This window comes from Oncorhynchus mykiss, chromosome 16 (assembly GCF_057628025.1).
Source record: "Oncorhynchus mykiss isolate SJ-2025 chromosome 16, ASM5762802v1, whole genome shotgun sequence".
Lineage (NCBI taxonomy): Eukaryota > Metazoa > Chordata > Actinopteri > Salmoniformes > Salmonidae > Oncorhynchus > Oncorhynchus mykiss.
The window spans coordinates 25798774-25870862 of record NC_143037.1 but is presented as its reverse complement, the minus strand read 5'-3'; the positions used below and the strand labels follow the sequence as shown (position 1 = coordinate 25870862).

Here is a 72089-nt window from a genome sequence, read left to right as displayed (position 1 = left end):
AAGCTTTAAACATCCCAAGGAGCACTGTGCAAGCGATAATATTGAAATGGAAGGAGTATCAGACCACTGCAAATCTACCAAGACCTGGTCGTCCCTCTAAACTTTCAGCTCATACAAGGAGAAGACTGATCAGAGATGCAGCCAAGAGGCCCATGATCACTCTGGATGAACTGCAGAGATCTACAGCTGAGGTGGGAGACTCTGTCCATAGGACAACAATCAGTTGTGTATTGCACAAATCTGGCCTTTATGGAAGAGTGGCAAGAAGAAAGCCATTTCTTAAAGATATCCATAAAAAGTGTTGTTTAAAGTTTGCCACAAGCCACCTGGGAGACACACCAAACATGTGGAAGAAGGTGCTCTGGTCAGATGAAACCAAAATTGAACGTTATGTTTGGCGTAAAAGCAACACAGCTGAACACACCATCCCCACTGTCAAACATGGTGGTGGCAGCATCATGGTTTGGGCCTGCTTTTCTTCAGCAGGGACAGGGAAGATGGTTAAAATTGATGGGAAGATGGATGGAGCCAAATACAGGACCATTCTGGAAGAAAACCTGATGGAGTCTGCAAAAGACCTGAGACTGGGACGGAGATTTGTCTTCCAACAAGACAATGATCCAAAACATAAAGCAAAATCTACAATGGAATGGTTCAAAAATAAACGTATCCAGGTGTTAGAATGGCCAAGTCAAAGTCCAGACCTGAATCCAATCGAGAATCTGTGGAAAGAACTGAAAACTGCTGTTCACAAATGCTCTCCATCCAACCTCACTGACCTCGAGCTGTTTTGCAAGTAGGAATGGGAAAAAATGTCAGTCTCTCGATGTGCAAAACTGATAGAGACATACCCCAAGCGACTTACAGCTGTAATCGCAGCAAAAGGTGGCGCTACAAAGTATTAACTTAAGGGGGCTGAATAATTTTGCACGCCCAATTTTTCAGTTTTTGATTTGTTAAAAAAGTTTGAAATATCCAATAAATGTCGTTCCACTTCATGATTCACTTTATGTTTGAAGCCTGAAATGTGGCAAAAGGTCGCAAAGTTCAAGGGGGCCGAATACTTTCGCAAGGCACTGTAACTGCTATAGAGATAAAAAGGTGAAATCTCTCAGATTACATCTTGATTAGCTTGCCAGATGTCAATGTCGAACCAATGCAAGGATATATATTTTATTGGCTTGCTACATGAGCTGTTTTTCCTGAAAATGTCTATCTGATACAGCAAGCTAGTTGTTGCGCTAGTGCAATGTTTTTTAAATGTTACAGACACAACATTATGATCATGTAGTCATACATCTGCAGACCAGCGAGGAGGAGAAAAGCCTGCTTTGGGTGAGCTACTTAGAACAACATCAACTAGCAAGCTATAATATCAGATAGACATTTTCAGGAAAAGCATGGCTAGACATAGCTTTCTGTAGTAACATTATTTCTTGAAACCACCGCATGGACATCATCTGTATCTTTGTTACATTCCATATTATCACTCAAAACAAATTGTATTGGTCACATACACAGGGTTAGCAGATGTTAATGCGAGTGAGGCAAAATGCTTGTGCTTCTCGTTTCCAGACAGTGCAGTAATATCTAATAAGCAATCTAATTCCCCAACAACTTCCTAATGAACACAAATCTAAAGGGGGGAATGAGAATATGTACATATAAATATATGGATGAGCGATGGCCGAGAGGCATAGGCAAGGTAGATGGTATAAAATACAGTATATACAGTTGAAGTCGGAAATTGACATACACCTCAGCCAAATACAGTTCAACTTTTTTTTCTCACAATTCCTGACATTTAACCCTCATAACAATTTCCTGGCTTAAGTCAGTTAGGATCACCACTTTATTTTAAGAATGTGAAATGTTAGAATAATAGTAGAGAATTATTTATTTCAGCTTTTATTTCTTTCATCACATTCCCAGTGGGTCAGAAGTTTACATACACTCAATTAGTATTTGGTAGCTTTGCCTTTACATTGTTTAACTTGGGCCAAATGTTTTGGGTAGCCTTCCACAAGCTTCCCACAATAAGTTGGGTGAATTTTGGTCCATTCCTCCTGACAGAGCTGGTGTAACTGAGTCAAGTTTGTAGGCCTCCTTGCTTGCACACGCTTTTTCAGTTCTGCCCACACATTTTCTATAGGATTGTGGTCAGGGCATTGTGAGGGCCACTCCAATACCTTGAATTTGTTGTCCTTAAGACATTATGCCACAACTTTGGAAGTATGCATGGGGTCATTGTCCATTTAGAAGACTCATTTGCGACCAAGCTTTAACTTCCTGACTGATGTCTTGAGATGTTGCTTCAATGTATAAACGTCATTTTCCGTCCTTGATTTGCACTTTTCACACCAAAGTACGTTCTTCTCTAGGAGACAGAATGCATCTTCTTCCTGAGCGGTATTACGGCTGGTCCCATCATGTTTAAACTTGCGTACTATTGTTTGTACAGATGAACGTGGTACCTACAGGCGTTTGGAAATTGCTCTCAAGGATGAAGCAGACTTGTGGAGTTCTACAATTTTTTGTCTGATTTCTTTTAATTTTCCCAAGATGTCAAGCAAGGAGGCCCTGAGTTTGAAGGTAAGCCTTTAAATACATCCAATTGACTCAAATGATGTCAGTTAGCCTATCAGAAGATTTTAAAGCCATGACATCATTTTCTGGAATTTTCCAAGCTGTTTAAAGGCACGGTCAACATAGTGCATGTAAACTTCCGACTTCAACTGTACATATGAAATGAGTAGTGTAAGATATGTAAACATTATTAAAGTGGCATTATTTAAAGTGGCATTGTTTAAAGTGACTGGTGATCCATTTATTAAAGTGGCCAGTGATCGGGTCTCAATGTAGACAGCAGCCTCTCTGAGTTAGTGATTGCTGTTTAGCAGTCTGATGGCCTTGAGATAGAAGCTGTTTTTCAGTCTCTCTGTCCCAGCTTTGATGTACCTGTACTGACCTCACCTTCAGGATGGTAGCGGTGTGAACAGGCATTGGCTCTGGTGGTTGTTGTCTTTGATGATATTTTTGGCCTTCCTGTGACATCGGGTGCTGTAGGTGTCATGGACGGCAGGTAGTTTGCCCCCGTTGGGCAGACTGCACCACCCTCTGGAGAGCCTTGCGGTTCAGAGCTTTGCATTTGCCGTACCAGGCTGTGATACAGCCCAATAGGATGCTCTCGATTGTGCATCTGTAAAAGTTTGTCAAGGTTTTGGGTGACAAGCCAAATTTCTTCAGCCTCCTGAGGTTGAAGAGTCGCTGTTGCGCCTGTTGCGCCTTCTTCACTGCACTCTGTGTGGGTGGACAATTTCAGTTTGTCTGTGATGTGCACGCATAGGAACTTAAAACTTTCCACCTTCTCCACTGCTGTCCCTTCGATGTGGATAGGGGGCTGCTCCCTCTGCTGTTTCCTGAAGTCCACAATCATCTCGTTTGTTCTGTTGTCGTTGAGTGAGAGGTTGTTTTCCTGACATCACACTCCGAGTGCCCTCACCTCCTCCCTGTCGGCTGTCTCGTCGTTGTTGGTAATCAAGCCCACTACTGTTGTGTCGTCTGCAAACTTGATGGTTGAGATGGAGGTGTGCATGGCCACGCAGTCATGGGTTAATAGGGAGTTCAGGAGGGGGCTGAGCACACACCCTTGTGGGGCCCCAGTGTTGAGGGTCAGCGAAGTGGAAATGTTGTTTCCTACCATCACTACCTGGGGCAGCCCATCAGGAAGTCTAGGATCCAATTGCACAGGGCGGGGTTGAGACCCAGGGCCTCCAGCTTGATGATGAGCTTGGAGGGTACTATGGTGTTGAATGCTGAGCTGTAGTCAATGAACATTCTTACATAGGTGTTCCTCTTGCCCAGATGGAATAGGGCAGTGTCCAGTGTGATGGCGATTGCATCGTCTGTGGACCTGTTGGGGTGGTATGCAAACTGAAGTGGGTCTAGGGTGGCCGGTAAGGTTGAGGTGATATGATCCTTGACTAGTCTCTCAAAGCACTTCATGATGACAGAAGTGAATGCTACGGGCCGGTAGTTCAGTTATCTTTGCCTTCTTGGGTACAGGAACAATGGTGGCTATATCTCAAAGCATGTGAGGACAGCAGACTGTGATAGGGAGCGATTTAATATGTCCGTAAACACACCAGACAGCTGGTCTGTGTATGCTCTGAGGAAGTGGCTAGGGATGCCGCCTTGTGAGGGTTAACACGTTTACATGTTTTACTCACATTGGCCACGGAGAAGGAGAGGGGGGGACGTAGTCCTTGTTAGCGGGCCTCGACGGTGGCGATGTATTGTCCTCAAAGCGGGCAAGGAAGGTGTTTAGTTTGTCTGGAAGCGTGACGTCAGTGACCGTGACATGGCTGGTTTTCTTTTTGTAGTCTGTGATTTCCTGTAGACCCTGCCACATACGTTTCATGTCTGAGCCGTTGAATTGTGAGTCCACTTTGTCCCTGTACCGGTATTCCGCTTGTTTGATTGCCTTGCGGAGGGAATAACTACGCGTTTTATATTCAGCCCTATTCCCAGACCTCTTTCCATGGTTAAATGGCGTGGTTCCCACTTTCAGTTTTGTGCGAATTCTGCCATCCATCCATGGGTTCTGGTTAGGGTAGGTTTTAATAGTCACAGTGGGTACAATATCTCCAATGAACTTCCTTATAAACTCACACATCAAGTCAGCGTATAGATCAATGTTGTTCTCTGAGGCTGACTGGAACATATCCTAGTTTGCGTGATCAAAACAATCTTGAAGCGTGGATTCCGATTGGTCAGACCAGCGTTGAATGGTTCTAGTCACTGGTACATCCTGTTTGAGTTTCTGCCTATAAGACGGTACGAGCAAGATGGCATCGTGGTTGGATTTGCCGAAGGGGGGGCGGGGGAAGGCTTTGTATGCATCGCGGAAGTTAGAGTAGATGTGATCGAGTGTATTACCCTGCGCGTAGTGCAATCAATATGCCTATAGAATTTAGGTAGCCTTGTTCTCAAATTTGCTTTGTTAAAATCCCCAGCTACAATAAATGCAGCTCAGGATATGTGGTTTCCAGTTTCAATAGTCCAGTAAAGTTCCTCAAGGGCCATCTTGGTGTCTGCTTGAGGGGGAATGTACACAGCTGTGACGATAACTGACGAGAATTCTCTTGGGAGGTAACATGGCCGGCATTTGATTGTATGGAATTCTAGGTCGGTGAGCAGAAGGTTGTTATGATTACACCACAAGTCGTTAATCACGAAACATATACACCCATATACAAGATTTCCTGGGGTAACAATGTTAGAAATAATACATAAAAAAACGAAATACTGCATAGTTTCTCTGTCGGTGCCATCAGACAATATGTTTTAATATATTCGTACTCTATTGCTCTCTGTCTCAAGTTGCACAAATCAATAGCATGAAGAAAACTGAATTCCGTTGAATTGTCAAGTGGACTGAATTGTCATTCAAATATTGTTGTGTGTCTCTTTCATATCACAGCTCTGCCTCTGTTAGCCACACGAACACTACCTTAGAGTGGTTGGGTAAGCTCCCTCCTGCTTGGTCTGTCCGGGGGTGACATTGAATGGGGCCACAGTGTCTCCCAACCCCCCTAGTCTCAGTCCCCCAGTAACTTGGGGCCAAAGCCAGGCCACTGGTACTTTTCAGCTGGCATTTACATAACTATAGCTAACTGTGAACTTTAACACCTTCTCACAAAGCAACTGTTTTGATTATGCAGAGATTGTTGATTCTGCTCTTCACAAGTCCTCACTATCAGTCCTAGCTATGGAAATACAATTTCCCTAGTATAACATATGGGTGTATACACTAGTGTAACAATGGTGCTAAAGTCGATAAGCAGCATTGGATGTGTTGTGAATATGGGCCCTGTGTAATGTGTGGCCTTAGGCATGCTCCCATGGCTCCAGCAGACCTGCTCTCACTTGGGGCCAAAGCCAGGCCACTGGTACTTTTCAGCCAGCATTTACATAACTATAGCGAACTGTGAACTTTAACACCTTCTCACAAAGAAACTGTTTTGATTATGCAGAGGTTGTTGATTCTGCTCTTCACAAGTCTTCACTGTCAGTCCTAGCTATGGAAACACATTTTCCCTAGCATAACATAAGGGTGTATAGTCGAAAAGCAGCATTGGATGCTTTGTGAATATGGGCCCTGGTGTAATATGTGATATTAGGCATTGTCCCCAGTGAGATATTCACTGTCCCGCCCCTCCCCCACACATTTTCTCTCCCTCTCTCTCATGATTAAACTGATCCTGTGGTTGGAAGGCTTCGTGGCAGTCATCCCTTTCGGCACACTAGTGGCCATCTTTGCTTTGTGGTTTGGCATCTCCGTGGGCAGAGGCCTGTGAGTTTCAGCTATCAATCACAATGTCTGTATGAATAGCTATTTCAGGTAATCTTACATTGTGTACATTTCCCTTCTGTGTTTGCAATCTATTTCACACTGGTATAACCATCATAGAAAACATAGCACACTTACAAAGGTCTAACAATGTCTTGATGAGTTTCTATGCTACTCTCTGTACTCCAGGCAGATCCATGAACATTCCTTCTTCATCCAGCCCATTCCCGGTATTGTCAAAGGGGGCATCATGCCCTTTGGCTGCATCTTCCTCCAGCTAATTTTTTATCCTCAACAACATCTGGTAAGAACAAGGTTCTCAACCAGCAGCATGATAATAATAGTAGAGAGAATTATTTATTTCAGCTTTCATTTCTTTCATCACATTCTCAGTGGGTCAGAAGTTTACATACACTCAATTAGTATTTGGTAGCATTGCCTTTACATTGTTTAACTTGGGTCAAACATTTCAAGTAGCCTTCCACAAGCTTCCCACAATAAATTGGGTGAATTTTGGCCCATTCCTCCTGACAGAGCTGATGTAACTGAGTCAGGTTTGTAGGCCTCCTTGCTCGCACACACTTTTTCATTTCTGCCCACAAATTTTCTATGGGATTGAGGTCAGGCTTTGTGATGGCCACTCCAATACCTTGACTTTGTTGTCCTTAAGCCATTTTGCCACAACTTTGGAAGTATGCTTGGGGTCATTGTCCATTTGGAAGTCCCATTTGTGACCAAGCATTTCAGGTTATGTCGATGTAGGACTTGTTTAACTGTGGTTATAGATACTTTTGTACCTGTTTAATTTTTAACACCAAAGAACGTTCACCTCTAGGAGACAGAATTAATCTTCTTCCTGAGCAGTATGATGGCTGCGTGGTCCCATGGTGTTTATACTTGCGTACTATTGTTTGTACAGATGAAAGTGGTACCTTCAGGCGTTTGGAAATTGCTCCCAAGGATGAACCAGACTTGTGGAGATCTACCATTTTTTCCTGAGGTCTTGGCTGATTTCTCCTGATTTTCCCAAGATGTCAAGCAAAGAGACACTGAGTTTGAAGGGAGTCCTTGAAATACACCCACAGGTACACCTCCAATTGACTCGAATGATGTCAATTAGCCTATCAGAAGCTTCTAAAGCCATGACATAATTTTCTGGAATCCAAGCTGTTTAAAGGTACAGTCAACTTAGTGTATATAAACTTCTGTGTCACGTTCTGACCTCTATTTCTGTTGTTTTGTATTTATTTAGTATGGTCAGGGCGTGAGTTGGGTGGGCAGTCTATGTTTGTTTTTCTATGTTTTGGGGCATTTCTATGTTTTCGGCCTAGTATGGTTCTCAATCAGAGGCAGGTGTCATTAGTTGTCTCTGATTGAGAATCATACTTAGGTAGCCTGGGTTTCACTGTGTTTATGGGTGATTGTTCCTGTCACTGTGTTTGGTGTCACAGGATAGGACTGTTTTGCGTTTTCACATTTCTTGTTTTTGTTAGTTTGTTCATGTGTAGTGATTTATTAAAACATGAATAACCACCACGCTGCGCTTTGGTCCGCTTCTCTTCCTCCTACAGACGAACGCCCTTACATTCTGACCCACTGGAATTGTGATAAGGGGAAATAATCTGTCGGTAAACAATTGTTGGAATTGTTACTTGTGTCATGCACAAAGTAGATGTCCTAACCGACTTGCCAAAACTATAGTTTGTTAACAAGAAATTTGTGGAGTGGTTGAAAAATGAGTTTTAATGACTCCAACCAAAGTGTATGTAAACTTTCGACTTCAACTGTACATGGGTCTGGTTATCACAATAATTACATACTGTGCTCTCTCTCTCTATTTCAATGTAAATACATTGTGTAATATTTTAAAACGTATTTCCAACGTTTCCAGTTTGCCAGATTATTTGTGCCGGTATGTTTATGTTACATTCCCCAGCAAGAAATAATGTCGCTCAAACAAATGCAAAACAGGTGGGGTTTTCGAAGCGGTTCTGAAAGACACTCGTGGGGGTGTGAACTGAAAGTTGACTAGCAACAACAACTGGAACCTAAGACACCCTCTATGAGCGCCCACTAAATTTGCCCAGGAGGAGGCAAAAAAAAAAAAAACACCTAGCAAACCAAATAGTAGAGCAAAACAAAAACAGGGACATCAGATAAAGGATCAAAAGAGAATCAACTGAAGGTGTTAACTGTCCATATCACTTCTGGCGTAAACAGAGATGGCCGCCTCGCTTCACGTTCCTGGGAAACTATGTAGTATTTAGTTTTTTTATGTTATTTCTTTCATTGTTACCCCAGGTAATCTTAGGTTTTATTACATACAGTCGGGAGGAACTATTGGATATAATAGCAACGTCAACTCACCAACATTACGACCAGGACTTTCCCGAAGCAGATCCTCTGTTTGGCCTACCACCCAGGACAATGGATCGGATCCCAGCCAGCGACTCAAAACAACAATGCCGTAGAAGGGGCAGACGGAGCGGTCTTCTGGTCAGGCTCCATAGACGGGCACATCGCGCACCGCTCCCGAGCACACTACTCGCCAATGTCCAGTCTCTTGACAACAAGGTAGACGAAATCCGAGCATGGGTAGCATTCCAGAGAGACATCCGAGACTGTAACGTTCTTTCTTTCACGGAAACATGGCTCACTCGAGACACACAATCTGAGTCGGTACAGCCACCTGGTTTCTTCACGCATCGCGCCGACAGAAACAAGCATCTCTATGGTAAGAAGATGGGCGGGGGTGTATGCCTTTATGATTAACGAGATGTGGTGTGATCATAACATCATAAAGGAACTCAAGTCCTTTTGTTCACCTGTCTTAGAATTCCTCACAATCAAATGTCGACCGCATTACATACCAAGAGAATTCTCTTTGATCATAATCACAGTTGTGTATATCCCCCCCAAAGCAGACACATCGACGGCCCTTGAAAGAACTTATTTGGACTCTATGTAAACTGGAAACCACATATCCTGAGGCTGCATTTATTGTAGCCGGGGATTTTAACAAGGCTAATCTGAAAACAAGGCTCCCCAAATTCTATCAGCGTATCGATTGTGCTACCAGGGCTGGCAAAACCCTAGACCACCGTTATTCTAACTTCCACGACGTATATAAGGCCCTCCCCCGCCCTCCCTTTGGAAAAGCTGACCACGACTCCATTTTGTTGCTCCCTGCCTATAGACAGAAACTAAAACAGGAAGCACCCGCTCTCAGGTCTGTTCAACGCTGGTCCGACCAATCTGATTCCACGCTTCAAGATTGTTTCGATCACGTGGACTGGGATATGTTCCACATTGCGGCGAACAACAACATTGACGAATACGCTGATTCGTTGTGCGAGTTTATTAACAAGTTCTATTAAAACATTCCCCAACCAGAAACCGTGGATTGATGGCAAAACTGAACGCCCGAACCACTGCTTTTAATCAGGACAAGGTGACCGGAAACATGACCGAATACAAACAGTGTAGCTATTCCCTTCGCAAGGCAATCAAACAAGCTAAGCGTCAGTACAGAGACAGTACAGAAAATTCAACGGCTCAGACACGAGAGGTATGTGGCAGGGTCTACAGTCAATCACGGACTACAAATGAAAAACCAGCCACGTCGCGGATCACAATGCCTTGCTCCCAGACAGACTAAACAACTTTTTGCTTGCTTTGAGGACAATACAGTGCAACTGACATGGCCCGCTACCAAAACCTGTGGGCTCTCCTTCACTGGAGCCAACGTGAAGTAAAACATTTAAACGTATTAACCCTCGCAAGGCTGCAGGCCCGGACGGCATCACAGGTCGTGTCCTCAGAGCATGCTCAGACCAGCTGGCTAGTGTGTTTACAGACATGACCAGCTGGCTGGTGTGTTTACAGACATATTCAATCAATCCTTATCCCAGTCTGCTGTCCCCACATGCTTCAAGAGGGCCACCATTGTTCCTGTTCCCAAGAAAGCTAAGGTAACTGAGCTAAATGACTACCGCCCTGTAGCACTCACTTCCGTCATCATGAAGTGCTTTGAGAGACTAGTCAAGGACCATATCACCTCCACCCTACCTGACACCCTAGACCCACTCCAATTTTCTTACCGCCCCAATACGTCCACAGACGACACAATCGCCATGACACTGCACACTGCCCTAACCCATCTGGACAAGAGGAATACCTATGTAAGAATGCTGTTCATCGATTACAGCTCAGCATTTAACACCATAGTACCCTCCAAACTCGTCATTAAGCTCGAGACCCTGGGTCTCGACCCCGCCCTGTGCAACTGGGTCCTGGACTTCCTGACGGGCCGCCCCTAGGTGGTGAGGGTAGGAAACAACATCCCCACCCCGCTGATCCTCAACACTGGGTCCCCACAAGGGTGCGTTCTCAGCCCTCTCCTGTACTCCCTGTTCACCCACGACTGTGTGGCCATGCACGCCTCCAACTCAATCATCAAGTTTGCAGACGACACTACAGTGGTAGGCTTGATTACCAACAACGATGAGACGGCCTACAGGGAGGAGGTCAGGGCCTCGGAGTGTTGTGTCAGGAAAATAACCTCACACTCAATGTCAACAAAACAAAGGAGATGATCATGGACTTCAGGAAACAGCAGAGGGAGCAGCCCCCTATCTACATTGACGGGACAGTAGTGGAGAGGGTGGAGAGTTTTAAGTTCCTCGGCGTACACATCACGGACAAACTGAATTGGTCCACCCACACAGACAGCGTGGTAAAGAAGGCGCAGCAGCGCCTCTTCAACCTCAGGAGGCTGAAGAAATTCGGCTTGTCACCAAAAACACTCACAAACTTTTACAGATGCACAATCGAGAGCATCCTGTTGGGCTGTATCACAGCCTGGTATGGCAGCTGCTCCGCCCATAACCGGAAGGCTCTCCAGGGGGTAGTGAGGTCTGCACAACGCATCACCGGGTGCAAACTACCTGCTCTCCAGGACACCTAAACCACCCGATGTCACAGGAAGGCCAAAAAGATCATCAAGGACAACAACCACCCGAGCCACTGCCTGTTCACCCCGCTATCATCCAGAAGGCGAGGTCAGTACAGGTGCATCAAAGCGGGGACCGAGAGACTTAAAAACAGCTTCTATCTCAAGGCCATCAGACCGTTAAACAGCCATCACTAACATTGAGTGGCTGCTGCCAACATACTGACTCAACTCCAGCCACTTTAATAATGGAAAAATGTATGTCATCTATTTATCACTAGCCCCTTTATATTATATAATGTTTACTTACCCTACATTACTCATCTCATATGTATATACTGTACGCTATACCATCTACTGCATCTTGCCATCTTGATGTAATTTATCACTAGCCACTTTAAACAATGCCACTTTATATGTTTTTATACCCTACATTACTCATCTCATATGTACATACTGTACTCTATACCATCTACTGCATCTTGCCTATGCCGTTCGGCCATCACTCATTTATAGATTTTTATGTACATATTCCTATTCCTTTACACTTGTGTGTATAAGGTAGTTGTTGTGAAATTGTTAGGTTATATTACTTGTTAGGTATTACTGCATGGTCGGAACTAGAAGCACAAGCATTTCGCTACACTTGCATTAACACCTGCTAACCATGTGTATGGTTGAAGCCAACTGATTTGAAATGAAATTGAAGCCAACTGTAGCACTAGGCCAGACACTCTTAAATATCACCTGTGCCAACACAGGATGAAACCTCCCTCAGACTAAATAGATGGATAACCCAGCACAGGTGGAACACATACGGACTAACAAGGTGACACCAATTGGTAAGCCCTATGTACTATGTGTGCTAAAGTCCAACCTTCAAACATAAACGGAAAAACCAAAACCTGTTACAGTTTAAAAACCAAAAGTGTCAAGTCTTTGCGTCAACAGTAAATCTACTCTTCTTTTAGAAAACAATCTAAATGATGCAAATGTTTCTTTCTGATTTCATTCAAGAAAATACTCATCCAGAATCGATGCTCCTAGTGACCAGGGACTTTAATGCAGGCAAACTTAAATCCATTTTTACCTTATTTCTACCAGCATGTCACATGTGCAACCAGATGAAAAATACCTCTAGACCACCTTTACTCCACACACAGAGACTCATACAAAGCTCTCCCTCGCCCTCCATTTGGCAAATCTGACCATAATTATATCCTCCTGATTCCTGCTTACAAGCAAAAACTAAAGCAGGGAGTCCCTGTGACTCGCTTAATACGAAAGTTAAGTCAGATGCTAAGCTACGGCACTATTTTGCTAGCACAAACTGGAATATGTTCCAGGGTTCATCCAATGGCATTGTGGTGTATACCGCATCAGTCACCGGCTTCATCAATAAGTGCATCAATGACGACGTCCCCACAGTGATCGTACATACATATCCCAACCAGAAGCCATGGATTACAGGTAACATCTGCACTGAGTTAAAGGCTAGAGCTGCCGCTTTCAAAGAGCGGGACACTAATCCGGACGCTTATAGGAAATCCTGCTATGCCCTCAGATGAACGATCAAACATGCAAAGCGTCAATTCAGAACTAATATTGAATCGTACTACACCGGCTCTGACGCCCATCGGATGTGGCAGGTCTTGCAAACTAGGGAAACCCAGCCACGAGCAGTGCCTTTTGTTCAAGCAACATTGATGCATGCATGAGAGCACCAGCTGTTTCGGATGACTGTGTGATCACGCTCTCCGTAGCCGATGTGAGTAAGACCTTTAAACAGGTTAACATAAACAAGGCGGCGGGGCCAGACGGATTACCAGGACCTGTACTCAGAGCATGCGCGGAGCAGCTGGCAAGTGTCACTGACATATCAACCTCTCCCTGACTGAGTCTGGAATACCTACATGTTTAAAGCAGACCACCATAGTCCCTGTACCCAAGAACGGCAAGATAACCTGCCTAAATGACTACAGACCCGTAGCACTCATGTATGTAGCCATGAAGTGCTTTGAAAGGCTGGCCATGGCTCACATCAACACTATCATCCCGGAAACCCTAGACCCACTCCAATTTACATATCGCCCAGACAGATCCACAGATGATGCAATCTCAACACTGCCCTTTTCTCAACACTGCCCTTTCAAATACTTGTCATGCAATAAAATGCAAATTAATTACTTAAAAATCATACAATGCGATTTTCTGTATTTTTGTTTTAGATTCCGTCTCTCACAGTTGAAGTGTACCTATGATACAAATTACAGACCTCTATATGCTTTGTAAGTAGGAAAACCTGCAAAATCAGCAGTGTATCAAATACTTGTTCTCCACACTGTATATATATTTAATAAACATTTTAAAACAATACATTATAGCATAGACCTGCTAAGTTATTCACATCTAGCATAACAAACCATTAGAAACAGAATGAACAAAATGTATTATATATTTATTTTAGAAAATGCTAAAATTGTTCATGATGCAAACAAATCAAATCAAATCAAATTTTATTTGTCACATACACATGGTTAGCAGATGTTAATGCGAGTGTAGCGAAATGCTTGTGCTTCTAGTTCCGACAATGCAGTAATAACCAACAAGTAATCTAGCTAACAATTCCAAAACTACTACCTTATAGACAGACACAAGTGTAAGGGGATAAAGAATATGTACATAAAGATATATGAATGAGTGATGGTACAGAGCGGCATAGGCAAGATACAGTAGATGGTATTGAGTGCAGTATATACATATGAGATGAGTATGTAAACAAAGTGGCATAGTTAAAGTGGCTAGTGATACATGTATTACATAAAGATGCAGTAGATGATATAGACTACAGTATATACATATACATATGAGATTAATAATGTAGGGTATGTAAACATTATATTAGGTAGCATTGTTTAAAGTGGCTAGTGATATATTTTACATGAACAGGCAGTGGCTCGGGTGGTTGTTGTCGTTGATAATCTTTATGGCCTTCCTGTGACATCGGGTGGTGTTGGTGTCCTGGAGGGCAGGTAGTTTGCCCCCGGTGATGCGTTGTGCAGACCTCACTACCCTCTGGAGAGCCTTACGGTTGTGGGCGGAGCAGTTGCCGTACCAGGCGGTGATACAGCCTGACAGGATGCTCCCTATTGTGCATCTGTAAAAGTTTTGAGTGTTTTCGGTGACAAGCCAAATGTCTTCAGCCTCCTGAGGTTGAAAAGGCGCTGCTGTGCCTTTTTCACCACGCTATCTGTGTGGATGGACCATTTCAGTTTGTCCGTGATGTGTACGCCGAGGAACTTAAAACTTTCCACCTTTTCCATTACTGTCCTGTCGATGTGGATGGGGGCTGCTCCCTCTGCTGTTTCCTAAAGTCCACGATCATCTCCTTTGTTTTGTTGATGTTACTTTCCTGACACCACACTCCAAGGGCCCTCACCTCCTCCCTGTAGGCCGTTTTGTTGTTGTTGGTAATCAAGCCTACCACTGCAGTGTCATCTACTAACTTGATTGAGTTGGAGGCGTGCATGGCCACGCAGTCATGGGTAAACAGGGAGTACTGGAGAGGGCTGAGAATGCACCCTTGTGGGGCCCCAGTGTTGAGGATCAGCGGGGTGGATGGGTTAGGGCAGTGTGCAGTGTGGTTGAGATTGCATCGTCTGTGGACGTATTTGGGCGGTAAGCAAATTGGAGTGGGTCTAGGGTGTCAGGTAGGGTGGAGGTGATATGGTCCTTGACTAGTCTCTCAAAGCACTTCATGATGACGGAAGTGAGTGCTACGGGGCGGTAAGTTGTTTAGCTCAGTTACCTTAGCTTTCTTGGGAACAGGAACAATGGTGGCCCTCTTGAAGCATGTGGGAACAACAGACTGGGATAGGGATTGATTGAATATGTCCGTAAACACACCAGCCAGCTGGTCTGCGCATGCTCTGAGGGCGCGGCTGGGGATGCCGTCTGGGCCTGCAGCCTTGCGAGGGTTGACACGTTTAAATGTTTTCCTCACGTCAGCTGCAGTGAAGGAGAGTCCGCATGTTTTAGATGCGGGCCGTGTCAGTGGCACTGTATTGTCCTCAAAGCAGGCAAAAAAGTTATTTAGTCTGCCTGGGAGCAAGACATCCTGGTCCGTGACGGGGCTGGTTTTCTTTTTGTAATCGGTGATTGACTGTAGACCCTGCCACATACCTCTTGTGTCTGAGCCGTTGAATTGAGATTCTACTTTGTCTCTATACTGACGCTTAGCTTGTTTGATTGCCTTGCGGAGGGAATAGTTACACTGTTTGTATTCGGTCATGTTTCTGGTCACCTTGCCCTGATTAAAAGCAGTGGTTCGGGCTTTCAGTTTCACGCGAATGCTGCCATCAATCCACGGTTTCTGGTTTGGGAATGTTTTAATCGTTGCTATGGGAACGACATCTTCAACACACGTTCTAATGAACTCGCTCACCGAATCAGCGTATTCATCGATGTTGTTGTCTGACGCAATACGAAACATATCCCAGTCCACGTGATGGAAGCAGTCTTGGAGTGTGGAATCAGATTGGTCGAACCAGCGTTGAACAGACCTCAATGCGGGAGCTTCTTGTTTTAGTTTCTGTCTGTAGGCAGGGATCAACAAAATGGAGTCGTGGTCAGCTTTTCCGAAAGGAGGGCGGGGCAGGGCCTTATATACGTCGCGGAAGTTAGAATAGCAGTGATCCAAGGTTTTTCCAGCCCTGGTTGCGCAATCGATATGCTGATAAAATTTAGGGAGTCTTGTTTTCAGATTAGCCTTGTAATAATCCCCAGCTACAATGAATGCAGCCTCCGGATAAATCGATTCCAGTTTGCAAAGAGTCAAATAAAGTTTGTTCAGAGCCATTGATGTGTCTGCTTGGTGGGGAATATATACGGCTGTGATTATAATTGAAGAGAATTCCCTTGGTAGATAATGCGGTCGACATTTGATTGTGAGGAATTCTAAATCAGGTGAACAGAAGGACTTGAGTACCTGTATGTTGTTATGATCACACCACGTCACGTTAACCATGAAGCATACGCCCCCGCCCCTCTTCTTACCAGAAAGATGTTTGTTTCTGTCTGCGCGATGAGTGGAGAAACCAGCTGGCTGCACCGACTCCGATAGCGTCTCTCCAGTGGATGACTTGGTGAATGTGTGGTAGAGAGTAGCTGTCTGTTTTCCTCCTCCTCCGTCCATGGTGCTCGTTCAACATAGCATTAGTAGGGTCCTGTGAACATCAACAGTCATGAACTTGTTATTATGAACAACACCATCTTTCCTAATTGATAACGTTGACATATTGGCAAAATCGCTACATCCAAGCATTTCGCTACACCCGCAATAAAATCTTCTAAACATGTGTATGTGACCAATACAATTTGATTTGATAATATGAAATCTGATGAGCAACAGCATCACCCCCATAACATCCATAAAGTCTAAAGAAATGTTTTCATTCAAGCATGTTGCCAATATGTGTAGAAGTTATTATTGACAAAAGTGAATATTAACTTTACGGTTCCATGTACAATAGATTGAGGAGGAGTGTTCATTAAAGAAAGTGGTGGTGGGTTGCATGTGTATGGTACTCATGGATAATGATGGATGTTAGTCATCCTTGGGAATAATTTCAATTCAGATGTAGTCCACTCCAGATCAGCTAAACATTCACATTGGCAAAAAAAAGGATATACAACCCCAACACGAAAACCACTGTTCTATTGTCTCACATTAATCAAGACAGCCCTGAACAACTCACAAAGTGCTTTACGGATACCCAGCCTAAAATGTCAAAGACCAAGCAATGCAGAGGCAGAAGCACAGTGACTACCTGGCTGAGCTAGGACTGACAGTGAGGACTCTAGCAGGGGTCCAGGATAAGGTAGCACGCCCGGTGATATCAGGCCAGAAGACGATAGCTGCAGTCGGAACGCCAGCCCGAGCAGGGGCTCAGGTCCTCTGGGAAGGGAGACACAGAGAGAAAGGGGGTGGGGGGATTAGTGGGAGCATGCCTTAAATCACTCATTACATCAAAACAGTTGCTTTGTGAGACGGTGTTAAAGTTCAGTTAGCCATTGTTATGTAAATGACAGCTGAAAAGTTCCAGTGACCTGGCTTTGGCCCCAAGTGAGAGCAGGTCTGCTGGAGCCATGGGAGCATGCCTAAGATCACACACTTCACCAGGGCCCATATTCACAAAGCATCCTATGTTGTTTTTCGACTGTAGCACCATTGTTACACTAGTGTATACACCCTTATGTTATACTAGGGAAACTGTGTTTCCATAGCTAGGACTGACAGCGAGAACTTGTGAGGAGCAGAATCAACAACCTCTGCATAATCAAAACAGTTGCATTGTGAGGTGTTAGAATTCACAGTTAGCCATAGTTATGTAAATGCTGGCTGAAAAGTACCAGTGGCCTGGCTTTGGCCCCAAATGAGAGCAGGTCTGCTGGAGCCATGGCCCAGTGAGACACAGGTTCTGGCCCGCGTAGATGGAAACCCGAAAAGTCTGAGCCTTTTGGGTAAAGCACTGGGGTAAATCCAATATGGAAATACGCCACAAGAGTAGGAGAGCTGACCTAGGGTCAGGTCCCACTAGTCAATATAATTTGATTAATGATGATCTTAAAGGAAAAACTGATCCTAGATCAGCACTCCTACTCTAAGACGCTTTGTGAATACGGGTCCAGATAAGACAAGTTGACCCTAACCCCACGGAACATAAGCTATTGCAAAATAATTACTGGGTGAGAAAGGGGGTTTGGGAAACACTGTGGGCCTGTTTACTGTCATCCCCTGGACAGGGCCAAGCAGGAGGCAGTGGTTGTGTGGCTAGCAGAGGCAGAGGTGTGCTTAGCAGATCTGAAAGAGAGGCACAACAATATTTTCATGAGAATTCAGTCCACTTGACAATTCAACAGAATTCAGTATTCTTCATGCTGATGATTTGTACATCTTGAGACAGATAGCAACACGGTACAAATATATTAAAACATCATATGGAATGTAACAGATACAGATGATGTGCATGTGGTGGTTTCAAGTAATAATGTTCCTACAGATAGCTATGTCTAGCCATGCTTTTCCTGAAAATGTATATCTGATAGTATAGCTAGCTAGTTGATGTTGTTCTAGGTAGCTCTCCCGAAGCAGGCTTTTCTCCTCCTCGCTGTGTCTGCAGATGCATGACTAGATGTATCAGATATACATTTTCAGGAAAAGCAGCTCATATAGCAAGCCAATAAAATGTATATCATTGCATTGGTTCAACGTTGACATTTAGCAAGCTTATAGAGATAAAAGGGGGAGATCTCTCAGATTCTATCTCAATAACAGTTGGCTCTCATCTCGTCTAGGCACGGCATCAGCCAGATGAAGCAACTGAACATCTAATCTTCTTCCCCATCCCCTCGTCTTAATTTTACAGGGAGCTAGCCTGTTCTCCTCAAAACAGCATCAGCTTTGAAGCGGTTATGCTATGTGGAAACACTTGTTTTAATTGTTTCCTTCATTTCCCTCACCAACGCCTTCATGTAGCTTTCAAATTCTGTGAATATCATTCAGTAATTTAAAATAATTTGATCTATGTTTAACACAGTGGAAAGTGTCCTCCCATACTGGATCCCTGGACCCCTGTTTGAAAGCACGTTCCTGAATGATGACAGCTCATCTGATTGGTTGGAAGAAAAATCCCTGCCCACAAGAGCTCTTTGTTTTTCTCTGCTGCAGTTTGCTTGCAGAGCAGCTCTTAAAAGTAGAGACAAAACTCTTGAGTGTGCAGATTGGCAAATGTAGTTTTGATTCACAGATTGAGTTGCATGCTTGCAAATCGTATAGCATTTATTTACCTATCAAGTTACATGCTTGCAAGTGCTGTTGTATTTATTCTCAAAATAAGTTACATGTTTGCAAATATCTTTTGCAAATACAAAACTGATTAGGGCTATACAGGTGCAACTCTTCTTTTACATGTGCAAATCGTCCTTTACACGCCTGTCTCTAATTTACTTCCATAGGTATAGGCTTCACTATATCCTATCAGGTCGAGAGTTACACTTCCAAACACGTATCACTAGGGGGAACTAAATAGTTGTGGATCAAAAGGCAGGGTCCTTGGGAATAAACACTACTGTATCACAGTAAAGGTGTTTTGTTGTATGTCCGAATTAGTTACGTGCAAATGTCACACACGGAACCCTCTAGGCCTAGGTCAATAATATTATATTGATGGCACAGTGGGAAAATAGGAGAAAATGAACCATAAGTCCTTTGCGCTATACTGTAACTTTCTCTGCTTATACCTGATTGGGTTGGACAATGAAGCAAATTCACCCCCCCCCCCCCCTTCCCTCCCCCTACAGCGACAAACACACTATCGGCTACATCTGTCAGCAAGTGCCGCAGTTCTTCAGTCTATCATCTGACTGAACGCGTGCCCAAGCAGACAGCAGCAGCTTGTGGCGCGAGCCCGAAGAACATGCGATGCATGGAGTGGTGTCCGGCGCGGGAGGAGGACAGTCGGCTTGGATCCGTTTTGGTTTTTCAAGGACACATAATTTGCATGTTTCAGTGAGCTTCTGTCATAGTGTCACATCACAACAACGATGTGAAGCCCGGGACTACATAAAAGTTGGCCAACGAGGACTGAGGTGTCAATAAATGCTGGAATGCGTATTTATTCGACTGATCTATGGACTGTGATGTATATTTTTTGTTATCACTATTAATTCACCTACGTGCAGGATCATCTCATCACGAGCAAGTGAATATTATTGCATCTCTTGGATAGTGGTGCCAAGCCTGCGTAAAGCCTATTTGGTTCAGCGCAAATCGCTCATTATGTCTGCGATACGCAGGAAATTTGGCGAGGACTACGAGGTAGTGAACACCAAACGGGACATGACTGTGTCTGCACCCGTGAAGAGAAAGCGCCAGCGGTTTGTGGAGAAGAACGGCCGCTGTAACGTCCAGCATGGTAACCTTGGCGGGGAGACAAGTCGATATATCTCCGATCTTTTCACCACGCTAGTCGACCTGAAATGGCGGTGGAACCTACTCATATTTATATTAACCTACACGGTAGCCTGGCTGGTTATGGCATCTATGTGGTGGATAATAGCCTACATCCGTGGTGACATCAAACCACAAGGCCACGACTCGTCATACACCCCGTGCGTCGCGAACGTCTACAACTTTCCGTCCGCTTTCTTGTTCTTCATTGAAACAGAGGCTACTATCGGCTATGGTTACCGCTACATCACAGAAAAGTGTCCGGAAGGCATTATTCTTTTTCTCTTCCAGTCTCTCCTGGGTTCTATAGTGGACGCATTTCTTATCGGCTGCATGTTTATCAAGATGTCCCAGCCAAAGAAGCGCGCGGAGACTCTCATGTTTAGCCAGGATGCCGTTATCTCGCAACGGGACGGGAAGTTGTGTCTCATGTTCCGAGTGGGGAACCTGCGGAACAGCCATATGGTGTCGGCCCAGATCAGGTGCAAACTTATCAAGGTAAATGTTTTCAAATGTTCCAATCGTCTCCGCCATTTTTCTCTCATCCATTTGGGATGTTATGCCAATACTATTGTAAAGTGACTGCTGTGCGTCATAATGTGTGTTGCACAACTCAAAACGTATAGCAGACTTTAGGTCAGTTAAAGTCCTATTTAGGGATGAATTGTGTTTTGGCCATTGTTTTCTATGAGGGCTTTTCAATCATTTAAATTCATTTATCCTCCAGTATCGACTAAATTCCCAGTGGGCCACTGAATTATATGTCCTGGCAAGTTACAATTACTGCCTTAGGCTGCAATGTGTGTTTTGGAATCAAAGTGGAATTAGTTCAAAATTGAACTAATAAAATCGATATAACTCTCCCTCTCTCTCTCTGTGTGTGTAGTGGTCTGAGTGTGTGATTGTTTATATGTGAACTGCAGTAGCAGTGAGTGGGTAAAATCACTGGGGAAGCCAAGCCAGAAAAAGAAAAACATATTACAACCTATTCGTTGTGATAATGGCGTTGTTTGCTCTGAAACCTGATAGTTCATATGCCTTGCGACCGTGATATATAGGCCTAAGGCAGATACAATACAAAAAAAGACACAGTGGCAGAATAAATTCAACCACACCTTGGTTTCATCACAAAACCGGAGAGCAACCTTTGTCTGGCGAAGTCTACAAAGCAGGTGGCGAAAATCAGATATCAACTTTGGAGGGGAGAATTACATTACATTTTCTCAAGAGAAATTCCTCAGGGGGACACCAAAAGTAGTGCTGTAACACAGCCTACGTTGTAATATGTTAATAAATGTATGTTGAGGAACCATAATTACTACTACTGGATAATTGAAAGGTAGTTAACTGGAAGGGTTGTCCCAACTTGTTCAAATGTTTAAATTGTTATAGTACTACTAATACTAATAGTTATAGCAGTGTTCCTTATCAGTCCAGCATGTACGCAGGTATTTGTATTTACAACCGGCTATACCAAGAAAGTCCAGTAGGTGGCAATGGTACTGTACACTGTGTATGGGTGCAGTTTTCGTAAATACAATGGACATAGTGCGATCTCATCTAAAATAATCTCCATTGAGAACCATCACAAAGTTGGTCTCAGTATTGATTTGACCTTTTTATTTGACTTTTTCTGATACATTTATATAGTCATTAAATATGTGCCACTGGCCTGAGTGTACGACAATAGCTTTACAAGAACAAAAAGCTCAAAAATAAGTACAGTTTTAAAAGCGAAAGAACTACTTCAATGAATAACCCAAATAAATCAACCAAAATGTCCTTCAAAAATACTTCTTTATTGTTCAGTCAGTGTCTCAAGTCTTCAAACAACAGCTATGGACAAGTATGTCACACAAAGTGTGCAATTTTAAATAAAATAACCTAAAATAAATATTTAGTAAGTGTACTGTCATGTACTAAAAACTGAAAACTACTAAACAAAATATCAAATATTATACTATGGACTCCTAGGGGTCCCTGGTGTAATTGCAAGGGGTCCGTGAAATAAAAAAGTGTAATGAACGTATTCAATACCATAAGGATTCCAGTAACTTTACATATAATATAGAGGGGGTGGAGGTCTCTGAGGACCACTCAAAACCTTGCCTGCCTTGCCTCAAAATATGCACGGGTTCCAGTACCCCAAAAAGGTTGAGAACCACTGCTATACACACTACTGAACAAAAGAACCGTACATATGTTTGCGGGTTTCAATGGATCCAACAAATTCCTGGCAGATATTTTCCCTCAAGACTGTCCAGCCTGTCGTTATGTACATTACTGACAACTACGCCGTTCAGTCTCTCTTGGCCTATGCTAAACCGAAGCCAAGTCTTTAACCTGCGGAGTGCACTGAAACTCCTCTCATCCTCACACGAAGACACTGGCACCGCAAACAAAATTATGATCAGCACCTCAACTTGGTCAAACAACCCCCGCACCTCCACTGGAAGCCTCCTTAGGACCTCTGCTGCCTCTCCACTGCTGCTACAGGGGTATTTGTTGCGAAAGAGAGGCAACTTCACTGAAAGAGAATCTATGTTCAGCTCAGGGTACTGATCTAGAGACTCATCCAACTCCCCCATGAGAAGCGCTCTTTCCAACTTTTGCAGGATGTTTAGACTGTCCTGTTCAAAACGTTCGCCAAACTGAACCTCCACACCATCCAACACGTCAAAAAATTCTGCCTTATAGTGATCCACTGCTTTGCCAGCAAATCGTCTTGAGTGTGTCTCAATGGATTCCATGGAGTCAATCAATGTTGTTGCTTTCTCATACAGTGCAAGGTAGCTTTCTCATACTACCCTAGCGCAGATCTAATAGCAGTATTCCGCACAGTCCACCTTCTTGGATGTAGGGGTTTCAGGATGGTCAGATGTGTATCTTTGGATGTGGAAATTGATTCAAACATCCTCTTAAACTTTCCTGACTGGCCATAGAGGACACAGAACTGATGGACCCAAGAAAAGGAATCCTGGATTAGTGGGGAGGCTGAGCAGCCAGCCTGTGTAATCAGATTTACACAGTGTGCTCCACAATGCACATAGAGGGCTAATGGCTGCTGCCTCCTCACAATTTCCTGTGCACCTGTGTATTTTCCTGCCATGATTGAGGCACCATCGTAACTCTGCTCACCTAAGCCAAACATGGGCAAATTGAGCCTCAACAACACATCAGTTGCCACTTTCGCAATGCCCTTGTCTGTTGTCTCCGCCCATTAAACTCCTTGTGAAGGATAAGGTCATGGTCAACATAACGCAGGCAGACACTCTCCCGTTCAGCACCAAAGACATCTTGAGTACCATCATCTCAGCTGCAATGCCTCGAATGACTGTATTGGCCATGATGTTCAGAATTTCATTCTGCGCTTTGGGGCCTGTGTACATTGTGGTATGCTCTGTTAACCACTTCAGTACAATGGGATCATCCTCTTCTGCCCTAAGTTTCAAAGGCTGGTATAAATTGCCACTGTCATCTGTGTGGCCTCTAAAGGCTTGTCCCTGTCTAACTACATGCCGCACCGAACAACAAATATTCGTCAAGCAATTCCTTTCGTCCTCCTGCTGTTTACCCCACGCGCTGGATAACTGGGCGCTGATTGGATTTAGCTGGTGTGCTGTTACAGTTACAAAAGTGGCGGTGGGTTTGGCAGTTTTGATGTGCTGTGAATTTTTCAATGGTTTTTCTCCAGTTCCTAAATCTTGCACTAATGAAGGCAGCATCCACTCTTTGGCCAAAAGATGGCCTGCTTGAAAACCCTTGGCTACCGTGAAAACACAACACTCCTCTTATTGATGGATTATAATGTAGGCAGGGTAAATCGTGAAACCAATTTCTCTTGAAACGTCAACACTCTGTTGGCAAGAGTTTGCGGTTCTATAAATTGTGGGTGTGGCTGCTTTGCCACTGTCCCCTATACTGGTCCTGCTGGAAACAAGGTTGGCACCTGGTCCTGCCGTGGCTGTGACACTGTCCTCTGAAGTCTCTGTCCCTGGCTCTTTCCCTTTCACCACCCTCACTGACTCACAGTCTGTCTCCTAGAAAATAAATAAGGTGTTTGCCGTACTCCTAACTACCGGTACCCAAAACTACACAATTAATCACAACAGCAATACCATTGCCAGTCACCAGTTTAAGTTGAGAGTGGGGGTATCCATGGCATTTTCCAATTATTTTCCAAGTCTAAAAAAGAGAGAACCTTTCAAAATGTTGCCAAACAAAGACTCCCTGTCTCTGCCAGTCTGTCCCTGCCTGTCTGTCTCCAGCTCTGCTGTCTGTGTGCCATCTGTTGCCTGCTCTGCCTAATGACATCATTATGAAACATTCCCATTAGCATTTGACTTCTTTCTTATGAACATTTTATCAACTAGTCTTTGAGATATTAGGCTACTAGGGTTCCAACTTTGCGTTTTGGTGTACAGAATAATGCCTTGATGTCCGTCTTTTTTTATTTTTTCAGCCATTTCTCTACCTGGCTGGCTACACACACACACACACACACACACACACACACATACACATACACAAACACACACACACACACACACACACACACACACACACACACACACACACACACACACACACACACACACACACACACACACAGTGTGCAGGTTATTTACAGTAGGAGATGGGCTTCTATCATCTATTATCTTCTATCATTCTATAATGGGCTTCGATCTATAACGTAGCTAACTAGTCAGCTAGCAAATGTGAAACGGATTGCAGTGACAAGGGTTGACAGCTGTATGAGATCACCATTTACACAACGTATGCTGCAACCTTTTGTCATTTTAATATAGTTCATGTTTTTGTCTTCTATTGGCTGGCTTCCCACAATAGCTGAATTTGCAGAGCTAGCGAGCAGCAGTTTTGTTTCTGTGGTGTTTGCTATAATCTTTGCTATCGTCAGTTTTCTTCAAGATCGGCACACAGGTGCTTCAAAGTCCCCTAGCGACAATTTTGCTTTTGCAACGAGACCATTAACGATATTTAAGACAATGATAGAAGAGAGTGTAGTTCTGTTCAGTTTGGAGTTCTGTTTATCGCTAACCTTATCACAGGGACTTCGAAGCACTACAGCTGCATGCTGATCTTGGAATAAACTGACGATTGCAAAGATTCCATCTTTGACGACACCACATAAATGAAATAGGAACTAGCTAGCTTGCTAATTTTTGCTTTAGTTTGCTTGCTAGCTCTGCAAATGTAGCTATTGTATTGTGTGAACCCTGCCAACATAAAACAAAATCACTATGGTGCGATTGAATGGAGTGCGAGGGAGAGCTTTGTATGTGTCTCTGTGTGTGGAGTAAAGGTGGTCCAGAGTTTTTCTCCTTCTGGTTGCACATTTAACATGCTGATATACATTTTATAAAACGTATTAAAGTCCCCGGCTGCTAGGAGTGCCGCCTCTGGGTGAGCGTTTTCTTGTTTGCCTATGATAGAATATAGCTCATTGAGTGCGGTCTTAGTGCCAGCCTCAGTCTGTGGTGGTATGTAAAACAGCTATGAAAAATGCGGATGAAAACTCTCTAGGTAGATAGTGTGGTCTACAGCTTATCATGAGATACTCTACCTCAGGCGAGCAATAGCTCGAGACGTCCTTAGATTTCGTGCACCAGCTGTTGTTTACAACAATACATTGTCCGCCGCCCCTAGTCTTACAAGTTACTAAATCAAATCAAATCAAATGTATTTATACAGCCCTTCGTACATCAGCTGATATCTCAAAGTGCTGTACAGAAACCCAGCCTAAAATCCCAAACAGCAAGCAATGCAGGTATAGAACTACTGTTCGGTACAGCGTATAACCAGCCAGGTGTATTGTTGATAATGTCATCGTTCAGCCACGACTCCGTGAAGCATAAGATATTACAGTTTTGAATGTCCCATTGGTAGTTTAATCTTCCTCATAGGTCATCTATTTTATTTTCCAAAGATTGCACGTTTGCTAGCAAAATGGAAGGAAGTGGGGGTTTATTCTATCACCTACACATTTTTAGAAGGCAGCCCACCCGCTGGCCCCTTTTTCTACGCCTTCTCTTCACACAAATCACAGGGATCTGGGCCTGTTCCCAGGAGAGAAGTATATCATTCACGTCGGGCTTGTCAGATTCGTTAAAGGAAAAAAAGGATTCTGCCAGTCCGTGGTGAGTACTTGCAGTTCTGATGTCCAGAAGTTATTTTCGGTTATAAGAGACGGAGCGGCAACATTACGTAGAAAATAAGTTACAAAATAAGTTAAAAACAACGCAAAGAAACGAACAAAAACACAATTGGTTGGAGACACATAAAACATCAGCCTTCTTCTCCGGCGCCATCTTAAATCATATGCTCGTATGCTTTCCATGCGATGTGATTGGAATGAAGCCAAATGTAAACTGGTTTCCCTTGACACTTTTTTTTGTGCGCCAGGACCATTCACAGTTGAGCTCACTCAGTTTAGCTCAAGGCTGATTGGCTATTATTATTGTTTTTTATCAAGGGAGTCTAAATGCTTGCAGGCTTTCCTGGCGTTCAATACTACGGGCGGCAACAATGTCATACTCTTTTGGACCAGACAGCATCAGATAGATGGCCAACACATACAGAGACAGAGGGGCACTGTTTCATTCGCTCTGAGATACATTCACCCGCTTGCGAATTTAATGAAAATTATGAAACACAGAGAGACGAAAGATACATTATTTTATGGGGTTTTTTCTTGGCCAATTTTTGGGGGACGCCTGGCTTCCCTTGGCATCCATGAATACACACCACTGGTGAACTATCATATATGTCACTGATCTGCTATACTGATGGAATCACTTCTCGATGTGTGAACTGCCATTTCATATATTATTATAACACATTTTTTACTTTTACCCCTTTTTCTCCACAATTTCATGATATCCAATTGGTAGTTACGGTCTTGTCCCATCGCTACAACTCCCCTAAGGACTCAGGGGAGGTGAAGGTCGCGAGCCATGTGTCCTCCGAAACACAATCCAGCCAAGCAACACTGCTTCTTGACACACTGCTCACTTAACCCGGAAGCCAGCCGCACCAATGTGTCAGAGGAAACACTGTCCAGCTGGTGACCGAGGCAGCTTGCAGGCGCCCGGCCCGCCACAAGGGGTCGCTAGAGTGCGATGGGACAAGGAAATCCCGGCCAGCCAAACCCTCCACTGACTGAGACGACGCTGGGCTAATTGTGCGCCGCCTGATGGGTCTCCCGGTCACGGCCGGCTGTGACACAGCCTGGGATCGAACCCTGGTCTGTAGTGTAAACAATCGTGAATCGAGAACGGTCATTTCTGTCAACAATCTGGTGTGTCTGACTCAAAACACACCATATGGGGTCATCAAATAACCCCACTGTTTTCCAGTCAGCAGTATAGTAGCCTACTTAGACATTTAGAAGAGAATCTGGGATAGAAGTATACAGTATACAAGGAAATTAGGTAACACTCTATTATTGGGGGTACCACCTTTATGAAAATAGTTACGACACAATTGTGTTATGAAGCTTGTTACGAATTATACTGCAACATACATGTAAGTGTCATGACTAATGACTGGTTTCAAACAGGTGTTCCCTCTCATGTACTTCAAGTACTTCACTCCAATATTTAGCTCCTCCCCTCAGGCAGGCGCTATATGGTCCCTATGTGTAAGCCAGACAGGTATAAGCACTAGTTCATTCCCATTTCCATCAAATACATAAACAGAAGTAAGTATAGCTGAACTGTGTTTGTACGCCACTGACAGAATAAGGGAATGGGCAATGTATTATGTATGTGGCTGAATGAGAAGTGTACAATGTGTAAGGTTAACGTGCAATGTAAGTATTATGTTGAATGTGTACAGTGTCTATTTTGTATACTGCAGTACTATGTGTTTAAGACAATTTTCCCCTTGGGCACATTAAAGTTAATCCTATAGTATGTTATTGGAGAGGACACAATACCTGCAACAACTGCTGTGGCAACTCAGCCTTGATGAAGTGTTTGGAACTTGTGCACTCAACACAGATTCTCTCACAGATTCTGTCTTGTTACTGGACTGGACAATGTTGGTAGTGATTAATGTTTAAGGTCAAAAGGGGAATAGTAGTTCTATATTGTATAAGGAGAGCGATAGTAGCCCTTGCTTGGGAATAGTATCATCGTCAACGATGTAGTGGTAAAAAAAAGGTATAAAGTGGCTTGCAAAAGTATTCAGACCCCTTGGATTTCCTCACATTTTATTGTGTTACAAAGTGGGATTCAAATGGATTGAATTGCAATTTTTTGTCAACAATCTACTCAATATAGTCTGTAATACTGTATCATACTGGAAGAAAAATTCTAACATTTTTAAAAGATTCATACAAATTAGATAACAAAAAAAAAATATATATATATATATATATATATATATATATAATATATATGTCAAAAGCTGCACTGAAGTCTAACAAAACAGCCCCCACAATTTTTTTTATCATCAATTTCTCTCTGCTAATCATCAGTCATTTGTGTAAGTGCTGTGCTTGTTAAATGTCCTTCCCTATAAGCATGCTCAAAGTCTGTTGGCAATTTGTTTACTGTAAAATAGCATTGTATCTGGTCAAACACAATTTTTCCCAAAAGTTTCCTAAGAGTTGGCCTTCTTTTTGAGCCAGTAAAGGGGGCTTTACTATTCTTAGGAGGCGGAATGACTTTTGCTTCCCTCCCGCCTGAAGGCACAACATTTCTAATAGGCTTAAATTGAAGATATGGCAAGTAGGAGTGGCAAAATGGTCCTCAATTATCCTCAGTCATTTTTCATTCAAGTTGTTAGACCCCGGTGGCTTGTCATTGTTGATAGACAACGATCATTTTTTCACCTCTTCCACACTCACTTTAAGGAATTCAAAATTACAATACTTGTCTTTCATAATTCGATCAGTTATACTTGGATGTGTAGTGTCAACATTTGTTGCTGGCATGTCATGCCTAAGTTTGCTAAAGTAATTGGCAATATAATTGGGTTTTGTGATTAATGAGACATCTGATTAAATGAATGATAGAGCTGAGTTTGCCTTTTTGTTCAAAATTTCATTTAAGGTGCTCCAGAGCTTTTTAATATCATTCTTTATATCATTTATCTTTGTTTCATAGTATAATTTCTTCTTCTCTTTATTCAGTTTAGTCACATGATTTCTCAATTTGCAGTATGTTTGCCAATCGGTTGTACAGACAGATAAAACATTTTTTTCAATTCAATTCATCATCAATCCACAGGGATTTAACAGTTTTTACAGTCTTCGTAACTGGAATAAACAATTTCATAAATGTGTCAAGTGCAGCTTCTGGTTGCTTCTAATTAAACACCACAGACCAACAAATATTCTTTACATCAACAACGCAGGAATCACCACAAAACGTATTTTATGACCTCTTATACACTATATTAGGCCCAGCCCTTAGAACTTTCTTTTCAAATTTCTGCAGCATTAGTAAAGGTGTGATCAATACATGTTGATGATTTCATTTCTGTGCTGTTTGTAACTACCCTGGTAAATAACCTGAACCGGGTTGCAGACACTGGTTACAGTTTTAAACTTTTTCTTGAGTGGGCAGGTTGATGAAAGCCAGTCAATATTTAAATCCCCCAGAAAATCAGTGGTGGAAAAAGTACCCATTACATTACTACTTGAGTAAAAGTCTAAAAGTATTTGGTTTAAAATATACTTAAGTATCAAAAGTAAAGTATAATAATTTCCAATTCCTAATATTAAGCAAAACCATACGTCACCATTTTCTTGTTTTTTAAATTCACGTATAGCCAGGGGCGCACTCCAATACTCAGACATCGTTTACAAACAAAAGCATGTGTTTAGTGAGTCCGCCAGATCAGAGGCTGTAGGGAAGACCAGGGATTTTCTCTTGATAAGTGTGTGAATTAGACAATTGTCCTGTTCTGCTAAGCATTCAAAATGTAACAAGTACTTTGGGTGTCAGGGAAAATGTATGGAGTAAAAAGTGCACAATGTTCTTTAGGAATCTAGTGAAGTAAAAATAAAAGTTGTCAAATATAAAAAATATTAAAGTACAGATACCCCAAAAACGACTTAAGTAGTACTTTCAAGTATTTTTTACTTAAGTACATTATACCACTGCAGAAAATATACCTCTCTGTTGATATCACATACATTATCAAACATTTCACACATATTATCCAGATACTGACTGTTAGCACTTGGTGGTCTATAGCAGCTTCCCACAAGAATGGGCTTTAGGTGAGCCATATTACCTCAACAGTATTTAACATGAACTCCTCTCTAAGCTTTACAGGAATGTGGTCCTGAATGTAAACAATAACACCTCCACCAATGGGATTTCTGTTTTTTCTGTAGGTTATAACCATGTATTGCTAACACTGTATCATCAAAGGTATTATCTAAGTAGGTTTCAGAGATAGTCAAAATATGAATGTCATCTGATGCTAGCAAGTTATTAATTTCATTAACCTTGTTTCTTAAGCTACGTATGTTAACGTGTGCTATTTTTAGATTTTTTTTCTGGGATGCTTGATTGTTTACATTGCTTTACTGGGAAGATTATCAGAAGTAGACATTCTCATGTTATTTATGTCATTGCAGGGTGAGCTGCACACAGTGGACTTCCTACTAGAGCACACCGCCTTAGTGCAAACAGTATAACTCTGGTTCATAGGCACATGATTACAGCAAACAATAGCCGTAGGATCAGCAGAGGCATTCAGGGCAGTTTGAGGGACATACATTAGGTTACTTAAATTGTGTCTACCAACGCCTCTGGTATAATGTACAATTGCTGAAGCATTATGACAACTTAGCGACACAATGGTAGGGATTAGCTGGGCTTGGGTCATTGATAAATCATTGTCTCAATGCAGCCTCACAATGCGGTGAAAGGATCCAGGAACCCAAATTATTCAGGTGGATCTCAACCTCCTTAAAAAACACATTTTGTTTCTAAAAGGTATCGAAATTGTCAACAAAAGTTACACCCATTGAGCTGAAATAATCACGTAGCCAGAGTCCTACTAATGTGTTCAATGCCACAATTCAGAGAGTGCACAGGGCCAGATATGATGGGTCTTTTATTAGTGTCTAGCAGAGAATCAATCAGCTCTTCATAATGTCATTAAAACCCACAAGGACTACGATAGAATCGGTTTCCATAACCTGGCATAGAACATTCAGGAGCAGTTTAGTAATGTAATTTACTCAAGCTCCAGGATAAGACATTGTTTTTGCACCAGAAACAGTCACATTTCCTACCACGGAGCTGCCCAAAATCACGGCTTGCGAGAAGGACAAGGAAATCCGCCCACTCCCAAGCTTCACAGGATGGGTATGCACTGAGAGGATGGGTATGCACAAACACTGAGAAGTTTTTCAGGATAAAAATAAATGTGCTGGAACTAAGCACAGGCAAAATCTTAGAGGAAAACCTGCTTCAGTCTGCTTTCCAACAGACACTGGGAGAGAAATTCACCTTTCAGCAGGACAATAACACAAGGCCAAATATACACTGGAGTTGCTTACAAAGAAGACTGTGAATGTTTCTGTTTTGACTTAAATCTGCTTGAAAATCTATGGCAAGACTTGAAAATTGCTGTCTAGCCATGATCCCCAACATCTTGACGGAGTTTGAAGAATTATGAAAAGAATAATGAGCTAATATTGCACAATCCAGGTGTATAAAGCGTTTAGAGACTTACATGTATTGACTCAGGTAGCTGAATATCTAGATAGTTTAGTTATTTAATTTATATTAATCTTTAAAAAAAAGTGGAAGAATTATATATATATATATACAAATTATATACAAATTATATACAAATTATATACAAATTATATATATACAAAGTGGAAGAATTATATATATATATATATATATATATATATATATATATATATATATATATATATATAATTCTTCCACTTTGACATTACAGAGTATTTTAAATTAAGTCCATTTTAATCCCATGTTGTAACACAATAAATGGGAAGAAATCCAAAAGGTATGAATACTTTTGCATGGCACTGTTAACCCTCAGCATTGTGGGTTAAATAGGTGGATAAACACTAATGCAAAAACACTATGTTCATAGTTCCTATTCACATGTGCCCCGATTCCAACCTGAGTTAAGCTCTTGTAAATGGAATGGAATTCCCTTTTTATGCACTTGTCTCTCTATGCGTATTCTAACCTTGATCTTAAGCATGAGAATAGCGTGCTATTCACCTGCTGTTCATTTTGGGCCTGATTCCAATTGAGGAAATTTCGACTTTCCTACACACTTTTCAGTTGTTGGTATTCAGACTTACCTTATGAAGGTGCGTAACGGGCTTTGCAGGTGTGGCTACCTTGCGTGCTCTGAATACATTTCATTCAACTGCTGAAAACCCTCCCACTTGCTGGCCAACAGATTTTCTTGTGGAGTTTTCATTCAATGCGTTTTTCAGTACATTTATCTTAAGGCCTCCCTTTAAATATGGTGTACCTTTTAATTAGGATTTTTTTGGACAGACTCAATCGAATACATCAAGAGATCAGGTTTAGAATATAGATATCAATGAAAAAAACCCATCTATGCATATTTGTCTCCATTTCAGCATCAACTGGTAGATCAAAAAATACTCTGCTCTTGTAGATTGTTTGGGATAGGAAAGTATGTACTGAATGAATAAAAAAAAACTTACCATGAATCCTATTGACGCAGCCATATAATATATATGGCAACATGGCAACCATAAAGTGTGAGAAAATCAAGAAGACTGTGTGGATCGTAAGTCATAAGAGGACTTGGATATTTTCGTTCTGACACACACACACACGCACATCACCATGTACTTTCACCTCTCTTGTATTTGACATGCATGATTTGCCTGGCACTTTTAGGCTATGAAACAAATTGGATAGCCTGACAGGAAAGATACAATTATATACTGGTGCATAAAGTCTCAAACACCCCAGTACATATTGAAATGGATACTAGTCATTGACTTTTAATGAATAGTCCTGGAGCTTTAATTACATTTTGAATCAATCCAAATCTTTGAAGTATCTTCATATACTTTAGGATAGAATGAATCATATGATTCTGTGGTGCAGAGGCGAGTGACTAACTCTCTCTAGCACAAAAACATTACATTTGGTAAGTACAGTATATAGTAGCACTTATGAGACGGCTGATGATCCCTGTCATCCAAACAGGGTGTACTACTACAGTACACGCACCTCTCATGATGGAAATGTCTCTTTGAATCATTTAAAAAATCATCATGAAAAAAAATCTATCCTCCCTTCCCTGAAGCTTCCTGATTTTGTAGGATTGATGAAAGCAGTAGGCTGGAACCTTTGCTTTCTCTTGTCCTGTCACATACAGATCAGTGATCACTGAATGTATTCAAACAGTATTCAAGAAGAGTGTGAGACAATGAAAGATAGGAGAAAGAAAGATTGACAGTTGGGAAAAACTTGTGTATGTTTATTTTTTTGCAGTACTGGGCGACTTGAGAAGCCATGGTCAGTCGATCAATAATATACAGTGTATTCTGAAAGTATTCAGACCCCTTGAATTGTTCTACATTTTGTTACGTTACAGCCTTATTCTAAAATGTATTAAATATATTTTTTTCCTCATCAATCTACACACAATAACCCACAAGGACAATATAAAAACAGGTTTATAGAAATGTTTGCTAATTTGTTGAAAATAAAAAACAGAAATACCTTATTTACATAGATATTCAGACCCTTTGCTATGAGACTCAAAATTGAGCTAATGGTTTATCCTGTTTCCATTGATCATCCTTGAGATGTTTCTACAACTTGATTGTAGTCCACTTGTGCTAAATTCAATTGATTGGACAATTGATTCAATTGATTGGAAAGGCACACACCTGTCTACACCTGTCTATATAAGGTCCCACAGTTGACAGTGCATTTCAGAGAAAAAACCAAGCCATGAGGTCGAAGGAATAGTCCGTAGAGCTCCGAGACAGGATTGTGTCGAGGCACAGATCTGGGAAGGGTACCAAAAAATGTCTGGTCCCCAAGAACACAGGGGCCTCCATCATTCTAAAATTGAAGAAGTTTGAAACCATCAAGACTATTCCTTGAGCTGTCTGCCCTCCCAAACTGAGCAATTGGGGAAGAAAATAAATAAAGGTTCAATTTAAAAATATATATATTAAAAAAGGGCTTTGGGATGTGAACCAAAAACCCAATAGTCATTCTGACTGAGCTCCAGAGTTCCTCTGTGGAAATGGGAGAAACTTCCAGAAGGACAACCATCTCTGTAGCACTCCACTAATCATGCCTTTATGGTAGAGGGGCCAGATGGAAGCCACTCCTCAGTAAAAGGCACATGACAGCCTGCTTGGAGTTTGTTAAAAGGCACCTAAAGGACTCTCAGACCATGAAAAACAAGATTCTCTGGTCTGATGAAACCAAGATTGAACTCTTTGGCCTGAATGCCAAGCATTACGTCTGGAGGAAACCTGGCACCACCCCTATCAGCATGGTGGTGGCAGCATCATGCTGTGGGGATGTTTTTCAGAGAAAGGGACCGGGAGACAAATCAGGATCGAGGAAAAGATGAACGGAGCCAAATACAGAGAGATCCTTGATGAAAACCTGCTCCAGAGCCCTCAGGACCTCAGACTGGGGCGAAGGTTCACCTTCCAACAGGACAACAACCCTAAGCACACAGCCAATGCAGGAGGGGCTTCGGGACAAGTCTCTGAATGTCCTTGAGTGGCCCAGCCAGAGCCCGGACCTGAACCCGATCAAACATATCTGGCGAGATCTGAAAATAGCTGTGCAGCGACGCTCTCCATCCAATCTGACTGAGCTTGAGAGGACCTGCAGAGAAGAATGGGAGAAACTCCCTAAATACAGGCTGTAATCGCTAGCAAAGGTGCTTCAACAAAGTACTGAGTAAAGGGTCTGAATACCTATGTAAATGTGATATTTCAGTTTTTTAGTTTCAATAAATTTGCTAAATGTTGTACATATCAGAATCACCTGCTTACTGTTTTTATGCTTTCAAGTTGACTCAAACGCAGTTGGATTAAACCTTAGGATATGTTAACTTTTTTTTTTGATTTGTCTGAAGCATGGACTCTGTTTCAAGTTCTTGTCCAAGGCCACATTAATTTCCACCATGGCACTCAAGACAATATATTTTGAGTGGAGATCACGTACAATGTCAGCTTGCCACCACCTGTAAGATGCTTATACTCAATATCACAATATTATATTAATATCATAATATCTCAATAGGCACATCATCTACAGGGTGTAACGTGTGCACTGAGAGTCGGGAAGCGAGTCCAGGGAATTAGTATTTTAATAAATAAAAGAAACAATGAACACGTAACACAAACAACGCACCGACATGAAAACAGAGTCAATTACACCTGTGGAAAGAACCAAGGGGAGGGACAGATATAGGGAAGATAATCAAGGAGGTGATGGAGTCCAGGTGAGTGTCATGAGGCGCTGGTGTGCGAAATAATCAGCAGCCTGATGGCCTGGAGGCCGGAGAGGGTGTAAACGTGACAGAGGGGCTCAAATATACACAGATCACTACGTATCATCTCTGTGAGGTGCATTCAAACCCTGTTAAGGACCATAAATGCACCATAAATGGTCACATTACAGAGAAGATAGAGCAATCATTTTGTTCACTGTGGGTGAGCTGATCAACTGACAGCCATTAAAGAATGCCCCTCTGGTGTAGGGGAATGAAAAGCCATGGGAAGCATGACTGGGAATGTCGAAATAACTAAATATTGAATTGGATTCCCTGCTATGATAATGGCACAGGTATAATAGGGATCTGAGGGCCACAGCTGTCTGGTTTCCCCTCATCTTTTTAGTAGTTACATCCGGGAATCCTTGGAGGGAGATGTGTTGTGTGTGTTGGTTTTATAGCTGTGGTTCCCAACCAGGAGTACCGGGACCTCTGGGGGTACTTGATAAGACTCGTGAGACCGTAGGCCTACTGGTAAAATGCACATCAGAGGGTACTTCTGGGGTACTCCTGGCGGAGCAAAATTCAGTTGGTGGTAGCGTAACCGAAAAAGGTTGGGAACCACTGCTTTATAGGATGGATTTACTTTGAAGAGGGAAGACTTATGAAGAGTGTGGCTTTGCACACGTCTCCTTTCTGTCTTTCTCTTTTGTCTCTCACTTTTTGCCCACTCTCAATTAGGGCTGTGGTGGTCATGAGATTTCATCAGCCGAGCAAATAACTGCCGGTCTCATGGTAATTGACCGTTAATTAACATAAACACATTTAGCATCTCCTGTCTTCTACACATACCCCACAAGCCACTGGTGGAGTTGCATTGGAAGGCATGAGCTCTGCTTAGTTTTTTTGCGCAGGCTGTACACACTTCATCAGTCACTCATGCACAATCTGACATGCACGTGATAGTGTCACACCCTGATCTGTTTCACCTGTCTTTGTGATTGTCTCCACCCCCCCCTCCAGGTGTCAACCATCTTCACCATTATCCCTTGTGTATTTATACAGTCTCTCATTCACAATTTGACAAGCACTTGATAATGCCTAGAATTTCCTGGCTGCATCCCCTTTGTGTGCCCCCTTTGTAATGCCCCCTAAAAAAATCCACCCCATCTGCGGACAGTGGCCGGTTGTGCCCTTGGGCTGAAAATAATAACTATATTCCCTTCTCCCAGCTGCAAGCTCCAAAGCACCTCTCACTCAAATGGCTCTCCGTCACATGATCATACCTTTCTCACAGGCTACAAGGGAAGACAGACACATCTGTGACACAACTGCGCACGCCCTTATCCAATTCCGAAGAACTGTCCACGTTTACTTTTCGTCAGCCAACAACATGATTAGGCCTAACAAACAGCAAAATCACTAGCCTATGTCAACCTACTGTCCCCCATAGTGCAAAAGTTGACCTATTCTATTCTGTGTTAGAAATAAATATCCCGAACATAGTCTGGGACAGTTGTGGAATGGGATAAATCCCAAAGTAAAACAACATTTTTAAGCAATGAGGCTGACACAACAGATCAGAAAGTTTAGCTTAAAATGTTGATAAACTATTAGGCTATTTCTTCACGTTATAAGCGCAGCAATGAGCACATGGCAGGAAGCTATAAGCATGAATGTTCCATTTGCAGGTAAACACCATTCTCAAAAGTGACCGCAAATGTGATTATGCATGTAATGCTTTTATTATAAAGGTGCATTTTTATGGGGAAAATGATCTTCCCCAAACTTGAAACTCGCGTGTATGTATGCCAATTAGGCTCTAAACCCGTTGTAAAGCTGATTAATTTGCTTACTGTTAAGAAGTTATTTGGTCACTTTAGTTGTGATACAAACCGTATCGAAACATACAGTATAGGCCTATGGGCAAGACTACACTATGATTGGAAATGTGTTTCTTGCCTTACTGCACACAAGCTGGGCATCATTCACAGGTGATAACATATAATTCACAAGTGATAGGCTAATATTCTCACTCATCAGTCTATTCTTGATTTAATCTTGTCGTTACATACATATACTAAATCATTTATGTGTGAAATTTGTTTTGATTAAGAATGGACCATTGTCATGCACCTGTTGGAATAGGGGCGGGGGGGAAATACATGTCATCTATGGACTGAAATAGCGAATGGAGGATGCTTTTCCTGCTGTTCATTAAGCTATACTCCTGTTGTAAAGAGAAGAAATGTGCTTAATATTAGGAAATTTGATAAATAAGTAGGCCTAGCCTATAGAAAGCTGATGGGATCCTCCTCTTTTTAATAGAGGCCGTCACTCCGTTTTCTCACACAATTGCATAGCCTATAGAAATGTTCATGAGCTTATGGGTTCTCATGAGGTGTTTGATTAGATTTTCCAACACATTTGCATTGATGTCACAGTGATTAGAGGAACAATAGAAAGCTGAGTACCAGGCAGTTAGCAATTTTTGTCGGCTACTAATCACCATCAGCAGCATCAGGGCTTGGAGAAGCCTAATTACCGTGACTAAATGGTCACATGGAATTTGACTGCACCCATGACTTGTTACTCCCAGTGTAGTGGTAATACAGTCACCGTAACAGCTCTACTCTCAATTCCACGTCACTCCTGATTTCTTTCTCTCTCTTTCTTATCTTATTCCCTTTTTCTTTCCTTCCCCTCTTGTCTCTCTAATGTTCTGTCTCTCATTGTTGTCTATTGCTCTCCCTTCTCTGTCTCACACCAATCCTTCTCTTTGACCTCTTGCTCTTCTGCTCCTCTCCCCTCTTCTCAACACACGCCTCTCCGGTATACTAGACTATTGGATCCCACTTTTAAATGGAATACAGCAACTCATCAAGGCTTTATTGAGTGTTTATAAAGCATTTATAAGCAAGATCATATTACATAATGGGTTATGTAAAATGTCCTTACATGTGATGCTTGACCAAATTCTGTATAATTATTTTACCACCCTTTATGGTCTAACTTTGGAGCTACACTAGAGCATCTAGTGTAGCTAGATGGGCTCCTGAGTGGCGCAGCGGTCTAAGGCACTGCATATCAGTGCAAGAGGCATCACTACAGTCCCTGGTTCGAATCCAGGCTGAATCACATCCGGCCATGATTGAAAAAATAATTGTTCTGAACTGACTTGCCTAGTTAAATTTAAAAAAATATATATATTTACATTTTTTTTCTAGAAAACATTTGTTTAACTTGCTACACTGGAAGTGTAACTTTTCACTGTCACAAAGCCGGCACGCTTATGCGTGGTGTCGTTGAAGAGAGTAGGAGCTGCAAACATTAGCAGGCCAGTTATTGACATGACATTTGCCTAGTACTTATTTGTGAAGCATATACCTTATAAAAGGGTTTATGTGTTTAAAGTGGGTACGACCCTCGCACGTTGTTCAGGTTAAGTGCTCACCCCAGGACCATAACAGGAACATTGCCCGTAAACATGTAACTTGCACACTGCGTCCTCCAGTTGCTGTAGGACATTTTAATGATGCACCATAGGTGCCTGGCCCTAAAATGTGAAGATACTAGGGGAAGTAAACAGCTTCTCCAAGCCAAGGCGATGAGGGAACCGTGGGTACAGACTCCTTCCTGTGAAATGTCGCACCCTTCTGTCCCCAACAGCGCTGTGAATAAGAACCGCAGTCTGTTTCGCCATCTGTGGTCCTCCCGGCAGTCTCGTCAAAGAGGCCAGGCTCTCCGTGCTAGAGCACGCTACCGGAGAGTTTGGGAGAACGATAGGAACCCAACGCTATAAGCCGAAAGTAAATGTGTCAGTTGTAAGCAGCACAATGGGTCGTGTAAAGTTATTTTAGGAAATCAATTGTCTTCATTTCCACAGTGATTATTTTTCGGGTTTCCAAAATAGTTATCTTCCTTCATGCAGCTTACAGAGCTGGTTTTAAGTCCTTAGTAATTGCTACACTGAAGAGGAAATGGAGTAGGGGATCCGTCTTTATCTGATTCAGTCTTGCACTTTGAAAATTTGGTTTATAAGACACTCAGTCCAAAATGAACCACTTTCCCCTACCCCCTCTTCTAGACCCTTCTTTATACGATAGCTACTCATAGATCTGAAAGGATCTGTAAGGCATATACAGTAGTAGGGATTAAAATGGGTAACCGGGATCCCAGGGGCTGTCATCGTGACTCTTCAGACAATTACACATTTGATAGGTCTATGCACAATTCACTATGCGTCACTGTCACAGATATGAAGTCTGTCAACAGTTCAGAGGCATGAGGGAAAATGCTATAGTATCTTCTCCTGAAAATGATTGAATCCCTGTACAGTAGTACTGAGTTTCCACCATATCACAGTATTGCAGAATGCAGTTTCTTACACAACATCCCTCCTCTTACAGGCATACCATGTGCCACACACTTTTATTTCCCCAGTCTCGTCAGACTCCGGAGGGGGAGTTCCTACCCCTGGACCAGTGTGAGCTAGACGTAGGATTTGGGACGGGGGCCGACCAGCTCTTCCTGGTGTCCCCTCTGACTATCTGCCACGAGATCAATCTCAAGAGTCCCTTCTTTGACCTGTCCCAACGCTCGCTCATGAACGAGGAGTTTGAGATCGTGGTCATCCTGGAGGGCATCGTGGAAACCACTGGTAAAAGCAGACTCTTTCTTTCATTCAATCTGTTCTTTAAAGGGGCATTCTGGGATTGGTACATCCATTTCTGGACTTTTAAATTAAGGATATATAGCCATTGATGGAAGAATATACAGTAAATGCCTCATGGGTTTAGTTCAACTGCCTTACCCCATCTGAACCCAACATATAAACTTGTTTTCTCCATTGTTTGTAAACAAACACTTTATAGCTTCAAACCTCTATTTAAAATCTAACGATCATTTTGATCTAATGACTGGATGGTCAGTCCTTGTATTCATACTGTAGCTCTATCTATGATTTTGAGAGTGGTTTCATTGTTTTTCAAATTGTCTCGTTAATTCATCTGTATAATGTATATTTTGTAGTCTTGTTTGTATTTTGTTTTAAAAACAATAACTCAATATTTCTATATTTCTCCATTCCTTTGAGGCGAAATACGAGGACTACCATTCCCAGTATAATCAAATCAAATATTTAAGAGAATATCACATTTATCTTTAAATATTAGATGATATTAGATGAATAATTATTAGATCAATTATTTTTTATCTCTGTCGTCGTTCTCCGACACTTCTCCCTCTCGCTCTATTTCTCGCTTCGTCTTTCTCTCCCCTTGTCTCTGTGTACTTCTTTTTTCCTTGTCTTCTATGCACCTCTCATTCTCTTTAACCTCTGTTTTTCTCCTTATCTTCCCATCTGGTCTCTGTTTTCCCCATCTACTCGTTCTCCCTCCCTCCCTCCTCTTCCCTTTGTCCCAGGTATGACGTGTCAGGCACGGACCTCCTACACAGAGGACGAGGTGTTGTGGGGCCACCGCTTCCTGCCCGTCATGTCCTTGGAGGAGGGCTTCTTCCGGGTTGACTACTCCCAGTTCCACAACACCTTCGAGGTCAACACTCCCCGTTACAGCATCAAGGAGCACGAGGAGAAGATCTCCCTGACTTCCCCCAACCCTCCACCAGGCGTCCCCACCTCCCCTCCCCTGGGGAATGGGGGCCAGAGCCGGGGCCGCAGGGAGAGGATGCTGTCAGTGGACTTTGCCGACCATGGAGAGGCTACCCAGGAACAAGCGATGGGGAGGCTGCCCAGCAAGTTACAGCATATGAGCTCTTACAAGGAGGACCTCCGAACGAGGGTGAAGACTGGAGGAGCCCAGCCTGGGGACAAGGCCTCTAGCAGGGGTGACCAGGGGAGTCTGCCCCTGGCGGTCCAGCATCTGGTCTCCAGCTCCATCCCCGTGGGCTTTGGCCAGGGGAAGGTGGAGGAGAAGCTCCAGCTTAAGGCACTAGATGGGGGTCCAGGTATTGGAGACACTCTGACTCATTCAGTTGGGGAGCAGGAGAAGTGGAGACTTCCCCCTGCCCTGAGCCCCATCCCGGCCCCAAATCCGACCCCTGTCCAAATCCCTTTGCCTGTGGGTGGGGGGTGGCCGGAGGATAACCTGCCTGACAAACTGCGCCGAATGAACGCTGACCGCTGATATTGACCGTGGACCATTGACCGTGAAATTACTATTAATTACCGGAAACAAACAGATTCCCAAAAACTCTAAATAGATATAGAAAGCAATGCTTAATGGGTAACGCGGTTTTCAACAGGAAATTACACTACTGTGATGACTTTTGCCCGTTTATGGCTATTTTAACTGGTTGAATAAATGTTGATTCAATGTAATTTGACAACATATTGTGATGTGGAATCTTCGTGGAAAATACAGTGGATTTGAAAAAGTTATCAAATTTCTACCACAGGATTATGTCATCATGCTAACCACATTTCAACATAGACAAACCTTGTATAAAATACGTTGAATTTGTACCTTTAAAAAGTAAAGTCAGATCTTTAACGTTATTTCCACTATCAGAAAAAAAAACTATATGCTAGGTAGCACGTCCTACTGGAGAATTTATCAATCTACAGCAATCTACCTTTTGGTCTCCCATCTAGAGTTTTAACTATGCTCAGCTCTACCTAGCTAAGATATTTGTCACTGACTATTACCAATGTGCTATTGTGATTGAGAATGATTGTTGAGAGATCTCCACTTGAAAACTAAATAGATTCACTGTTGCTATCAAAGTCAATCTGTCATGTTGTGTCTTGTCTCTGTCCTTTCCCTTCACCCTGTCTCCCTCTGCTGGTCGTTGTTATGTTACCTTTTCTCCCCCGCTTTCCCCCAGCTGTCCCTTGTCTCCTCTAACTACCCGTTCCCCACCTGTTCCCTGTTTCCCTCTGATTAGGTCCCTATATCTCTCTCTGTTTCTGCTCCTGTCCTTGTCGGATTCTTGTTTGTTTGTGTTTCATGCCTGAGCCAGACTATCGTCATGTTTGCTGTAACCTTGTCCTGTCCTGTCGGAATCTGCCGGTCTATCTGAGCCTACCTAAGTTTGGTTATTAAAGAAGCTCTGTTTAAGTTAGTTCGCTTTTGGGTCCTCATTCACTCTCCATAACAGAAGAATCCGACCAAGAATGGACCCAGCGACTTCGGATCCTCTCCACTCAGCCGTCGGAATCCAGGGAGCGATGCTAGGCAGGCACGAGCAGGAAGTGTCTGCTGCTCGACATGCCGTTGAGACCCTGGCCACCCAAGTCTCCAACCTCACAGAACAGGTTCACCATCTCCGCCTCGATCCACCGGCCACTTCCAGGGCTTTCGAATCTCCGGAGCCCAGAATCAATAACCCGCCGTGTTACTCTGGGGAGCCCACTGAATGCCGCTCGTTCCTCACCCAGTGTGATATTGTGTTTTCTCTCCAGCCCAACACTTACTCCAGGAGCACTGCTCGTGTCGCCTACGTCATATCTCTCCTTATTGGACGGGCTCGTGAGTGGGGCACGGCAATCTGGGAGGCAAGGGCTGAGTGTACTAACCAGTATCAGGACTTTAAGGAGGAGATGATACGGGTTTTTGATCGATCTGTTTTTGGGGAGGAGGCTTCCAGGGCCCTGTCTTCCCTATGTCAAGGTAATCGATCCATAACAGACTACTCTATTGAGTTTCGCACTCTTGCTGCCTCCAGTGGCTGGAACGAGCCGGCTTTGCTCGCTCGTTTTCTGGAGGGTCTCCGCGCAGAGGTAAAGGATGAGATTCTCTCCCGGGAGGTCCCTTCCAGCGTGGATTCCCTGATTGAACTCGCTATTCGCATTGAGCGACGGGTTGATCTGCGTCACCGAGCTCGTGGAAAGGAGCTCGCGTTCTCCGTTGCTCCCCTCTCCGCATCACTACCATCTTCCTCTGCCGGCTCGGGAGCTGAGCCTATGCAGCTGGGAGGTATCCGCATCTCGACTAAGGAGAGGGAACGGAGAATCACCAACCGCCTCTGTCTCTATTGCGGTTCTGCTGGTCATTTTGTCACTTCATGTCCAGTAAAAGCCAGAGCTCATCAGTAAGCGGAGGGCTACTGGTGAGCGCTACTACTCCTGTCTCTCCTTCAAGATCCTGCACTACCTTGTCGGTCCATCTACGCTGGACCGGTTCGTCAGCTTCCTGCAGTGCCTTAATAGACTCTGGGGCGGAGGGCTGTTTTATGGACGAGACCTGGGCTCGGGAACATGACATTCCTCTCAGACAGTTAAAGGAGTCCACGGCCTTGTTCGCCCTGGATGGTAGTCCTCTCCCCAGGATTCAGCGTGAGACGCTACCTTTAACCCTCACTGTTTCTGGTAATCATAGCGAAACCATTTCTTTTTTGATTTTTCGTTCACCTTTTACACCTGTTGTTTTGGGCCATCCCTGGCTAGTTTGTCATAATCCTTCCATTAATTGGTCTAGTAATTCTATCCTCTCCTGGAACGTCTCTTGTCATGTGAAATGTTTAATGTCTGCTATCCCTCCTGTTTCCTCTGTCTCTTCTTCACAGGAGGAGCCTGGTGATTTGACAGGGGTGCCGGAGGAATATCACGATCTGCGCACGGTGTTCAGTCGGTCCAGGGCCACCTCTCTTCCTCCACACCGGTCGTATGATTGTAGTATTGATCTCCTTCCGGGAACCACTCCCCCCCGGGGTAGACTATACTCTCTGTCGGCTCCCGAACGTAAGGCTCTCGAGGATTATTTGTCTGTAGCTCTTGACGCCGGTACCATAGTCCCCTCCTCCTCTCCCGCCGGAGCGGGGTTTTTTTTTGTCAAGAAGAAGGACGGGTCTCTGCGCCCCTGCATAGATTATCGAGGGCTGAATGACATAACAGTTAAGAATCGTTATCCGCTTCCTCTTATGTCTTCAGCCTTCGAGATCCTGCAGGGAGCCAGGTTTTTCACTAAGTTGGACCTTCGTAACGCTTACCATCTCGTGCGCATCAGGGAGGGGGACGAGTGGAAGACGGCGTTTAACACTCCGTTAGGGCACTTTGAATACCGGGTTCTTCCTTTCGGCCTCGCTAACGCTCCAGCTGTCTTTCAGGCATTAGTCAATGATGTCCTGAGAGACATGCTGAACATCTTTGTTTTCGTTTACCTTGACGATATCCTGATTTTTTCACCGTCACTCCAGATTCATGTTCAGCACGTTCGACGTGTCCTCCAGCGCCTTTTAGAGAATTGTCTTTTTGTGAAGGCTGAGAAGTGCACTTTTCATGCCTCCTCCGTCACATTTCTCGGTTCTGTTATTTCCGCTGAAGGCATTAAGATGGATCCCGCTAAAGTCCAAGCTGTCATTGATTGGCCCGTCCCTAAGTCACGCGTCGAGCTGCAGCGCTTTCTCGGCTTCGCGAACTTCTATCGTCGTTTCATCCATAATTTCGGTCAGGTGGCCGCTCCTCTCACAGCCCTTACTTCTGTCAAGACGTGCTTTAAGTGGTCCGTTTCCGCCCAGGGAGCTTTTGATCTCCTCAAGAATCGTTTTACATCCGCTCCTATCCTTGTTACACCTGACGTCTCTAGACAGTTCGTTGTCGAGGTTGACGCGTCAGAGGTGGGCGTGGGAGCCATTCTTTCTCAGCGCTCCCTCTCTGACGACAAGGTCCACCCATGCGCGTATTTTTCTCATCGCCTGTCGCCGTCGGAACGTAACTATGATGTGGGTAACCGCGAACTGCTCGCCATCCGGTTAGCCCTAGGCGAATGGCGACAGTGGTTGGAGGGGGCGACCGTTCCTTTTGTCGTTTGGACTGACCATAGGAACCTTGAGTACATCCGTTCTGCCAAACGACTTAATGCGCGTCAGGCGCGTTGGGCGCTGTTTTTCGCTCGTTTCGAGTTCGTGATTTCTTATCGTCCGGGCTCTAAGAACACCAAGCCTGATGCTTTGTCTCGTCTCTTCAGTTCTTCAGTAGCCTCCACTGACCCCGAGGGGATTCTCCCTGAGGGGCGTGTTGTCGGGTTGACTGTCTGGGGAATTGAGAGGCAGGTAAAACAAGCGCTCACTCACACTCCGTCGCCGCGCGCTTGTCCTAGGAACCTTCTTTTCGTTCCCGTTCCTACTCGTCTGGCCGTTCTTCAGTGGGCTCACTCTGCCAAGTTAGCCGGCCACCCTGGCGTTCGGGGTACGCTTGCTTCCATTCGCCAGCGTTTTTGGTGGCCCACCCGGGAGCATGACACGCGTCGTTTCGTGGCTGCTTGTTCGGTCTGCGCGCAGACTAAGTCCGGTAACTCTCCTCCTGCCGGCCGTCTCAGGCCGCTTCCTATTCCCTCTCGACCGTGGTCTCACATCGCCTTAGATTTTGTCACCGGACTGCCTTCGTCAGCGGGGAAGACTGTTATTCTTACGGTTGTCGATAGGTTCTCTAAGGCGGCCCATTTCATTCCCCTTGCTAAGCTTCCTTCTGCTAAAGAGACGGCACAAATCATCATCGAGAATGTTTTCAGAATTCATGGCCTTCCGTCAGACGTCGTTTCGGACAGAGGTCCGCAATTCACGTCTCAATTTTGGAGGGAGTTTTGCCGTTTGATTGGGGCTTCCGTCAGTCTCTCTTCCGGCTTTCACCCCCAGTCTAACGGTCAAGCAGAACGGGCCAATCAGACTATTGGTCGCATCTTACGCAGTCTTTCTTTTCGCAACCCTGCGTCTTGGTCAGAACAGCTCCCCTGGGCAGAATACGCCCACAACTCGCTTCCTTCGTCTGCGACCGGGCTATCTCCTTTTCAGAGTAGCCTCGGGTACCAGCCTCCGCTGTTCTCATCTCAGTTCGCCGAGTCCAGCGTCCCCTCCGCTCAGGCTTTTGTCCAACGTTGCGAGCGCACCTGGAAGAGGGTCAGGTCTGCACTTTGCCGTTATAGGACGCAGACTGTGAGGGCTGCTAATAAGCGTAGAACTAAGAGTCCTAGATATTGTCGCGGTCAGAGAGTTTGGCTCTCCACTCAGAACCTTCCCCTTAAGACGGCTTCTCGCAAGTTGACCCCGCGGTTCATTGGTCCGTTCCGTATTTCTCGGGTCATTAATCCTGTCGCAGTTCGACTTCTTCTTCCGCGATACCTTCGTCGCGTCCACCCGGTCTTCCATGTCTCCTGTATTAAGCCCGTTCTTCGCGCCCCCGCTCGTCTTCCCCCCCCCCCCCCCATCCTTGTCGAGGGCGCACCCATCTACAGGGTCCGCAGGATTTTGGACATGCGTCCACGGGGCCGTGGTCACCAGTACCTTGTCGATTGGGAGGGGTACGGTCCTGAGGAGAGGAGTTGGGTTCCCTCTCGGGACGTGCTGGACCGTGCGCTGATCGAGGATTTCCTCCGTTGCCGCCAGGTTTCCTCCTCGAGTGCGCCAGGAGGCGCTCGGTGAGTGGGGGGGTACTGTCATGTTGTGTCTTGTCTCTGTCCTTTCCCTTCACCCTGTCTCCCTCTGCTGGTCGTTGTTATGTTACCTTTTCTCCCCCGCTTTCCCCCAGCTGTCCCTTGTCTCCTCTAACTACCCGTTCCCCACCTGTTCCCTGTTTCCCTCTGATTAGGTCCCTATATCTCTCTCTGTTTCTGCTCCTGTCCTTGTCGGATTCTTGTTTGTTTGTGTTTCATGCCTGAGCCAGACTATCGTCATGTTTGCTGTAACCTTGTCCTGTCCTGTCGGAATCTGCCGGTCTATCTGAGCCTACCTAAGTTTGGTTATTAAAGAAGCTCTGTTTAAGTTAGTTCGCTTTTGGGTCCTCATTCACTCTCCATAACACAATCCAAAGGGTAGGTTTAACAGAACAAATTAAATGCGACCATAATATATCACTCATATATCATCAATTATGGTATTTATTTAGGCTATATAGCATTTGCAACAGCTATTGTTTCAATTCAACCAAGAATTCAACTAAAATTAGACATTGCAATAGCCCTAGGTTTTCAAACTCTTGTTGATTTCAAATGTAATGCTATTTAGTAACGTTGAATTGAGTTTGGTTGTCAAAGCATTCAAATATCCACATTTGAAGGAGATGTAACTTTTAAAGAATAGGACTGAATCAAATCAAACTTTAAATGAACTTTAAATCAAGTTTGATTTGGTTTAGTACTATTTAGGGCTGTGGTGGTCATGAAATGTTGTCAGCTTGTGATTGTCAAGCAAATAACTGCTGGTCTCACGGTAATTGACCGTTAATTAACATAAACACATTTAGCATCTATGATGCAGACCTTTGGAACATCTAAACTCAGCAAGAAAATAAAGGTCCTCTCACTTTCAAATGCATTTATTTTAACATGTGTAAATATTTGTACGAACATAACAAGATTCAACAACTTCCATTTAAATGAAAGTATTTTGCACTCAGCCTGTGACCCTTTTGGTCACTTTCTTTGTCTTGTTATCAACTGTAACATTATTATTATTATTATTACCAACATTTACAGTATGTGTACAATTCCAAATTTGAAAATGATCAACAACTGAGACATAAACTGAACAAGTTCCACAGACATGTGACTAACAGAAATGGAATAATGTGTCCCTGAACAAAGGTAAAAGTAACAGTCAATATCTGGTGTGGCCACCAGCTGCATTAAGTACTGCAGTGCATCTCCTCCTCATGGAGAGAGAGATGTTAACCCACTCTTCCACCAAGGCACCTGCAAGTGCTCGGACATGTCTTGGGGGAATGTCCCTAGCCCTCACCCTCCGATCCAACAGGTTCCAGACGTGCTCAATGGGATTGAGATCCGGGCTCTTCGCTGGCCATGGCAGAACACTGACATTCCTGTCTTGCAGGAAATCACAAACAGAACGAGCAGTATGGCTGGTGGCATTGTCATGCAGGAGGGTCATGTCAGGATGAGCATGCAGGAAGGGTACCACATGAGGGAGGAGGATGTCTTCCCTGTAACGCACAGCATTGAGATTGCCTGCAATGACAACAAGCTCAGTCCGATGATGCTGTGACACACCGCCCCAGACCATGACAGACCCTCCACCTCCAAATGGATCCCGCTCCAGAGTACAGGCCTCGGTGTAACGCTCATTCCTTCGACGATAAATGCGAATCCGACCATCACCCTTGTTGAGACAAAACCAGAGCAGTCAGTGAAGAGCACTTGTTGCCAGTCCAGTCTGGTCCAGCGATGGTGGGTTTGTGCCCATAGGCAACATCGTTGCCGGTGACGTCCTGTCTTACAACAGGCCTACAAGCCCTCAGTCCAGCCTCTCTCAGCCTATTGCGGACAGTCTGAGCACTGATGGAGGGATTGTGCGTTCCTGGTGTAATTCGGGCAGTTGTTGTTGCCATCCTGTACCTGTCCCGCAGGTGTGATGTTCGGATGTACTGATCCTGTTCAGGTGTTGTTACACGTGCCAATGCCAATGCGAGGATGATCTTCTATCCGTCCTGTCTCCCTGTAGTTCTGTCTTAGGTGTCTCACAGTATGAACATTGCAATTTATTTCCCTGGCCACATCTGCAGTCCTCATGCCTAAGGCACGTTCATGCAGATAAGCAGGGACCATGGGCATCTTTCTTTTGGTGTTTTTCAGAGTCAGTAGAAAGGCTTCTTTAACTGTGACCTTAATTGCCTACTGTCTGAAAGCTGTTTGTGTCTTAACGACCTTTCCACAGGTGCATGTTCATTAATTGTTTATGGTTCATTGAACAAGCATGGGAAACAGTGTTTAAACCCTTTACAATGAAGATCTGTGAAGTTATTTGGATTTTTAGGTATTATCTTTGAAAGACAGGGTCCTGAAAACGGGACGGTAGGGGGAGTTTACATGTAAAACATTTTTTTTTTTAAAAGTCTAATAAATCCATGTAAAATTGCTTACACCATCACAATAAATCCATTATTTATATTAGATAGGTCTAAAGAAACATGATATGTAGAAAGACATTTCAGAAGAACAGAATAGCAAACTCTCAGTTGTCCTTATGTTAGGCCCTGATCTGGCTATGCCTTACTAGTTACTAGTTCATTTAGCAGACCAGATTTCCTTAGAATTCCGTGGCATTATTTTATATTATTTTATAGTATGAAGAATACAATTGAACATAGCTGAATAAAATAGAAAGGATATTTTCTCCAAATGATTTAAGGGAGTGCGCACATTCGGCTATTCTGTGTAGAGCGGTTAACAAAGAAACAGGTACTCATTACATTAAAGTTATTTATGTAACTTTAGTTGTGATACAAACAATGGTCTATATGTTTTGATTGTAATACATTATCGGGCTGCATGATGCTACTCTAATGATGATTGGAAAAAACTTGCATGGAAGGCATGAGCTCTGCTTTGTTTTTTTGCGCACGCTGTACACACTTCATCAGCCACTCATTCACAATATGACAAGCACTTGATAGTGTCACACCCTGATCTGCTTCACCTGTCTTTGTGATTGTCTCCACCCCCCTCCAGGTGTCACCCATCTTCCCCATTATCCCCTGTGTATTTATACCCGTGTTCTCTGTTTGTCTGTTGCCAGTTCGTCTTGTTTGTCAAGCCAACCATCGTTTTTGTGTCAGATCCTGCTTTTCTCTCTCTTTTCTTGTCCTCCTGGTTTTTGACGCTTGCCTGTCTTGACCCTGTACCCACCCGTTTAACCACTCTGCCTGACCCTAAGCCTGCCTGCCGTCCTGTACCTTTGCCCCACCTCTGTATTACCGACCTCTGCCTGACCTGACCCTGAGCCTGCTGTACCTTTGCCCTGTTGCTGTAATAAACATTGTTACTTCGACACAGTCTGCATCTGGGTCTTACCTTGATACTTGATAGTACGAACTGGCCACGACTGACCCAGCAGACCCGGGCCAGGTGCTCAACGCCATCTCCACCCAGGGAGCCACCATCGGTATGCACGAGGAATTGCTTCGTGGCCTTGTCCAAACCTTCCTGGGAGCCTCGCGTACCTCCAGAACACTTCAATGGAGAGCTGATCACCTGTTGGGTGTTCCTAGCTCAGTGTGCCCGCGTCTTCGAACTTCAGCCCTCTTCCTTCTCGAATCGCTCCAAAATAGCCTACCTCATCACGCTGATGTCTGGGAGGGCTCTCACCTGGGCTACTGCCTTGTGGGAACTATAGCGCTAGTCTGGAGGGGTTTGTGAGAGAAGTGAGGAAGGTCTTTGATCGCCTGTTCTCCGTGCTAAAGGCCGCCCGGAAGCTAATCCAGCTTCGGCAGGACTCCCACGGTGTAGCTGTTTATGCGGTGGATTTCCACACGTTGGCAGCGGAGAGTGCTTGGAATCAAGAGGCACTGTTCAATATGTTCCTGCACAGCATCTCGGAGGAGGTCAAGGACGATCTTGCAGCACGGGTGTTACCTACGGAGCTCGATTCCCTCATCTCTTTGACCATCCGTATCGATTGGCGATTACGGGAACGACAGAGCGAGAGGAATTTGGATTTCGCTCGCACGCCCAGGGATCCCACCTTGCCTCCGAGTCATCCCGGAAACTCCCGACGGTCTAGTTGCCGAGAGAACCCGAGGCTTCCCGAACTGCCCCGAGAGCTGCTGAAAACGACTGAGTCACCACTTCCTCAGCCTATGCCACTAGGCAGAACTGTGCTGTCGCCAGAAGAACGGCAATACAGGATTGACACGAAGAGTTGTCTGGATTGCGGTACTCTTGGTCATTTCGTGTCCTCTTGTCCTTTAAAGAAACCAGGCTCACCGGTAAGTACTCTGGTGGGCCATATGGAGAACGTTCCTGCTTCCCCTGCACGCACCTCTTTTCATGCCATTCTGCTGTGGGGAGACCAGTCCAAATCTCTCTGGGTTCTCATTGACTCTGGGGTCGAGGAGAGCTTTTTGGATGCTACTCAGCCCCTCTCCATTTCCATGGATGTTAGAGCGCTGGAAGAGTGCTGGAAGGGCACTCCACTCCCATCAACCTACTGGTGTCGGGGAACCACAGCAAGGCTATCCAGTTCTTGCTCATCAAGTCCCCTCTGATTCCCATGGTATTGGGATTCTCCTTGATCCAACGACATAACTGGTCTACTGGTAACATCATGAGCTGGAGCCCGTTCTGCCACGCCGATTGCCTGAAGTCAGCACAACCTGCCCCGGGATGTCTTCCTGGGGGCTCGGAAGGTGCCCTGGACCTCTCCACCATACCGGAGTACCAGGACCTCCGGGAGGTGTTCAGCAAGGCCCGGGTCACGTCGCTTCCACCGCACTGACTCTATGACTGCGGGATTGACCTTCTCTCTAGCACCACGCCGCCCCGGGGACGTCTGTACTCTCTGTCGGAACTGGAGACATCTCCCACCGGCGCAGCGTTCTTCTTCGTGGAGAAAAAGTACAAGACCCTGCGCCCATGCATTGACTTCCGGGGACTCAATGACATTACGATTAAGAACAGTTACCCGCTACCACTAATCTCCTTGGCCTTCAAGCCGCTCGAGGGGGCCACTGTGTTTTCCAAGGTGGATTTACAGATCACCTACCACCTCATCCGGATACGAGGGGGGGACGAGTGGAAGACCGCGTTCAACACAGACAGTGGCCACTACTAGTACGCCCTTTGGCCTCACCAGCACCCTTCTGTGTTCCAGGCTCTGGTGAATGATGTCCTCCATGACATGTTGAACCAGTTCGTCTTCGAATACATTGATGACATCCTCGTCATCTCCCACTCCCCTCAAGAATACGTACTTCACGTTCGGCAGGTCCTTCAACGCCTTCTGGAGAATCAGCTGTTTGTGAAGGCGGAGAAGTGCGAGTTTCATCGCTCCACAATCCCCTTTCTGGGTTACATAATCTCTGCTGGGAGTGTCCAGATGGATCCCGGGTAGGTGAGAGCATGATGGACAGCGTGATGGATTGGCCTCAGCCCACGTACAGGTTGCAGTTGCAACGTTTCCTGGGGTTCGCAAACTTCTATCATCGCTTTATCCGGGGTTACAGCACCCTGGCTTTCCCCCCTGTCATCACTCACCTTGCCCAAGGTTCCGTTCACATGGTCTCCAGCTGCTGACCGGCGTTCCATGACCTCAAACATCGCTTCACCACAGCTCCAATCCTGGTTCATGCTGACACTTCAGTTCGTGGTGGAGGCAGATGTTTCGAATGTCGGAGTGGGGGCTGTCCTATCCCAGCGTTCTGCCCTTGACCTCAAGCTACATCCTTGCGCCTTCTCCCATCGCCTCAACGCTATGGAAAGGAACTACGATGTGGGGAATCATGAGCTTCTCGCGGTGAAGATAGCATTGGAGGAATAGAGGCACTGGCTGGAGGGGGCAGAACATCTGTTCACCGTGTGGACTGACCACAATAATCTGGAGTATCTTCGCACCGCCAAGCGCCTCAACTCCAGGCAAGCCAGATGGGCCCTGCTGTTCACACGGTTCAACTTCTCTCTCTCATACCGGCCGGGATCCAAGAAAGTCAAGCCGGATGCACTGTCTCACCGCTATAGTCCCACAACTACTACTCCGGAACCCAAGACCATCCTTCCCATTTTATGCCTGGCGACGGCACTCAGCTGGAGAATAGGGAAGCAGGTCTGTGAGGCGCAGCATTCCCAATCGAACCCCTGGGGGGCCCTGATAACCGGATGTTCGTTCCTGACGCCATCCGCTCCGTGTTCCTGGAGTGCGGCCACTCCTCCAGGCTTGCCTGCCACCCGGGCGCCCGTTGGACCCTGGCCTTTGTGCGGTAGCGCTTTTGGTGGCCTACTATGGTTCCTGACATGTCCTCATTCATCGCCGCTTGCATGGTGTGTGCACAGAACAAGACTCCTCGGCAAGCTCCGGCTGGTCTCCTCCAATTTTCCCCCGTCTGATGACAGCCCTGCCATCCTGACAATGGTGGATCGGTTATCCAAACCCGCCCACTTCATCCCTCTCCCCAAACTACACTCTGCCAAAGATACGGCCCAGCTCACGGGGCAGCACATCTTCCAAATCAATGGACTGCCCAATGACATGGTCCCCGACCGGGGTCCTCAGTTCTTGTCCCAGTTCTGGAAGGCGTTCTGCACCCTCAATGGGTCGTCAGCCAGCCTGTCCTCCAGGTTCCACCTCCAGTCCAACGGCCAGTCGGAGTGAGCCAACCAGGACCACGAAGCTACCCTGGGCTGCATGGTCAAATGTGGGTCAAATACGCCCGCAACACCCTTCCCTGCTCTGCCACGGCCCTATCTCCCTTTGAGTGTTCCCTGGGGTATCAGCCCCTGCTCTTTCTTGAGCAGGAAAGGAAGGTTAGCATAACTTCTGCCCAGATGTTTGTTTGAGCCCGGTCGGCCCTCCCAAGACCGATGACAAGCTAATCACCATCGGACCCCGGCTCCCCGGTATCGTCTCGGACAGAAGGTATGGCTTTCCACCCGGGATCTGCCCCTCCAGGTGGAGTCTCGCAGACTGTCACCCCGGTTTATCGGCCCTTTCCCCATCTCCAAGATCATTAGCCCCTCTGCTGTCCGCCTTCTGTTGCCCTGTACCCTTCGTATTCATCCTACATTCCATGTGTTTAGAATTAAGCCTGTGTCTCACATGGTCACCTCCCTAACCAAGGCCCTTCTCCCCAATTGCTTCGTTTGGCCGGGCAGCCAGCTCTAGGAATAGTCCTGGTAGTTCCAAACTTCTTCCATTTAAGAATGATGGAGGTCACTGTGTTCTTGGGGACCTTCAATGCTGCATAAATGTTTCCTTACCCTTCCCTTATATAGACAGGTGTGTGCCTTTCCAAATAATGTCCAATCAATTGAATTTACCACAGATCAATCAAGTTGTAGAAATATCTCAAGGATGATCAATAAAAACAGGATGCACCTGAGCTTAATTTCGAGGCTCAATTTCGAGCAAAGGGTCTGAATACGTATGTAAATTAGGTATTTATGTTGTTCGCTTTGTCATTATGGGGTATTGTGTGTAGATTGATGAGCAAAAATGATAATTTAATTAATTTAAGAATAAGACTTTAACGTAACAACATGTGGAAAAAGTCAAGGGGTCTGAATACTTTCCGAATGCACCGTATAGTCCTACGGGCTAGACTACATGAAGTGTACGACTATGGTTTTAAAAAGTTGCAAAGAAAGTAATGCGCTGTTTCTTGCCTTAATCTGGGCATCATTAACAAATGATAATATATCATTCAATATTGTCACCCATTAGACTATTCTTGATTTAATCTTGTTTTTACATATACTAAATAATATATGTGTGAAATTATTTTTTATTCACCTGTCTTGTCTGCCTGCTTGTCAGGGACCAGTGGTGTTAATCGATCCTGGTAAGAGAGAGACTCTGTACCCACGACACTGAATTGCTTTCTTTGTCAGTGCGACTCTACTATCTGCCCTGTGAGTTCCCCCAATTGTTTGTTACCGTTGTGTACATTCAACCAAAAGCTAATAGAACAAAAGCATCAGAGATTATTTATAATCTGTCACAGAAACTGGAATCCATCTCCCCAACACACCCACATTTAACAACTGTACTTTGCACAAGGTCCTGCCACCAGTATGTGAAATGTCACACTAGGAAAAATAAGACTCTTGATTTGTGCTATGGGACAATACCAAATGCTTTCTCTGCCACCACCAGACCTCCCCTGGGGATATCAGACCATAATGTTGTCTACCTCCGTCCAACCTACTGTCGGCTCCTGGAGAGGGTGAAACCTAGTTAAAACGGTCCAGATCTGGAACGACAATAGTATCACTCGTCTCCAAGGGTGTTTTGACGGTACTATGTGGGAGGTATTTGAGGACAGCAGCTCTGATCTTGATGAACACACAGATGTTGTTTCAGACTATGTAAACTTCTGTGTTGAGTCAGTTGTGCCTACTAATACCTATACAATCTTCCCTAACAATAAGCCTTGGGTATCAAAAAAAATCTAAAATCACTACTAAATAGGAAGAAGGCAGTTGATGCTGAGGTTAATAGACAGGCTTTAAGAGATGTACACCATGAGATCAAAATACAGATACTGGTGGACAAGGAGGCATACAAGCAAAGGGTATGCTGAGAAGGATTATCACTATATCAAGCAAGGTACTTGAAGTCCAACAGACAGGCCTGGATGAGATCTTTAAGGTCAGGGCCCTCCGCGGGGCTCACAAAATAATTTTAGACCCAAGCCACCCCCTGTACCCGGACTTTGAACTACCCCCCTCTGGGTGCAGGTATAGGGCACCCCTAAGCAGGAAAAAAAGAACTAGACAATAATTTGTGCCAGGTGTGATATCCCACTTAAATAGCTTGGGCTAATGTTCCTGTCGACCCAGTAAGGCCAGCAGGATAGTCTCTTTTTATTGGTATGTAACTGTTATGAAAGTTGTAATGTCAATTTGTTTTGTATTTAAACGGCACTTTAAACGTGTAGATGACACTGCAACAAAATGTCCCCATGGGGACAATAAAGCCAGTAAAGTTAACAGGGTCAGGGGAAAATAATCCATGGCGTCTATGCACTTAAATTGCGAATGGACAAAGCTTTTCCTGTGGTTCATTTTCATGCCACCAGGTAGTCTATACTCCTGTTGTAAAGAGAAGCAATGTGCTTAGTATTAGAAACGTTGAGAAATAAATATAGTAGGCCTAGCCTATAGAAAGCTGATGGGATCCTCCTCTTTTTAATAGAGGCCATCACTGTTTTCTCACTCAATTGCATAGCCTATAGAAATGTTGCGCAACATGAGTTCATGGGCTCTCATGAAGTGTTTAATTAGATTTTGGATTACATTTGCATTGATGTCAGAATGATACAGACAGTGCTGAGTAGCAGGCAGTTATCAAGTTTGGTCGGCTACTAATGACTATCAGCAGCATCAGAGCTTGGAGAAGCTTAATTACCTTGCCTAAACGGTCATGTGGAATTTGACTGCCGTCATGACTCATGACCGCCGGTGTGGTGGTAATACGGTCACCCTAACAGCCCTATTCCTATTCTTTAACTTTGATTTTTGGTTAAGATGGAGACATGAATCCAACATATCAATTATTAATTTGTAGATAAACCAGAATTAAAGCCAGACTAAGTCAGTTGCACAGATGGAACTATCCAAGCAGAAGATACATCTCCTTCAAATGTTGATATTTCGTTGCGTTGACAACCAAACACATTTCAATATCACTTTTAAAATACAATAAATAGCCTTTTAACTTGTTGACCAATTAAGTTATATGTTGCATTCACATCAACCAAAGACAAAAGTTAATGAATTGGATTAAATCAGTGGCTCAGATGGAACTTTTCAAGAATACATCACCTCAAAACTTGATATTTTGTTGCATCGTCAACCAAACACAATTCAACAGTACTTTTGTAATACAGTATAGCCTAAAGTTAAGGCTATCCTACAAATGAATGTATAATTAAATCTTAAAATGAGTAACACATCCATGGCCACATTTTGAGGTTCCTGTAACCATACATGTTTTGTTGTGAAATACTATAAAGTGTGCACGCTCCCGAGTGGTGCAGCGGTTGAAGGCACTGCGTATCAGTGCTAGAGATGTCACTACGGACCCTGGTTTGATTCCAGGCTGTATCACAACCGGCCGTGATTGGGAGTCGCATAGGGCGGCGCACAATTGGCCCAGCGTCGTTAGGGTTTGGCCGGGGTAGGCCGTCATTGTAAACAAGAATTTGTTCTTAATCACATAGAATCTAGAACGGCATTGATCACTTGCACCGCGTAGGCCTTCTTTTAATTGAATCTCAACTGCAATGAGTGTCATTTGGTTATGTTATTAGATGGTGCACAGTGATAACACAATCTGTTGTATAAATGAGATAAATATCTGATGCTGTGTTCCCATTTGAACTTCGCTACTGTATGCTTTTAAGTGATTGAATGTGCAGAGATAAACATTTGGGTGACAACTAAGCCAAAAATCAGACATTGTTCTTCCATTGGGATTCGGTTGTGCATTTACAGTAGATGATTGAAAGCATAGTGATAACACATTGGAAATCCAACTCACTTTTCGCTCTCTTTTTGAGTGGGTGAATATAGGTTGTTATCTCGCTGGTCAATATCTCACCCAAAATACGAATTCTCCATGTTGATATGACGTGGTGTGCCCAGTGGGCTGCTTTGCACCAAGTCGTCCATTGCCATACAATACAAGGACAACTTGGACAACTCATCCAATTCAATCAGCTGTGACTTATCTTTAACAGGTCACCATCTGTGCCCCCCATTGATTCTGACAGCTCTGCCCGTGTATTCGTCTGTTACAGTTACAGTTCTGTAATGCCACTTACACCGGTCCCAATTCAAATGATCCTCTTTGCATTGATTCTGACATGCTTTTCCTAATAACGTAATGGTGATTTCCTTTTTTTTTTACGGCGCAACGCTATTATTAAGGTTTGTCTGACCTTATTTATGTATCTTCAACTCATAAATATATGTATTTATTAACTTATTTGAGTTGTTTGTTGATTCAATTGTGAACTTTTTTGTTGTACAGTTTTTACAGGAATTTGTTATGGTCGCACCTGAACAGGTGTGAGCAAACAAAATGTTCACTCTCTGATTTCTTCAAATTTGCCTATGATATTGCGGCGAGTTGGGGCTATTGACGTCTGAATTTATTATGAAAGCCTTTTCACGCTTCAAAATGTACTTCAAATTACAGTAAACTAACAATAAATGATTTTGAAAGCACTCCTCTGTATTTTCCGATACATCTGTTTCTCAAAGATAACATCTCTCCTGGAATATTTGTCGGAGGTGTCACACATTTATTTGTTAATTGATGAATTAATGATTCATTTCTAAGTAATGACAGAAATCAGGGTTAGGGTTATGTTTATCCTTAACCACTGATTTCTTGCCTGGTCTCTTCTCTGCACCTGGGTCCATCCTCACCATGTCACATCATCATGCAAGTGTTAGAAATGCTTGTTGTTTTGGAGGAGGTCACTAAAGCACAGAGAGTGCCTCCCATGCGTGGTATGACACACGTAAACTTTGGATCACTGCTAGCTCAGCAATGAAGCACCTTAACAAATCCAGACAACTTTGTGCAGGAGCATCTCTTCCCCAGGTTCCATGGGAACTCTGCAACCACATATGGCAAGGAGAAGATCAGGTGGTCTACACATGGATGGAGAGCTGTGGGTTTAGTCTGGAGAGAAGAGGCACAGTAGTGAGTGTCAAGGGGCCGTGGCTTTATGGAAGCCCAGATGGAGTGTTGAACTCTCAATAACTTCTAGAAATCAAATGTCCTGTTCTGAGTAAGAAGTGTGAGTCTCTGATTGAACTGTTCTCTGGCAAACTCACTGCTGTGAAGCTGGTGGATGGGGTTCCTCAGCTGCAACCTAATGGAGCCTGTCTGTACTAAATGCTGGTGCAAAATGGGCATGTTCTGCACAAGACTGGAGAGATGCAAACTGTTTGTCTGGGCTCCATCCAAGCAGGTTGTTATTGATGTGCCTTTTGATGTGAAGTTCTGTGCTGATATCCCTAAACTGAAGGCATTCTATTTCACACATATGCTGCCAAGGATAGTAGATGAGTTCCAGTCAGGCAGACTAACTCTGTGCTCCAAATATGTTAATTTAGGGGCCTAATACTTCTCTGTTTTTAAATAGCTCTCCGTCCACTCTACCTTATCTAAGCATAACTCTTGCAAGGTTCTCTTCATATGCAAATTTACCTGACTCTATTTGCATAATATTTTTGGGGTATTATTTTTTTGCCTTGTACAGCTCTCTTCATACATATGTATCTAATGCCTATGGATAAATCCTTCTAATTTATTCATATTTGTGTTGTACCTTGTATAGCTTTCTTTTCATATGGCACTTTGTGGATTTATCCAAGGATACTGTATTTCACTTGCACTTTGCAAATGATGGTGTGAACAAAAAAACTATGACATTAGGAACTTTGACTAGTATTTTTGATACTTAACATTTTGAAATGAAGTACGAGGAGGCATGTCTAAGGGTCTCAAATGTGTTTTCAGTTTGATTCTGGGTTTGGTTTTCAAGGGCACAAATTAAGAAAACAGTGGCACTTGAAACAGTTGTCTTCCCTCTTGGTCTGTTGGACTGTTTGATGTTGAAGAAAATGTATTTTAAATAGATTGAAGAAGGCATAGCAGCATCTATTGGATGCCTGTAATGATCAGGAACAGGCAAAGTTACAGTACATTTCTAATGTAGGAACATTAACCTGATTTAGATTAAATAGGAAACTATATACACAGCCTCTCATGTGGTTGAAATGAATGTATAAAGTTACATTTCACTGCTCCCTCGGCATTAGATATTACTGTTAAGCGGTGCAGCACAGGGGAACCCAAGAGCAGACTCAGACCAGGAAACAGGGATGAATGAACCAAGATAGTTATTGTAATACAGGAAGAGATGAAGTGCAGATACAGCGAAGCTTGGGTGAGTTGTAGGAAACCAGATGTGGAGGCTGAGGATGGAGTGAGCTGGGTTGGGACAGGGTAAACAGGTCAGGAGGGGAATTCAAGAGAGTGATTATGAGTTGAATTCAGAACAGGGCAGCAGGGTGGTGAGATGTGGAACAGGAACCAGAGTCAGGCTCTAACCGATAGTAGTAGTGTAAAAAGTGGGGTTGGCGGATGGTGGGACACAATGCAGATAGCCCGGTTAGCCAATGTGCGGGAGCACTGGTTGGTCGGGCCAATTGAGGTAGTATGTACATGAATGTATAGTTAAAGTGACTATGCATATGTGATGAACAGAGAGTAGCAGCAGCGTAAAATGCAAATAGTCCGGGTAACCATTTGGTTACTTGTTCAGGAGTCTTATGGCTTGGGGGTAAAAACTGTTGAGAAGCCTTTTTGTCCTAGACTCTGCACTCCGGTACCGCTTGCCATGTGGAAGTATAGAGAACAGTCTATGACTGGGGTGGCTGGGGTCTTTGACAATTTTTAGGGCCTTCTTCTGACACCGCCTGGTGTAGAGGTCCTCGATGGCAGGCAGCTTAGCCCCAGTGATGTACTGGGCCGTATGCACTACCCTCTGAAGTGCCTTGAGGTCAGAGGCCGAGCAATTGCCGTACCAGGTAGTGATGCAACCGGTCAGGATGCTCTCGATGTTGCTGCTGTAGAACCTTTTGAGGATCTCAGGACCCATGCCAAATCTTTTTAGTTTCCTGAGGCTTTGTCGTGCCCTCTTCACGACTGTCTTGGTGTGTTTGGACCATTCTAGTTTGTTGTTGATGTGGACACCAAGGAACTTGAAGCTCTCAACCTGCTACACTACAGCCCCATCGATGAGAATGGGGCGTGCTCGGTGCTCCTTTTCCTGTAGTCCACAATCATCTCCTTAGTCTTGGTTACATTGGGGGATAGGTTGTTATTCTGGCACCACCCGGCCAGGTCTCTGACCTCCTCCCTATAGGCTGTCTCGTCGTTGTCGGGGATCAGACTGTTGTGTCGTCTGCAAACTTAATGATGTTGTTGGAGTCGTGCCTGGCCATGCAGTCGTGGGTGAACAGGGAGTACAGGAGGGGACTGAGCAAGCACCCCTGGGGAGCTCCAGTGTTGAGGATCAGCGTGACAGATGTGTTGCTACCTATCCTCACCACCTGGGGGCAGCCCGTCAGGAAGTCCAGGATCCAGTTGCAGAGGGAGGTGTTTAGTCCCAGGTTCCTTAGCTTAGTAACGAGCTTTGAGGGTATTATGGTGTTCCCCACAGCAGGATACAGGATCTTAAATAACATATAGCTCGAAGCATGACTGACTGATCGGAGATTACGATCTGGCAGAGTGGAAGTGGCAGGACAGAGTATTTGTAGAGGTCTTGATTATGGAGTGGGTTGCAGCTGGTGGGGAACTGCTCTGACTCCAGCACACCTGTCTCCAACCATACAATCACACACACAGCGAGAGAAGAAGAGGGAGAGGGAGCGAACTGGGGGAATGGCTGCAGGTCAAGGAGACACCGGATGTTCACTAGGGGGTGTAGCAGGAGCAGATGTGACAATTACTGCCCTGTCAGAAACACAAGCATTTCGCTACACCCGCAATAACATCTGCTAAACACGTATGTGACCAATCAAACTTGATTTGGATGATAAGTACAGTGCATTCGGAAAGTATTCAGACCACAGACCTTTTTCACATTTTTTTTAACGTTAGTCTTATTCTAAAATGGATTAGATTTTTCCCCCCTCGTCAATCTACACACTATCACATTAAAATGATTCAGATTAAATAGGAAACTATATATACACACTATCTCATGTGGTTGAAATTATAGTGTATAAAGTTACATTTCATATGTATTGACATTCTCACTGCTCACTCGGCATCCTCATGGAGGATCTCACCCTGCATGTTAACAAGTGCTGCACAGATTTGAAGGACTTTGTCCATTTCGTGCGTCAGGTTGATGGGAACAGTCTGGACGAGGATTTTGAACACCTCGATTCGTCTGATAACTTTCTCAACATGTATACACGTACATGAGCTATTCCTCTCATGCTTGTGACATCCTCGTCAGACAGCTGGTCTCCTTTCTGAGTGAAGGCTGGTATGGCAAGGTTTTACCTTCCTCTCTAAAGGCAGATCTCGGATGGAGAAGCCCCTGTCTGCCGTATCTTCATCGCCAGGCCTAAGGTATTCCAGGAAGCCAGAGCTTTGGGTGATGAACTTGTTAGTGCATCTGCCTTCATATGCAGGAGAAATGAACATAATGAGTCCACATGGAGCAATGGCAACAAAATACTTGAGTGTATTGCTTGAATAATAGGAGGTGTATGACTCCCCTCTGGAATCGAGATTTTGTGCTTTCTGAAGAGTGGTTTCAGAGCAGTCGATGACGCAAGGGGTGTTGGGGAACTTCTCTTTGAAGCACTGAGGCATTGTGTTCTGGATTGTCTCCAATCCAGTAGGAAAGGATTCTGCTCCCTACCCCCTGGGAGACAGCAAAGCGTTCAGCAAGATCACCCTGGAGTAGATTTAGCTTGAGCTTCATCAAGGTTATCAGTATTTGATCAGTGATATGCGTTTTGAAGTTAGCCGTGTAGAATTATTGCAGAAACGCTACATGGTCAAAGAAAACACTAAGAGGAAGGCCAGTATACAACACTGAGCTAGTGTCATTCTTCAGGATGGTGTGTGTCAATGGCTCTTCACCACCACATTGTTTTTTTTGTGGCAGGTGGGCTTGTTGACTGGTTCTCTTGACACGTAGCTGTGATCAGTCAGTGCTGGAACCTCCCATTGAGTATCAGTGATGTCCCGAGTGGCGCAGTGGTCATCTCTGCATCTCAGTGCACTGCATCTCAGTGCTAGGGACATCACTACAGACCCTGGTTCGATTCCAGGCTGTATCACAACTGGCTGCGATTGGGAGTCCCATAGGGTGATGCACAATTGTCCCAGCGTTGTTAGGGTTTGGCTGGGGTATTCCGTAATTGTAATTAAGAATTTGTTCTTAAAACTTCTTGTGGGATGGTAGTGTCCCACCTGGCCAACATCCAGTGAAATTGCAGAGCACGAAATTCATAAATACGAAATTAAAATATTTAACATTCTTGAAAATATATGTGTTATACGTCAAAATAAAGCTTAACTTCTTGTTAATCCAGCCGCTGTGTCAGATTTCAAAAAAGCAAACCATGCAATTATCTGAGGACAGCGCCCCGCATACAAATACATGAAAATCATATTTCAACCAAGCAGGTTCGCCACAAAAGTCAGAAATAGCAATATAATTCATGCCTTACCTTTGAAGATCTTCTTCTGTTGGCACATCGCAAATGGTCCTTTTGTTCGATAATGTCCTTCTTATGTCCCACAAATGTCAATTTATTTGGCATGATTCAGAAATACACCGCTTTCAACTTGCCCAACATGCTTACAAAGTATCTAATAAGTTACCTGTAAACTTGGTCCAAACATTTCAAACAACGTTCCTAATCCAACCTCAGGTACCCTAAAACGTAAATAATTGATCAAATTTAAGACGGAACAAACTGTTTCCAATACCAGATAAAAACAACGTGAAGTGCGCTCCAGTTCATGTGCATCAAAACAGTAGAGTCCACCTGGAGTGACACTTACAATGAATAGCATTACTTCTACATCGAACTACATCGAACAATTTCTAAAGACTGTTGACATCTAGTGGAAGCCATAGGAACTGCAACCAGGATCCTAATAATAAGGGTCAAATCCTATGACCTCAATTTTTTTCTCCCCTGGATGGTTTGTCCTCTGGGTTTCGCCTGCCATATCAGCTCTGTTATACTCATAGACATTATTTTTACAGTTTTAGAAACCTTACAGTGTTTTCTATCCAAATCTACCAATAATATGCGTATCCTAGCTTGAGTAACAGGCAGTTTACTTTGGGCACGCTTTTCATCCAGAGGTGAAAATACTGCCCCCTACCCAAGAGAGGTTAAGAATGATGGAGGCCACTGTTTTCTTGGGGACCTTCAATGCTGCATACGTTTTTTGGTACCCTTTCCCAGATCTGTGCCTCGACACAATCCTGCCTCGGAGATCCACGGACAATTCCTTTAACCTCATGGCTTGGGTTTTGCTCTGACATGCCCTGTCAACTGTGGGACCTTATATAGATAGGTGTATGCCTTTCCAAATCATGTCCAATTAATTGAATTAGCCACAGGTGGACTCCAATCAAGTTGTAGAAACATCTCAAGGATGCTCAATGAGCAGGATGCACCTGAGCTTAATTTCCAGTCTCATAGCAAAGGGTCTGAATACTTATGTAAATAAGGTATTTCTGTTTTTTATTTGTAATAAATTTGCAAACATTTCTAAAAACAGTTTTTGCTTCCTCATTATGGGGTTTTGTGTTAATATTGCTGAGTTTTTTTTGTATTTAATCCATTTTAGAATATGGCTGTAACGTAACAAAATATGGAAAAAGGGAAGGGGTCTGAATACTTTCTGAATGCTCTGTATATAGCATATAGAATAGAATGATCAGCTCCAGTGTTGTTCATTGGATCCTCCCACATCATGGAATAGGCCATGTGAAAGGTGATAAAGATAGAAGGCGGACAGAATTATTTGATTTGGTTGGTTGAAAAGTAGGCAGATATTTTCTGAAAATGTGGGTCGAAGTCTTCTAAATTTCTCTGGCTCGTTATGGGTTTGTGCACGGGACTTGATTCTGGATGGACTTGCGCTTGGTAAAAACATTGTAGCTTATTGCGCAATATATTTCAAAATGTAAACAAAATACAGCAATGACATAATTAGGATATTAAGGTTGTGAGAACAGTATTTCTGATCAGATCAACCATTTTTTTCTAATGTAAAGTATTTGTGTAGTACGATGCCATCTTCAATGTACAGCATTTTCTGCTTGGTTTCCAGGGCACTGAAAGAGAGTAATTAAATAGGTCACGACCGAGGTCTGATGATGCTTCTGACAATATAGTAAAAGGCGTGTTGGGTTATGTGCCAAAGTCTGATGTAGGCTATGGGGGGTGATTCAGACCAGAATTAAGCCTTGTGAAGCTACTGATACCTTTCCCCAAGTCACCTAACGTCTTCCTAGCACCATAAAATACCATTATGAATTAACATGGACTGTCAATGGAGATACGTTTTTTTCTAAGGCACCAAACGGCCGACAAGTTCACGGCACGTTCATGGCACTGACACGTCACTTGTCAGTTTGCTTGTAAGTTTATTATGAAAGATCTCACCATGAATGCCTTAAAAACGTCTACATGTACATGATTTTGTAAACAATAGTTTTCATTGCCAGAGTAATCTAATCAATTTCATTTGTCGATTTAGGTAAAATAGGCATATGACCTCAGTACATAATTATTAGGCTAATTGATTTGCAGCCAGCCATCATTACCATGTAGATATGCCTGTTTCTCAAGTCAGTACTGACACAAGGGCTTCTTCGTTGGAAATAGCCTTGGTCTCTAGTGGCGCATTCAAAACAACTCAATCTCTGACTTCCGACTTCAGTGTGTTCAAGACATCTGGGAACTTGGAAAAAACGAGCTCAGACTGGGATTTTTTTTCAACGTTCATCCAACTCGGAATTCCAGTTCAGAAACTCGGACATCTTTTTCTGACCTGAAAATCACTGATGTCATGATTCTACCTAATTTTTCCCCCCAGAGTTCCCAGTTTACCAGTTTAACAGACACTATCACTGTCACCATGTAGTCCTTAGGCTATACATTTCTGTGGAGATGTCTTATGGTTAAAAGCAGGGTTTGAATTAATGGGGTATATGAGGACATAGGCTTAACCCTTGTTATAGAGACGTGAAAAAAGCATATGCTACCCCTTGTTTGCTTAGCCTTCTAAAAAAAATGGTCCAGATTATATAATTTCCGCATAGTATACTAACTTATCGAAGGTCTTGCTCAGCCTCAACATCAGAGAAAATGTGGTTGTTTTATTAAATGCTTCGCAAGTGAACAATAATGTAAAGGATGATTATTCTTCCGATACACACCGGCAAATGGATGGATTAGGTATTGTCAACAGGGTTGTTGTCTCCATTGGGTGCGGGCTGGTTAGCACTGGGATAAAGTGATTAAAGTTAACGGTAAAACTAATACAATAATTGTCTTATGGAAGCACTTCTCTAAGCGAGAGAAAGGTATATTATATATTTCTATATAAGCTATTTATGCTACCTTTTATATTCTTGATCCTAATGATAGAGGCCTAGGTGTAAAACAGCTGAGGTGAGGCCCTGTAATAAAAAACATAATGTGTAGGTTGGAGAGAGGGTTGGTTTTACAGGTTTACTCGCTCTGGATTGTCAGTGCTGCATGTGTTCTTGGCTGTGTCGGAATCGATTGCGAGTTGAACTTGAGTATGCCTTCCCATAAGGGAGTTCCCGGGGTTGGCTTGCGGTCGGCTCTGGCACAGCCATGGCACGATACAACAGGATATAATGTGATGCCTAAGACACATTTTTACTTGCAGTCATTAGCGTCCGTTAGAATCTTATATTCCTTTTTCCTTCTTCCTTTTTTTGTCGGAATACAACAGGATATAATGAGGACTACATGAAATATGCCTTGCATGTAATGGACATTAAAAAAAAGGACTGGTCTTGCGATATATTTAGGTTGTTTTCTATTCTTTTTTCCTTATTTTTTCATACAATTGAATCCAATGAACTGAGCAGGCTGGGCTGACATGCCTTTAAAGCCTTGCTAAGACTTTAAAATATGAGCATGCATGTATAAGATTGTGCTGTTGTTATTTATAGTAATATTATATATTATTGTTACTATTAATTTATTTTCTGACTTTTTTCCATGTTATTTGGTTAGTTTTCTTAGGCATCCTCATAGATAATTATGTTATCATGGGACTGCCCATATTTCTCTCTGGCCAACGCCAGTTGTGGCCAAGGGTTTGCCTTAGGATGCAAAGGTGACTCATGAGTCAGGGAGATGGTCTGATGGTCTTAGTGACAACAGACCTAGACATGGGGGGAGGTTTTAGTGGGTGGAATATTAGGAAAACACAACTATATGGATTATGGTGCTTTTAATGGTAAGTATAAAAGCACCATAATTGGGTATCATTATGGTAAGTGGGGAAATAAGTGTAGCAAGTTATAATTGTAATGGCTTAGCAGATCATAAAAAAAGAAGATACATTTTTACATGGCTAAAAGATAAAGAATATAATATCTATTGTTTACGGGAAACTCATTCTACAAATATAGATGAGGTTGGGTGGATAAAGGACTGGGAAGGAGAAATATATTTTTGTCATGGTCAATGAAACTCAAAAGGGGTGATTACACTAATTAATACACATTTTGATCTGATTGTGCATACTGTGCAAACAGATCCTCAAGGAAGATGGATCATTTTAAATATGCTACTGGACCAAAAACAGATCTGGTTAATTCATCTACAGTGCCTTGCGAAAGTATTCGGCCCCCTTGAACTTTGCGACCTTTTGCCACATTTCAGGCTTCAAACATAAAGATATAAAACTGTATCTTTTTGTGAAGAATCAACAACAAGTGGGACACAATCATGAAGTGGAACGACATTTATTGGATATTTCAAACTTTTTTAACAAATCAAAAACTGAAAAATTGGGCGTGCAAAATTATTCAGCCCCCTTAAGTTAATACTTTGTAGCGCCACCTTTTGCTGCGATTACAGCTGTAAGTCGCTTGGGGTATGTCTCTATCAGTTTTGCACATCGAGAGACTGACATTTTTTCCCATTCCTCCTTGCAAAACAGCTCGAGCTCAGTGAGGTTGGATGGAGAGCATTTGTGAACAGCAGTTTTCAGTTCTTTCCACAGATTCTCGATTGGATTCAGGTCTGGACTTTGACTTGGCCATTCTAACACCTGGATATGTTTATTTTTGAACCATTCCATTGTAGATTTTGCTTTATGTTTTGGATCATTGTCTTGTTGGAAGACAAATCTCCGTCCCAGTCTCAGGTCTTTTGCAGACTCCATCAGGTTTTCTTCCAGAATGGTCCTGTATTTGGCTCCATCCATCTTCCCATCAATTTTAACCATCTTCCCTGTCCCTGCTGAAGAAAAGCAGGCCCAAACCATGATGCTGCCAACACCATGTTTGACAGTGGGGATGGTGTGTTCAGCTGTGTTGCTTTTACGCCAAACATAACGTTTTGCATTGTTGCCAAAAAGTTCAATTTTGGTTTCATCTGACCAGAGCACCTTCTTCCACATGTTTGGTGTGTCTCCCAGGTGGCTTGTGGCAAACTTTAAACAACACTTTTTATGGATATCTTTAAGAAATTACTTTCTTCTTGCCACTCTTCCATAAAGGCCAGATTTGTTCAATATACGACTGATTGTTGTCCTATGGACAGAGTCTCCCACCTCAGCTGTAGATCTCTGCAGTTCATCCAGAGTGATCATGGGCCTCTTGGCTGCATCTCTGATCAGTCTTCTCCTTGTATGAGCTGAAAGTTTAGAGGGACGGCCAGGTCTTGGTAGATTTGCAGTGGTCTGATACTCCTTCCATTTCAATATTATCGCTTGCACAGTGCTCCTTGGGATGTTTAAAGCTTGGGAAATCTTTTTGTATCCAAATCCGGCTTTAAACTTCTTCACAACAGTATCTCGGACCTGCCTGGTGTGTTCCTTGTTCTTCATGATGCTCTCTGCGCTTTTAACGGACCTCTGAGACTATCACAGTGCAGGTGCATTTATACGGAGACTTGATTACACACAGGTGGATTGTATTTATCATCATTAGTCATTTAGGTCAACATTGGATCATTCAGAGATCCTCACTGAACTTCTGGAGAGAGTTTGCTGCACTGAAAGTAAAGGGGCTGAATAATTTTGCACGCCCAATTTTTCAGTTTTTGATTTGTTAAAAAAGTTTGAAATATCCAATAAATGTCGTTCCACTTCATGATTGTGTCCCACTTGTTGTTGATTCTTCACAAAAAAATACAGTTTTATATCTTTATGTTTGAAGCCTGAAATGTGGCAAAAGGTCGCAAAGTTCAAGGGGGCCGAATACTTTCGCAAGGCACTGTATATGGGCCAAATAATGATGATCCACACTTTTCGAAAATATATATAATAATCTATTGACCTCACAAGCAACGAAATAATCTATTATTATGGTGGGAGAATATAATGTGGTTTTAAGTACCTCAATGGATTGTGAAGGAAATCATTCTACAAACTATCACCCTCAAGCACTTAAGGGGATCACAAAGATCATGGATACATTAGAACTAGTGGATATATGGAGGTTGAAAAACCCTACCTAGTGAGATATACAGTCGTGGCCAAAAGTTTTGAGAATGACACAAATATTAGTTTTCGCAAAGTCTGCTGCCTCAGTTTGTATGATGGCAATTTGCATACTGTGGGGGAAAAAAGTATTTAGTCAGCCACCAATTGTGCAAGTTCTCCCACTTAAAAAGATGAGAGAGGCCTGTGTTTTTCATCATAGGTACACTTCAACTATGACAGACAAAATGAGAAACAAAATCCAGAAAATCACATTGTAGGATTTTTTATGAATTTATTTGCAAATTATGGTGGAAAATAAGTATTTGGTCAATAAAAAAAGTTTCTCAATACTTTGTTATATACCCTTTGTTGGCAATGACAGAGGTCAAACGTTTTCTGTAAGTCTTCACAAGGTTTTTACACACTGTTGCTGGTATTTTGGCCCATTCCTCCATGCAGATCTCCTCTAGAGCAGTGATGTTTTGGGGCTGTTGCTGGGCAACACAGACTTTCAACTCCCTCCAAAGATGTTCTATGGGGTTGAGATCTGGAGACTGGCTAGGCCACTCCGGGACCTTGAAATGCTTCTTAAGAAGCCACTCCTTCGTTGCCCGGGCGGTGTGTTTGGGATCATTGTCATGCTGAAAGACCCAGCCACGTTTCATCTTCAATGCCCTTGCTGATGGAAGGAGGTTTTCACTCAAAATCTCACGATACATGGCCCCATTCATTCTTTCCTTTACACGGATCAGTCGTCCTGGTCCCTTTGCAGAAAAACAGCCCCAAAGCATGATGTTTCCACCCCCATGCTTCACAGTAGGTATGGTGTTCTTTGGATGCAACTCAGCATTCTTTGTCCTCCAAACACGACGAGTTGAGTTTTTACCAAAAAGTACTATTTTGGTTTCATCTGACCATATGACATTCTCCCAATCTTCTTCTGGATCATCCAAATGCTCTCTAGCAAACTTCAGACGGGCCTGGACATGTACTGGCTTAAGCAGGGGGACACGTCTGGCACTGCAGGATTTGAGTCCCTGGCGGCGTAGTGTGTTACTGATGGTAGGCTTTGTTACTTTGGTCTCAGCTCTCTGCAGGTCATTCACTAGGTCCCCCCGTGTGGTTCTGGGATTTTTGCTCACCGTTCTTGTGATAATTTTTACCCCATGGGGTGAGATCTTGCGTGGAGCCCCAGATCGAGGGAGATTATCAGTGGTCTTGTATGTCTTCCATTTCCTAATAATAGCTCCCACAGTTGATTTCTTCAAACCAAGCTGCTTACCTATTGCAGATTCAGTCTTCCCAGCCTGGTGTAGGTCTACAATTTTGTTTCTGGTGTCCTTTGACAGCTCTTTGGTCTTGGCCATAGTGGAGTTTGGAGTGTGACTGTTTGAGGTTGTGGACAGGTGTCTTTTATACTGATAACAAGTTCAAACAGGTGCCATTAATACAGGTAACGAGTGGAGGACAGAGGAGCCTCTTAAAGAAGACAGGTCTGTTAGAGCCAGAAATCTTGCTTGTTTGTAGGTGACCAAATACTTATTTTCCACCATAATTTGCAAATAAATTCATTAAAAATCCTACAATGTGATTTTCTGGATTTTTTTCCCTCATTTTGTCTGTCGTAGTTAAAATTACAGGCCTCTCTCATCTTTTTAAGTGGGAGAACTTGCACAATTGGTGGCTGACTGAATACTTTTTTGCCCCACTGTAAATACTTGCCAATTTATGGAAAAATGACATTGATTAACTATTTGGTCCTATCACAGTTTACTTACTTACTAATGGCATTGCCTACTCCAGATGATTAGTTTTTAAAATCATATGACAAAATAATATTTTATTTTATTTGGAATGCTAAGCCATACAAAATCAAACGTGCCTGTTTATATAATGAATTTCAGTTTGGGGTGCTAAAATTATTGAATAATGAAGCTTAAACCTCTCACTAAAAGCTTCACTCATACATCAATTATACTTAAACCCAAAATGGTTCAACAGTAGATTATTAAGAAAAGCTAATCCTTTGTTCAAAATTTTTTTTTCTCCCTTTATACAGATTACAAATTCTCAATTCCGAATAATTGAAAATGAAATTATGTTTAAAGTATCGCCCTTTCTTAAACAAGCCATACAAAGCTGGTTACAGTTTCAGTTTTATCCTCCAGAAAAGATAGACAAAATATTACAACAAATGTTATGGTTAAAATCAAATATATTGATTAATAAAAAACATTCTTTATGGTAAATTTGTAAAAAAAAATGGTATTATTTTTGTTAATGATATTATGAATAGAAATGGAGGAGTTATGTCACATATGCAGTTATCGAAAATATATGGGAATATCTGCTCGATCCAAAAATTACAACCAACTGATTGCAGCACTACCACAAAAATGAAGGAGGCAAGTGGAAAAGGGATGAGGTAGGGAACTTTGCCTGACAAATATTAAAGATACAAATTGGCTGTAAGGAACTGGCATAAATAGAAAAATATACCAGTTTTATCTGAGGACAAAAATGATGACAGCTGCGCCATACAGGTTTCCATGGCACATGGTGTTTGAACTAGTACAAAAAACTACACTTGATTCAACACTTGGAGTTTTTCAATTTAATTGCTT

At 43.5% G+C, this 72089-nt stretch overlaps 1 protein-coding gene across 1 annotated transcript; it reads left to right on the top strand.

The window, feature by feature from the left end:
* The first annotated feature begins 19662 nt into the window (after window positions 1–19662).
* Window positions 19663–42011, top strand: kcnj19b (potassium inwardly rectifying channel subfamily J member 19b). The gene is made up of 3 exons (XM_021565414.3): window positions 19663–20811; window positions 40243–40459; window positions 41224–42011. Exons 1-3 carry the CDS (start codon window positions 20143–20145, stop codon window positions 41943–41945), a joined length of 1608 nt encoding a protein of 535 aa, XP_021421089.3. The 5' UTR covers window positions 19663–20142; the 3' UTR covers window positions 41946–42011.
* Window positions 42012–72089: the final 30078 nt, after the last annotated feature.

Bases quoted from the DNA above. Each gene is read 5' to 3' on its own strand.
- kcnj19b (XM_021565414.3), top strand. From the start codon at position 20,143: ATGTCTGCGATACGCAGGAAATTTGGCGAGGACTACGAGGTAGTGAAC. The intron at 20,812-40,242 runs GTAAATGTTTTC...TTATTTCCCCAG, and splicing joins TCAGGTGCAAACTTATCAAG to TCTCGTCAGACTCCGGAGGG. The intron at 40,460-41,223 runs GTAAAAGCAGAC...CCTTTGTCCCAG, and splicing joins GGGCATCGTGGAAACCACTG to GTATGACGTGTCAGGCACGG.